This window comes from Cydia splendana, chromosome 20 (genome assembly GCF_910591565.1).
Source record: "Cydia splendana chromosome 20, ilCydSple1.2, whole genome shotgun sequence".
In the NCBI taxonomy this organism is placed as follows: domain Eukaryota; kingdom Metazoa; phylum Arthropoda; class Insecta; order Lepidoptera; family Tortricidae; genus Cydia; species Cydia splendana.
In genome coordinates, this window is record NC_085979.1 from 15,990,577 (window position 1) to 16,062,665 (window position 72,089).

The 72,089-nt window shown below is 35.7% G+C and overlaps 2 protein-coding genes across 2 annotated transcripts; one reads left to right on the forward strand and one right to left on the reverse strand.

Moving 5' to 3' along the window:
* Positions 1-3,801: 3,801 nt before the first annotated feature.
* On the reverse strand, positions 3,802-52,736 carry LOC134800574 (orexin receptor type 2-like). Its single transcript, XM_063773063.1, has 7 exons — positions 52,320-52,736; positions 50,420-50,576; positions 46,173-46,311; positions 45,088-45,191; positions 35,647-35,746; positions 8,688-8,809; positions 3,802-4,094 (listed from the first exon to the last, which is right to left on the reverse strand). Exons 1-7 carry the CDS (start codon positions 52,596-52,598, stop codon positions 3,931-3,933), a joined length of 1,065 nt encoding a protein of 354 aa, XP_063629133.1. The 5' UTR covers positions 52,599-52,736; the 3' UTR covers positions 3,802-3,930.
* Positions 52,737-54,494: 1,758 nt separating this feature from the next.
* Positions 54,495-55,364, forward strand: LOC134800652 (carbonyl reductase [NADPH] 3-like). The gene has a single exon (XM_063773134.1). The coding sequence runs from the start codon at positions 54,495-54,497 to the stop codon at positions 55,362-55,364; it is 870 nt and encodes a 289-aa protein (XP_063629204.1).
* The last annotated feature ends 16,725 nt before the right edge of the window (positions 55,365-72,089 follow it).

Below are 72,089 nucleotides of genomic sequence, written 5' to 3' on the forward strand. Positions count from 1 at the left end.
GTTAACGTTTCTATAATACCTTTAATGGCTTTAACAGAAATCTCTTTATCCTTTGAGTATCTCTAAACAAAATATACCAGTAACTTTTGTAAACAAGTCATGAAGTCACTATATTGAGACAAGTGGCATCTACCTTACAATTTCCGTACTACGCGGCACTTTTCACGTCGAGTGTTACAGAAAATGTGTTTCACTCGTAATTCACAGCTATGTCTATAGATGGCGTTTGTTTTCAGAACTCCCTGCATTGCGTGTTCAAACGAAACTAAAATAACTTCATCGACCGTACATTTTGGTGTATATTATTGCAAGCTACTACAGACACAGTTAAATAGATGGCGTTACATGCAAATATTTGAAGCGTTCTGTAACTTTCTCACCAAATCTCACGAGAATCTGTTGTTAAGCAGAGGCTAGGGGTTCGCTCTCACTCACTAAATCTACCTCTAGAAGTCTATGGACACACTCAAATGCGACAAATCTACTTTATTGACTTATGGATTTGTAACAAAGGGATTAAACAATGAATTATTGAGATTGTAAAGTTTTATGAATAACGAGTGTTTTGGGAGTACGAGTCTAGGGCTTGCCAATTTACAAGGCAGTAAATATGGAATAAGATGTAACTTTGTAATTTATTCCAGGGTGCTTAGTCAACAAGCCAATCGTTAACGCTCCGTAGCGTATTCATCTCTCTCTATCACTCTTCCATATTAGTGCGACAGTGACAGTAGCGTTTGGTGCGCTACGGTGCGTAAACGATTGGCATGTTGGCTACGCGCCATGTTTACCCAAAAGTATTCAAAGTGCCCTTTGTTTCTTCCGTCCGTCATAATGTATAAGGCGCCATAGTTAAAGGCCTATTGGGTAAAGTGCCTACTATTGTTGTATTGAAATGATTTATCGCGCCGAGTTTTTCACTCCGCCGAATTATCTCGAGATGGTATTGTTGCTACTTTTCTGAGTCGCATTAAATTAATTCTTACTTATTACTTTGAATGACCCCGTTTGGGCGTTTTATTTCATTCCTGTGCTTATAAATTGTGCTTGTGAGTATAGTAGTTCGTGTGTGGATATATCCAATTTTTTGTATAAACGTAATGGGTTTGTCATTTTGTATTAACTGTGTGATAACATCGTTAGGTACTTATTATGCACACAAGCATTTCCCACTTTTCCACAGGAGGCGTACCTACCTATTCCGATTGTAATAACAGGCTATGAATTTGTTCTGGGTTTAATATAAGCAGACATAGAAGTTATTGTGGCAAAATAGAGTGATTGACAAAATGAAATATCGACATGTCTGTTATCGATGTTACCTTAACTTTATCATAGGTATATATTTTTAACACTGTATAATAACATAGCTATCGCGAAGTACACAACACGTTCGATATGTTCTTTGATATTTCGTTAGTTTTCTAGTCTTTTGGCACTGTATACTAGAGTTTACGTTTTTATTTTTAAGTACACTAAATATACTAGTGGCTCTGTGAGCTGTAGACCTCGCGAGCATATCTTATTGGGCACGATGAAAATATAGTAAAAAAAAAACAATACGAAAAGTGCGATAAAAATACAAAAAGTTGTATTTCAGCATATAATTACTGTGGATCGAACCCAGACCTTCTGTGCAAACAAAAAAAGCGAACGTTTGCAAAATACGCCATGATGGTTCTTACTTAAGGTGACGAAATTTAGCTACTCATTCTCAAGTAAAAACTAAATATCTTAATACCACCAAAATCGGCGTAATAAAATTTCTGAATTTTTGGCCATTTAATCTGTACACATGTTTCAAAAAGAATACACTCTTATGACACCGATACAACTATTTGTTTAAGCGTGAGCTGTCACAACTTTTCCATTTTAAAAAAATTCCAAAAACCGGCTGGACAAAAAAAAATATTGAATCAAAGAATTCGGTTACAAAATTTCACGAGAATCGGTTAAGAATTGCGACCTGTAGAGGAGAACATCCGGACATACGAAAGCAAAACGCCCGAGTCAAAACGTAGACCTTCGCTTCGCTTCGGACAATTAATCTGTCACAGACTTATCGATGTTTCATTTTCTCAAACACTCGTTTATGCCACAAAAACTTCTATGTCTGGTTATAAGCGTTTCTATATGAATAAATATCACTTTTGATATGACACAGATCATATCCATAACAAATCCCGATCAAATACATAACCTATTATTACCATCATAATACGCCTCCGGACAACTTTTGTTTTAATATTAATGTACATGACTCAGCACACTGAACTGAACAATCACCAATAATATATTATAATGCAATAATATATTATAATGCAATAATATATTATAATGCAATAATATATTATAATGCAATAATATATTATAGAGCATCATTAGACGGTCAACGATCAACGCAACGGCGCGATTCGGGAAATGAATTAGAGATTCACTAGATATGAAATAGCAAAGATATGTGATGTTCCGCGGAAAAAGGTACCTTATGGCGGCTGGCGCTTACGCTATTATTAACGCCGCTCCAATATTCAGCCGGGGCAATGGTTCTTTTGCCGTGAAACGTCATATATCTTTACTATTTCATATCTAGTGAATCTCTAATTCATTTCCCGAATCGCGCCGCAACATTCTTTAATTTTTCAGGCCTCTTATAACTTGGAGTTTAGGAGGGAAAAGGAATAAAAAAGCCGGCCAAGTGTGAGTCGGACTCGCGCACGAAGGGCTCCGTACCATTACGCAAAAAAAGGCAAATATTCACGTTTGTTGTATGGAAACCTTAAATATTTATTTTGTTTTATTTTGAGTGTTTGCTGTTATAGCGGCAACAGAAATACATCATGTGTGAAAATTTGAACTGTTTACAGCTATCACGGTTTATGAGATACAGCCTGGTGACAGACAGACGGACGGACAGACGGACAGACGGACAGTGGAGTCTTAGTAATAGGGTCCCGATTTTACCCTTTGGGTACGGAACCCTAAAAAGGAAAATATAAATGATACCCTTTTATAAGATTTCAAACATTCATTATTACAATCATATTTACAGTATTATATTATACTTAAATATTCTCATATAAACTACTCATTACAGTTTACAATTAACTATTTAATAGGTAAGTAAAATTAAGTATATAGTTTAATAAAATAAGTACAGCTTTATACAAACTTAAACATACATACATTTTGATTGTAATCAATTAGGTAATGAAAGAATTGGGTTTCGTAGACAATTATCTTACATTAAATGCATTCTCAGAATATTTACATCAATCTTAATTAAATATTATAGTCTGTTTAGTCCTACAAGGAAATCTAATAAATGAACTTCCAGGACAGTTGTTTTGAATGACGTTCTTCTAAAAAACGGTTAGTTTTTAAAAATAATAAAAAAACACTATTTAGTGCGATATTGAAGTTTTATTGTCAAGGATACCGTATTTTCTTTTCACAGTAGATGTTGCTTGTTCATTAAGAATATATTTACTTTCACATGCAAATAACTTTAGTCAGGAATTTAGAAAAAAATGACTTTTATTTACAGTCTACTGAAACGGTTTATAAAAGTATCCAGTCTAATTTACACTGTTGACTGTCTCGTCGAGACGACTTTATGTTTGAAGCTTGAAGCTGGGACTAGGAACAGACGTTAAAATTAATTCAAATAAATTACAAAGTGAGGAACTAAGTATGGTCGAATTTCTACTTAACAGTGATTACATCAGACTTGAGCTAATTTCTTCTCTGATCTGCAAACACTTACTTACTTATCAGTGCTCGTGGCGCAAAGTAATAAACGATTGTGATGTTCTCAATAACTATTAAAAGCAGTCCGCAAACAGTTCGCTCGAACAGCCAAGTGTTGTACCAGGGACTTGGCCCCCGTGAAAATGACAAAGATCTTATTTATAAGCAAATGACATCCTTCTACGAATATCCGTTTGTCAATTCACAGACGAGAGGTCTCTGTGTGAGAGACTGCATCTCGAAGGACGGCTTGGACTTGGCGGTGAAGGTGAGGGTCGTGGAGTGCTCGTGCACGTAGCCAGTGGAACAGCAGAACGCGCGCTTGAACTCATGCCGGAACTTTTCTGGAACAAGAAGGTTAAAAAATATAAATGGTGGAACAAACAATCGATGCCAGGTAGAGATTAATGACGTTATTCATAAACGTATTACAAGCCTGAATTAGCTATGAACCGTTTGTCTTTATCTGTTCATTTTGACTTAAGTATGTATTTGTAAGAAAGGGATAAAACATAATTTAATTAATTCTAGGTCGTAAAGTTTTATGAATAAGGGGGAAAAGCTTTGATATTTACGCTGTCTCTTTCATACGTTTGAAAAGGGTTGCGATTATCTAATTAAACCTTTTCCATCAGTTTGGACTGATTTTTCAAGCATGTCGACCTTTGTCAGGGCACCTATGTCCCTTCCATCCACCTAAGCCATCTGTTATTTTATGCACGTAGTCGGTACCTGAGCTGAGCAATCAAGACTAGAGATCAACAATTTTAAAATTCAAGTCACTCAGAAATGTTTTCACGCTCACACCAAAATGTATTGTGTTGATTAGCGGTACGGTTGTGTAGGTAGTACGAATTTAACCAGAATTAAATTATCCGGATTTAGATTCGACGAGTCTACAGTACAATTTTGAGCCAGAAGTCAGGTAACTATTTGTTAAAAAAAAATCGGTCTCTAATTAAGGCTATGGTCCCCTACATCTAAGCAAGCATCGATTTTATATTTTAAGCAAAAAAGAGATAACTGCACAAAGCTTTGATATAACGGCTCACGGTTTTGCTTTCACAAATGCATAACCAATAATATAAGAGCTGGACGCAAGCTACTATTAAAATTAATTTACATTTCGTACTCGTAAAAATAATGATATAATCATGCGGGTCAAATACCTTGATCTTGAATAGGCTGCCCTTAACTGCAGGCCTTCATTACATTATACGGCTTAGGTACTCTCGTTTTATTATGTCTGGGCCTAATATAACGAGACATCTTTTCTTCTGAGCATCTTCAACATCTGTATTTATCTTCGACGCTAATTTATTAGTATTGTAAAATCCTTCGAGATGTTTATCACATTCAAATAAATTGGATTAACGAGGCAAAAAAGGTTAATATAAATGTTATTCTTCCGCCTTGAGATAACCACAGCCATCCTTAGAAATAAATACCGCCCTTTTCGTCGAACTACAACGGTTCGACGAAAAGGGCATCACATATATATGTCGTTGCCTAGACCCTGGTTGAAATTTAATTTGCCGCGGGCTATTTTTCGTTCATAATCTTCATTTTATACTAACACCATTCACCATTTTCGACGGCCTATCAATTGGTTATCAATAAAAAAAGATTTAAAAATGCGGCACTTCAATTTTCATCTTTCTGTCCAATCTGATATCCACATAAAAATTACAATGAATAATATTTCCGCTTTTAATAACTGAGGAGATTGGACTCGCAGTGGTTGCTATATATTTTACGAAGAAATAAGATGAGAATTGCGACAGGAGAACAAACGAGGCCGCCACAAAGACATGAAGAAATAATCGATTGAGGTGACCAAGCTTGGCATCTATTATTCATTACTTTTTAGGGTTCCGTAGTAAACTAGGAGCCCTTAAAGTTTCGCCATGTCCGTCTTTCCATCCGTCCGCGGCTTTGCTCCGTGATCGTTAGTGCTAGAAAGCTGCAATTTGGCATGGATATATAGATAATGCATACCAAGAGAATGGAAAAAAACTACAAAAAAAATTTTTAGGGTACTTCCCATACAAAGTGTAAATTTGATTTTATTTTTCGCTCTAACCCAATGGTGTGGGTATCGTTGAATAGGTCTTTCAAAACGAATACGGGTCCTATCAACCATGTTTTGTTAAAGTGAATATTTTTGGAATTAATCGCTCCGAAAGAAAAAAAATATGTGGGGGGCACATATTTTCCCCACCCTTTCTTACTTGTGAACCCGGGTCCAAAAAAAACCGATGAGGTTTTTCCTCCTAGTAAAAATACGTACAAAGCGCTGCGATGGTAGGTACTCCCTCATGCTTTAAATTTACATAATACTTACTAATGGCCCCCGTTTAGCTTATTCTAACAGAATGGTAACTACGGAACCCTACACTAAGCAAGTGAGCATGGCCCTACATTCTCTTGGCCGATTTTCCTTTATTTTGTTTTACGTTCGTCATTGCCAATGTCCTTTGATTTACTCATACCTAAGCAATTTGTAAGGTCCCTCGTAATCGCCCAAAACAATTTCCATTAGATCACAGGTAACTTGAATTTTATTTATATTTTAGCAAGCAAAAGAAAGTTATCCGTACTGGTTATTTTCGTATAGAACTCCACAGTTTTGTAAATCAATAAAAATTGTATCCTTTATCATTCGAGACCAAACGAATAGGCATCTTATATATTCATCAAATTCATCATTCATCAAACTCGATATTTTAACGCTAACGATGACTGACATACAATCTGACACAATACATTGCTAGAAACTTAAATAAAATAATAATCGGCCAAGAGCATGTCAGGCCATGCTCAGTGTAGGGTTTCGTAGTTACCATTCTTACAAAAAAGGCCAAACGGGGGCTATTAGTAAGTATCATAAGGGAGTACCTTTGCAGCGCTTTGTACTTACGTCTTTTTACTAAGAAAAGAAGATTTTTGGCAATAACTCAAAAACGACTAGACCGATCATATTCGCTATAGTTTTCATTGAAAGTATTTATCAAGCACTTGTTTCACGATTTTTAGGGTTCCGTACCCAAAAGGTAAAACGGGACCCTATTACTAAGACTTCGCTGTCCGTCCGTCCGTCTGTCTGTCACCAAGCTGTATCTCACGAACCGTGATAGCTAGACAGTTGACATTTTCACAGATGATGTATTTCTATTGCCGCTATAACAACAAATACTAAAAAAACCGGGCAAGTGCGAGTCGGACTCGCGCACGAAGGGTTCCGTACCATAATGAAAAAAAAAAACGGAAAAAAAAAACGGTCACCCATCCAAGTACTGACCACGCCCGTCGTTGCTTAACTTTGGTCAAAAATCACGTTTGTTGTATGGGAGCCCCATTTAAATCTTTATTTTATTCTGTTTTTAGTATTTGTTGTTATAGCGGCAACAGAAATACATCATCTGTGAAAATTTCAACTGTCTAGCTATCATGGTCCGTGAGATACAGCCTGGTGACAGACAGACGGACGGACGGACGGACGGACGGACAGCGAAGTCTTAGTAATAGGGTCCCGTTTTACCTTTTGGGTACGGAACCCTAAAAACAGAATAAAATAAAGATTTAAATGGGCTCCCATACCACAAACGTGATTTTTGACCAAAGTTAAGCAACTTCGGGCGTGGTCAGAACTTGGATGGGTGACCGTTTTTTTTTTGCATTTTTTTTCCGTTTTTTTTTCATTATGGTACGGAACCCTTCGTGCGCGAGTCCGACTCGCACTTGCCCGGTTTTTTTCATATTTTTTGGACCCGTGGTTCAAAAGTTAGAGGGGGGGGACACATATTTTTTTTCTTTCGGAGCGCATATTTGCGAAAATATTAACTATATCAAAAAATTGTTTTAGGAGACCCTTATTCGTTTTGAAAGACCTATCCAACGATACCCCACACTATTGAGCAAAGCAAAAACAAAATATGAAAAACAACTTTTTGTATGGGAGGTACCCTAAAAAAAATTGTATTTTATTTTTTATTTTACCATTCTGTCGCAATGCATGATTTATGTATCCATGCCAAATTGGTGCTTTCTAGCACTTACGATCATGGAGCAAAGCCTCGGACAGACAGACAGACTTACATGGCGAAACTATATAAGGGTTTCTTGGTGACTACGAAACCCTAAAACCGACAACGATAGCTGTACCAACGCCCACCCAGGTAACTGACAGTTCGTGTATCTTATTACAAAATGCATAAAGTACACCGATGGACAGTTAAGAGTGTTGCTTTTTGTATATTAATTCGTTAAAGATCCCAAACGGTCATTCTTAAAAACGACCAATGTTTATGTTTAAACTAAATATTATTTTTCAAATGCCTACAAAATTATATCTTACTTGACACTATATATTTTTTTTTACAATATGGCGTCTGAGTATTGTTTTCTATTACTTTTATGCATTTAGTGCCACTCGAATAATTAGGAAAATCAATTGACGTAAGAGGCACACAGATTACCAGTTCGCCGGGCGATATCAGCCTGTCAGTTATTCGGAACTGTCACCTTTTGCGTTTAACTGACAGGCTGATATCGTCCGGCGAACTGGTAATCTGTGGGCCCCGTAAGAATCAGAATCATCTAAATCAGCCCGGGCGTTTGGTATATACAGAGCCTCAAAGGAATAAACATACAAACAAAACATACATACGAGTATAAAGACTGTTAGAGTCGCACCAAGAAAAGTCTGCAGCGGATTTGATAGCCCACGCAGTGTAAGTGTTATTTATACGTCATAATTTCATAGAAGTTTGACGTTTAAAATGACACTTGCACTGCGTGGGCTATCAAAATCGCTGCAGACTATTCACGGTCTGACTTTTGATACATTGCCCCTTCACTGCGTTGTCAGGTAAAAAATATAATTTCTTCTGGAATAATAATATGAACTAGATCAAATAAATTTTCATAAAACTTACCACTCATGAAATTATAAATGACGGGGTTGATGGCTGAATTCACGTAGCACATAATATGGGACACCAGCGCCAGTGACGAAATGATATCGTTGTTGTTGAGGCGATCGAGTACGCCAGTATATCTGAAAGAAAGATAAAAATCTGTATGAAATTAAAAATATAATACCGTACTTTCATTGCCGGCTGAAAGTATGGGACTCATGTATTGGACTTAATGTATTGGACTCAATGTATTGGACTCAATGTTCAATGTATTGGACTCAATGAAAACAAAACCTTTGAGCCCAAACTTAAATGTGTTTGTTAACATTTACTATTAAGCCTTAGATCCAAAGATCAGCTCGATGGTTGCCGATATAAAAAAAACTTGTATGGCAAACCTTTGTTAACTATCTATCTTCTATCTTTCTTCTTATATATATACATATAATATATAATCTATATATATAAATGCAAGTGTCCTGACTAAGACATGCAGTACCGGTTCCGGTACCAAGAATTTCATTTCCCGGTTCCGGTCATGCCCAGAACCGGTTCTCGGTTCTTCCCGGTTCTCAAGGCATCTTTTGAATACTGTTAAGAAATTGTTTGTGTTAGCGTACAATCTTTATGTATGACTGATTTTGATATAAATAATTGCATAAGAATTAATAAATGACTTAATTTATTTAAAAAAAATACTTAATTGGCACTTTGCCTCCGCCTGGGCCACACGGCCGTAGCGTAGTCGATGCACTCAGCACTATGACGGCACGGCCTGCCTGCACGAATACCTACTTTGCTAGGTTAGTTTGTTGGGTTATTTGGGTTCCCCGTTTCATAGCACCATTATTAAATGTTTTTTAATGTCCCGAGCTAAAGTACTTAAACATTACTACTACTGAATTGGGAATAAATAGTCATATGATGAGAACCGGGAAGTACCGGTACCGGGCCTTCAGTACCGGTTCTTTTGACACTATAAAATTCCCGGGAATTCCCGGGAATTTGAGAACCGGGAATTCCCGGGAGCATGCCCTAGTCCTGACTGACTGACTGATTCATCAATGCACAGCCGAAAATACAAAAGATAGAAAGTTAAAATTTGCACACCAGATTAAATTTATAAAGTGTACAAGAGATAAGAAGCGATTTTGAGAAAATCAACCCCTAAGAGGGTTAAAAAGGGGATGAAAATTTGTATGGGGTTCAAGTTATATTTTAAGCTAGGAATTTGAAACTTCGTAAAAAGATATATTATTAAAATACAAGAAAACCATTTTCAGTGTTTTTGAAAATTCATCCCCTAAGATGGTGAAAAAGGGGTTGAAAGTTTGTATGGATATCTAACATTTTTACGAACGCGTGACTTGAATCTTTGTATTTGGGGATATTATTAAAAGACAGGAAAAGTAAATTCAGTGTTTCGTAAAATTCATCCCCTAACAGGGCTAAAAAGGGGTTGAAAGTTTGAATCCATTACAAATGCTTTGAAACTTCTTAGAAAGGCATAATAGCCGATTACAAAAAAAAGTAATTGCAACGTTTTTGGAAATTCAACCCCTAAACAGGGGATGAAAGTTCGTCTTGGGGTGCAAATTTTATTTTAAGCTAGGAACTTGAAACTTAGCAAAAAGGTATTAAATTAAAATACAAGAAAACCAATTTCAGCGGTTTTGAAAATTCATCCCCTAAGGTGATGAAAGGGGTTGAAAGTTTGAATGGATATCAAACATTTTTTCGAGCGCGGGACTTGAATCTTTGTATTTGGGGATATTATTAGAAGACAGGATAAGTAATTTCAGCGTTTTGTAAAATTCATTCCTTAAAAGGGTTAAAAGGGGGTTGAAAATTTATATAAATATTTCAAACAACTTGCAAAAAAAGAAAAGTAATTTCAACATTGCTTGGATATGAAAATTATAGGTAATTATAGGTAGGTATTATAGGTAGGTAGGTAGGTTAATGTAAAATTTTGAAGATAAGATTCCACGCGGACGAAGTCGCGGGCAACAGCTAGTATTTCATGAAGGTTTTGTCGAAGTTTCGTATCGTTATGACTATTGGAAGTAGGTTGAAATTGATTAGCAAGATTTTATAACACTGTTATCGAACAAGCGAGTGAATAAGCGCATCGAAGTTTTTACAATTCAATACGGAACAAACTTTTCAGTAAATGGCACGTCCGTATATTTCGAAGTTTTTAGTTTTTACCAGTTTGTTCCGCGATAGCTTAAATAAAGTTTCTCATATTTTTAAACTTGGTATTAAGTTCTTCATAAATAGGAAGTTGGTGATGAAAAAATATATATCTAGTGTAATTTTATTGTGTCAATTAATGCATTTATTTACGAATTGGATCGCTGTGAGACCGAGCATAAGTACCTAGAGATTTCTCGCTGCACAGGAATAAATCGCATATAAACTAACGGAAACATCTTGTTTACAACATAAACACTATTCGGAGATCAAGGAACGTCGCGGGCAATATTATATTATGATAATGAAGAGATACGGATACGAGTTGTCTGTTTACGTACAAATTTAGCGATGAAGTGACAAAGCTCGACTTAATTTAAAATATGGATGTTGACACAAGTTGGAAATAGGTAGTACTTACTATTGTAAGAAGCACTGATTTATTAATGTTAACACGCGTTAGGCTTACAAGTGAGTAGGTACATATGATGGTCAACTTTTTATTGTCTGTCATCGCGGCTATTACGTTTAAGGCCGCGCGGGCACCCATTGAGCCATTGTCTACTGTCACTGTATGTTGTGACCCAGGATCGATACAATATGCTTATTAGTAGGAATGCCGGAACAATTTTTGGCATCCTCTTTATTATTAGTAATTTAGTTTAAGGTCCATAATTAGACTGTTACGTTCATAATCCTTCTTTTCGCTTTATCGTACTCAAATAATACTGACCTCATAGTCCGAAGTTTCCGGCACTCATCTGTCATTGAAGTTCGACCCGGTTTTAGTTCGCAATGTTCAAAAATAACTAGAGACACCGCGTACGACGTACGAAGGCGGCGCATGGCGTCCAGCCTTTGACGCCGACGTGACGTTAACCGGTGAAATTTCTATATTGAAGAAACGTCTCTTTCGACTTGACGCTATACGCCATTAACGGCGTGAACGTAAAACTGCGGGACGATAACGACAAAAGCGCAACCATCATATCTTCACTGGATATTAACTCACTCGAACCAAAATTGCCCAATTCTAATGAAGTTTATCTTACGTAATATATCGTGTAAATGTCAACAACCACATATCGGAATTAATCGTACTGTTGGCACAGTCATGTCAACACAAAGTGTTTGTTGAATGATTAATGTCGCTGTGCCAAAAATGTGACTCACAATACGTACCTACTACAATTTATTACTAAATTAAACTTAACGACATATAAAATATATTGTAACGCAGAATTATGTCGGAGATTGGAATTAGTTCCAATGAAATACAAAATTGAAATTACGCTGGCTAATAAATAACTAACGAGGGCTTATTATAATTATTAATTATTTTCTATTCTATCCTAATCCTATTGTTTCAACAAAATATTATATTTCCAAGATATCTTATAACACCCAAATAAGGTCGATTATCCTGGATATTTCAAGAATTCTGACGGCCTATTTGTAACGTGTGAAATTACTCATATGTATTGTTTGCTTTTGAGAATGTTGCGTAGGCCGCTGTTAAATTATAATATTTTGTGAATACAGATATAATATCTCTATGAAGATGTAAATTCATAAGAATTTAAATAAAAATTAATATCCGGCTGGATATTAAATCTGTGGTTGGAGGACTTTAATAATGCAGCTTAATTATTAGAGGGTATATATATCTCTCTGGCATAGCTAGAGACGACGGCAAGAGACCGTACGGTATGTCCCTGGTTCCTTGGGGTTTGGGAAGGGTGCTAGTGTGGGACGCTACGTGCGTAGACACTCTGGCCCCTTCCCACCTCACGGGAACCAGTAACCAAGCTGGTGCGGCGGTAAAAGCGGCCGAAAAGCTCAAACTCGTGAAGTACAAGGTTCTCGGCCCCGAGTATATTTTTATGCCATTTGGGGTAGAGACCCTTGGCCCGTGGTGTCCTAATGTTGTAACACTTTTTAAAGAGATATCAAAAAGATTAACCGACTTCACTGGTGACCGAAGAGCTGGCAGCTTTCTCGCACAACGTATTAGCATCGCAATACAGCGGGGAAATGCTGCCAGCGTCCTCGGCACCATGCCAAAGGGGCCCAATTTCTTAGACGTATTTTAATTTATATTTAGTACTAGACGGGCCCGCAGCTCCGTTCGCGTAAATTAAATAAAGGGTTTGTCTTATGTTTAGTTCAATACCGATATTATTATGTATTGAACCCTGCCAGGGTTTATAACTGTGACAGGTACTTCTTATTTGTAACCGATATTTGGATAACTTAATTCGCAAATTTCTCAAAAAATGATGTGATTTGATAAAAGGCAAGATTGTATTTTTTCATCTACGTAGGTATTTATTTAAAACTTGTTTCAACGTAAAATTATTATTTATTTTTATATGCCCAATTGCAAAAACGTTCATTAGATTAATTTCCGCCTTAAGACGAATATGTATGACCACCGCCCATAAATCGCATTTTCATACAAACGTAAATAGTCCCCATTTCCCTGTCTGGATATTGACATTACTTACGATGGCTACGGTGACGCAACGACCCAAAATGAGTCCTGGCCTCCGACACCAGATCACGCCATGTTTCCCGGTCTTGCGATAGCTCTCGCCAGTCGCCATGGCCAAGGTTGAGCAGATCTTGAGCAACCCTTGAGCTCCAAAATATCTGAGCATGCACTTTAACTACATTATAATTTACATTGTTCAGATATTTGTGAATACCTCGGCCGTTCCGATATATTATCTGATGGTGACTGTTCAGCAAGAAGAAAAAATCCTACCTGGTCGAGTCGTATCGATAACTGATGGGCTTCATATTAACTTGCTATCAACTTTGTATTTTTGGCCCATCTCGGCAGCCCGTTCCCCGGACGAATGGCAATGTTTGCCGAAGCCGTGAAAGTCAATTTGAATAATATAACTCAAAAAGAAATTAAAAACAATAAAATACAAATTATTAATACGAAAATCATGCGATAATACTAATTTGATTGATAAGTCATTTATGGCATAAGTCACTCGTATGGTTATAGACTAAGGTTGAGCTGGTTGAGGTTGACAGCACTTTATTATTTTACTTCGTGTAATAAAACGCCGCAATAACTGTATACGAACATGACAAACATAAAAATTGTGTATGTCTGTAGCAACACATCAAATAATTTTGTCTGACCACCACCGAAACGAAACTAACCGAGAGTTGCCGAAAATGGGCGATCATCGTAAAATGAAGATTGTTATGAAATTTTCTTTTGCTTATTGTAAATTAAATACGCATCGAAAGCGATAGTTTTTATGCTCTAGTTTTATTCTCATATTTAGATAATAGATTTAAACAGTTTTTCCGTATCACACGTGCGTCGTATTCGAGACACGTGTCAAAAACTTTTTTAGAAATTTGTAAGGCGCCATCTCGCTTCTTCGCTCGTTTTTTATCCCGTTCTGATTTTTCAATTTTATATATATGATTCGTTTTTAGTTTTAATTTAGTTTTATTTTATAGATAAGTTAGTTTATTTTTCTTTTTATTGTATCTACCATCTACCTGAAACTTAAATAAATAAATTATTAGAAAATTTGTCATACTTTAATATTTATTTGAAACATTCGGTGATATCTAAAAATATTTTAATTTAAACCTCTACGATGGCAAATTCTTGCCAAAACCTGTATACGTGTAACCTGTGGAGCAACTACACCAAAAAAACTTTTTGTATCAGGTAATCTGTGAGTCCAGTATAACAACTCCTTCAGGAGTCTATTGGGGCTGCCCTGGTGTCGCAGCGCGTTGGGAAAGGGTGGATAGCTCTTTGGATGTCTATGCATGTACGATCCAATTTATACAGGCTGGGTCATAATTTTTTTCACTTTTGAAACATTGACAGAAATAAAACTATAGAAGATATTGGTTCTTAATTTCATTTACCCTTTCTGATAACATTTGATGTTATTTTTTTGCAGACGCAAATGTAGATGGATTGAATTACATCATATCCGTCTCGTCGTTGGCACCCCTGAAATCGACTAGGTATATAAACCTTCGTCATCGTCAATGTTTTGTTTTAATTGGGATATTGTCATCGGTTTACTAAGATACACGTGACTCTTCGGACATCCCTACAGAAAATATCACAAGGAGTAAGGTCTGGGTCTTAGTTGAACATAAGTAATGAAGGAAATAACGTTACTGCCAATTTGTGTGTACTGCCAACGTTAGTGGAATACGCGAAGATGACGTGAGAGTTTTGGTTCCCTAGTTGCATGAATTTGAAGGGGGTGCATTACATTTGTTACAATTACTTTTCATATATTATAGTTTGTTATATCGTTATTTTGAATAACGTAATAAATGGCATACTACCGTAATACCTAATTAACGGTATACATAATGTTATAATTGGTATAATGGTTATAAGGTATATTTACACTTGGTCTAATATACACTGCCATAATTATTACATACTCTAAAGCATATTATTTATTATAACAAGTGACATCAAATAATTATTTGTTATAGTTGCATGACATAAATGGGTTAGGTTAGGTTGGAACTGCGACTCCGCACAAACGCATAACTACCTAGCAAAAGGAGGGTAAGGTTAGGTTAGAACTCTGACCCTCCTTAGAATAAAATGCCTAGCAAAAAAGTGGTTTAGGTTAGGTTTGAACTGCGGGCCCCGCAGAATCGAAAACCGTGAAAAAATTGGTCAGGTTAGGTTAGACTGCGACCTCCCTAGAATAAAATGGCTAGTAAAAGAAGTTATAAAAAATATGTAAAACTTTACGTTATTATCTTATTATTAAATAAAATATGACAATAAATGTTATACAATATATGTATTTATACGTTATACAAAAATATAATATAACAAATGTCATTATAAAATATGTCTATATATTATTAAAAAATTATATTACAATAGGCATTATAGCAATGACAGTTTAGATAAAATCACAATATAACAAAGGAAACGTATAGGTAATAAAAATTACATTATAATATAAAATAATATATTGAAAAAATGGCGTTATAACAAATGTATGATTTTTTTTATAATTATATTAAGCATTACACACCCATTTGAAGGATATAACAGCAAACCCTAGATGCAGCAAGATGGGGCACCATGCCATATGTCGAACATGAGTTTACTGGTAGTCAAAAAAAAATGGTTGTCTGTAAAGTCGGTTTACGGACGATAATTTTGGGTGATAATTTCATAAGAAAACATTATCATTACATTACGTAACGTTACTATGGAGATCTATTCACAACGTTACCATGGAGATCTGTCCACAATGTGACACTTTTTCGTGCATGCTACAGGTGTTCATCGATTTATAAGACGTTATCACGTCAAAAAATGTTTTCCAGCAAATTGATTTCTCGCAAAGGTCCAATAAAAAAAAACCGGGCAAGTGCGAGTCGGACTCGCGCACGAAGGGTTCCGTACCATAATAGTAGAAACTATTCCCCGATTCTGGCCCCACCTCTCAGTGGTCACCGATCCTGACCCCAGGGCCGATCCACCGCCCCCGCGGAACCTTAAAAAAAAAAAAAAAAAAAAAAAAAAAAAAAAAAAAAAAAAAAAAAAAAAACAAATAGCCCCCCATTTGAATTGATTGCGCTAGGTCTCAGCAGTGCCCGGCGCCTCCTTCAGGTACTTACGAAATACGCTAATTAAACAATACACCTTGCTCACCACGGTAACAATAGGCTTATCGACCCTTTTCTATTGTTCGATCTCGACTCGGGCGCGTTATTGTGTTACCGAGCATACTACCTACCTGGACCCTTCACCCACCGACGTCTTCATTCATGCCTTCTTTATGTGTGTATTATACTGTAGGTATTAGCGATAGGTATTTGCAATAGGTATTAGCGATAGGTATTTGCAATAGGTATTACCGATAGGTATTTGCAAAAGGTACTTATTTGCGATTCATTATCTTATTATCTTACAACCTCTTGGAGCTATTTCGATTTATAAGGAATACAGTTCTAACCTAACCTAACCTAATTAGAATTTACACAAGTAATCCGTCGGTAGCCTAAACTAACCTAAACCTTCTTTTACCAAACCTAACTTGACCAAACCTAACTAAAATCAACCTAACTTCTCATTTCAAACTAACCTGCTTTCACCTGCTTTCACCTAGTCTTCGTTCAAGTTATGTTTTAACCTAAATACCTAAACTTCTTACCTATCCAAACTAAAGCATCCTACATATCGTATACATACTTACCTATATTGTGCATATTGTATTGTGTTATTTTATTTAGTTTTACCTATTTCTAACTCATTATTTTTGTCTGCGATAAATGCAATTCAACCTAATGTAGCCTTTTTTATTCTTAAACTATTCTATCTTCTTAAACTTAGTATAGTAGTAGAAAGTAAACTCGTAGCTACTTGTTTCTTTGTATTATTAAAATAATAACTAGGCGTGTGAGGCATTTCTTGTGCACTTGTTTTCATTGTTATAACAGCTTAATTGCTTTATTGATAGACGTCTATTATATTTTATGCTGACAATGGATTATTATGTGGATATAATTTGGGTTTGAGTACAGGGAGCGTCTGTTTAGATGAACTTGTTGAGACATGATACTTTGTATGATTTTAAAAAAATAACGAGACGTGTCAACTGGTTTCAACATGATTTAGTCTAATACGTCGGCATTTCTTGTGTGTCGGTATTCATTGTTATAACAGCATAATTGCTTTATTGGTAGACATCTATTATATTTTATACTGACAATGGATTTATTGTTTCCTATTATGCTTTTGAATTTGGGTTTTAGTAAAGAGAGCGTCTGTATTAGATGAACCTGTTGAGACATGATTTGAACGATACTGTATCCTGCTCACTATCACAGTATAAAAGCCGAAGAGAAATGGCTTTGAGTAAGTATTACTGTCGTGGCAGTCCTCTGTATCAGAGCTCCTTGTATCTACTGCAGTATATAGAAATATAGTGTTAATTCAACAGTGAAGTGTTTAAGTGTTTATAAAAAGACCCAACAATGGATGTAAGTATGTCTTTTATTACCGTAACTTACTTTGTTTTGTTTTCACTTGTGTTCTTTGTGTTTTAATTATCAAGATTGTAGACAGTGTGTAAATTATTGTTTTATATTGTTTCAGTTCACTGAAAATACTTTCAAGAACTATTACTACCCGGATGATAATAAAGACGAATCAAGCGATGAAGAGGGTACGCTTGGTCTCAAAGTTAAACAAGCCATCGCAAAGAAACGTTCAGGAAACAATATCGATAGCTTCTTTGAACGACCTAAAAAGCAGTCTAAAGTTGTGAAACGGTCTTCAAATGTGAGCAAAAGTTCACCAGACGGTGTTGCAAACTTGTCATCCGGACAAGACGACGGGGCCTATGCATCACATTTGATTAAAATCGAGATATATGATATGCATAAAATCAAAAACGTCCCACCCATGGAACACTGGAAGCATGCGGACTTCAGATTGAAATATTTTGCGTTGGAAGACGATTTGGAGCTACAAAATACGCGAAATATTATTTATAACATAACAAAGCAATTAGCTTCTAAGGACAGTAGTGTGAAATATTTTATAGATAATAAGAAACAGTGATAGTTATAATTATTAATGATAGTAGTAGCTTAATGATTGTGTTAACGTATTTCTCATTTTTTACCTCTCCTTAAGTACATTTTCCATGTAACAGATTATTTTTATTGTATCACATTACAACTAGTTTTAATTTAATACTTCTCATTTGTAAAGTGTAATCTTTAGTCCCCACTCTTAGAAATCTTATACCTGTAGTCAACTATTTAAATGAAAGAAAGCACTGTATGATTTCTCATTTCATAATGGACTCTTTGAGTTGTGATGTCTACGATCTTGAACTTATCAGACTCTGTGAAGAAATAGAAGAAAATGAAGATCTATGCGAGGCTGCCCGTCTTGTGAGCCAACTACATCGAGAGGCGTAAGTAAAAGTATTCCTGTTCATACATGTTTATAACTCTTAACCAGTACCTGTTTAACAAAGGATGGGTTCCTCCTAACTTGTTGTGACCAGAACTTATTGTTAGGATAAACGTGGGGTGGGAGAGTGCTGGTTATATAAGCGGGGTATCTCGAGTTCATATCATTCAGTGTTTTGGTGCCGTGCTTGTACTGTGATATCCTTTTCCATAATGGTGTTTACTTACTATCATATTGGTCTCACTTTGCCTCGTGATAAGATTGAGGAATTAAGTAAAGAATTTATTTTAGCATATTTTCATAGAAATATAAGAATGTGGTATATATCAAACAAATTACCTCACTCGTTACTGGAAGATTCTGATATTATACCGTATTATACACCATGTGATGGGCATATCAAAAATTCCAAGGGGAATACTCAGTCATCAGATGTGATTGATGGAGTTTTGATGATGCGGGCCTATTGTCAGCAGTGTCGAAAAGACTTACGTTAGTATATACAACCAACCGTTTTAGTAATTATTTTTATTTTATCTGACATTAAGATATTTATGTTTATTATGTATTGTTATAGATCTTCTCAAATAGGACGGGGAGTAAAAAGGACAGCTGCAGTTTTGGAGACCGAAGAATTCTTGGTGAAGAAAAACCGTTCAGCAGCTGCTGAACCTGTAGCATCAACATCATCCGAACCAGTTCCCGATGTCATTGTGAGTACAAATAATAATCATGAAATTGAATGTTCTGTGTGTAATAAGTTTGTTTCTAAAAGATATTTTAAAAATCATTTAAATAGTAATCTTCACAAAAATAATGTTTTAAGGGCTGACATTGAATGGGTTAATGTTCAGTTAATTGAAAATGCTTTTAAGAATAGGGTGGCCACTTACAGAATACTATTAAATGAAAATGTTCACCAACCATTTACTCCCGAATCCATTTTACTAGGAAATAAAGAGAAAATCTTTGCATTATTGGATCGTTCCCTCACTGATCACCATGCTTTAAAAGTAAACTTTATTTTGAATGCGGATTTTACTCAAGAGAGCAAACAAGTAAATAATACATTTGATTTCCAATTATGTAACAATGTAGTTGATGTTAGCAGCGACAAAGATGATATTTTCGAGTCAGTTGTTAAAGATATATTAACAAAATTATTTAACTTTGAGAGAAAAGACAGTGGATGGAGTTTAGTAAAATTTAACTATCTAGATGTCAATGTAAACAAATTTAATCCATTGCGTGGTTCTTCCTATATCGAATTACCACGTGATATTCAGAACAGAAAAGCAGTTATTAATGTAAAAAATAATGATCATGAATGTTTTAGATGGGCTGTATTGTCAGGCTTGTATCCACCTACAAGTCATCGTTCAAACACTGCGAAATCGTATATAGCGCATAAAAATAAATTAAATTTTAGAAATTTAACTTTCCCACTTAAGGTTGGAGATATTCAGAAATTTGAAAAAATGAATGATATAAGTATAAACGTTTTTGGTCTTGAATACAATTCGAAAAGTAAAAAACATGACGTAGTAGGCCCATTACACTTAACAAAGTGCAAAAAAGCTACCCACTTGAATTTATTGTACATATCCAAAGACAGTAAGGGGCATTATTGCTATATCAAAAATTTATCTAGGTTAGTATCTAAACAATTATCAAATACACAGCATGCTGCACATATTTGTGATGGTTGTTTATCGAACTTTACAACTCGCAACAATTTAATGAATCATCAAAGAAACGATTGTTTCCATGTTTGTACACATTTACCTTCAGAACAGGATAAAAAGAAAAACTGGTTCAATGAAAACGTTTCCTCCAATATTCTTACTTTCGATAATTATGAACGTAAATTAAGGGTACCTTTTGTTATTTATGCTGATTTCGAGGCCTTTCTAAACCCGATTCAAACAGGTACAATTAATCCTACTACATCCTCAACAACAAATGTACAAAAACATGAGGTATATAGTTTTGGATACTACATTAAATGTTCTTATAATGATAAATTGTCAGTGTACAGAACATATAAAGGCAAAAATTGCACCCAGGAATTTATGAAGTATATGGAACAAGACTTAAAGGCCATTTGTAGGAGAAATACTTTTGTAAAAACTCCATTGCCTTTATCTAATGCAAATAATGTGCATATTGCTCAGAGTAGTACATGTTATATTTGTGATAAAAAATTAAACGAGGATTCAGTCATTTCCTATAATTACCATACTGGTCTTTATGAAGGAGTGGCACATACATTTTGTTCTGAAAAATACAGGGCACCTAATTTTGTACCTGTATTTTTCCATAATTTGTGTAACTATGATAGTCATTTTATAGTGCATGGGCTTGGTTTGGCAGAAGGCGACATTGAACTGATTCCAGAGAACAAAGAGAAATACATTTCATTTTCTAAGAGCTTACAAATAAATAATCGCACAATTAAATTGAGATTTGTCGATTCACTTAAATTTATGTCCAGTAGTCTTGACAAATTGGCAAAAAACTTGTTGCCTGAACAATTTCATGAATTAAAATTGAATTTTTCATGCGAGGAGGATTTTAAACGCTTATTACGAAAGGGTGTCTATCCCTATGAACACATGTCATCATACGATTCTTTAAACTTAACAGCTCTTCCCTCTAAAGATGATTTCTTTAGTTCCTTGTCTGATAGTCACATCTCAGAAGAGGATTATGATCACGCAAAAGATGTTTGGTCTCATTTTCAATGCAAAAATATGGGTGATTATTCTGATTTATATTTAAAAACTGATGTTCTATTACTAACTGATATATTTGAAAATTTTAGAAACCTTTGTCTTAAGACGTATGGATTAGACCCCGCTCATTATTATACTGCTCCGGGATTAAGTTGGGATGCAATGTTAAGAACTACAAAAATAAAACTAGAACTCCTAACTGATATCGATAAAATAGCTTTTATATCAAAAAATATTCGAGGTGGCATATCACAATGTAGTAATAGATACGCGAAGGCTAATAATATTTTTTTGGAAGATTATAATCAAAATATCCCATCGTCATTTCTTATGTACTTTGATGCAAATAACCTTTACGGGTGGGCTATGTCTCAATGTCTTCCTACCGGTAAATTTGAATGGGTAAATACAGATACTGACTTTAATATATCTGATGACGCTGATCATGGTTTAATTTTAGAAGTTGATCTCGAATACCCTAACGAGTTGCATGACTCTCATTCAGATTTGCCATTTTGTCCTGAAAACGTTTGTTTGGGTAATTCCAAAGAAAAAAAATTAATTCCTAATTTAAATAAAAAAACGAATTATGTCATTCATTATAGAAATCTAAAACAGTGTTTGAAGAATGGTTTGAAATTGAGTAAAATCCATCGCATTCTTAAATTTCAGCAGTCTATGTGGTTAAAAAGTTACATAGATTTGAACACCCACATGCGATCACAGGCATCATCCGATTTTGAAAAAGATTTCTTTAAACTAATGAATAATTCAGTGTTCGGTAAAACCATGGAAAATGTTGCAAAACGCGTAAATGTCAAATTATTAAATCACTGGGAAAATCGAGGAAAAACGCAGGGGGTTCAATCTTTGATAGCGAAACCTGAGTTCCATAGTTTATCCATATTCTCTGAGAATTTAGTGGCCGTTCAATTGAATAAAACTAAAATATTTTATAATAAACCGATTTATCTGGGATTTTGCGTATTAGATATATCGAAAACTTTGATGTATGACTTTCACTACAGCTACATGAAAACCAAATATCCAGACAATCTTAAGCTTCTTTATACAGATACTGATAGCTTAGTATATCAAATTTTCACGGAAAATTATTACGCAGATATAAAATCAGATCTTAATTTATATTTTGATACATCTGACTATCCTCCTAACAATAAATATGATTTGCCGTTAATAAATAAAAAGCGATTAGGGTTTTTCAAAGATGAAAATAATGGTAGAATTTTAAAAGAGTTTGTAGGTCTGAGATCTAAAATGTATACCTTAGATGTTGAAAAATATGACGAGAATGATGAGAAAACCGAAAAATACGGTGTTTTATCAAAAGCCAAAGGAGTCAATAAATGTGTTACAAAAAAATTTACTCTTGACAATTACAAAACGTGTTTATTTAATAAAAATTTGCAACGCGCTCAAATGCTAAGATTTAAGTCTATAAAACATATAATATTCACTCAAAAAATAAATAAAATATCATTATCGCATGAAGATACAAAACGGTACTTATTAGAAAACTCTTCTGACACTCTAGCGTGGGGTCATTATAAAATACCGCAATAATGAAAAAGTTTCAAAGTTGTAATATAATCACACAGAACATTCGAATTCCAAATTATTGTTTGTACATTGTATATTTGTTAAGGTATTACTTGTAAACATGTAAAAAAAAAATGTATGAATTTTATTTTATTGTATCTTTTAAGGTATTTTTGTAAATATGAAACAAAAAAAATAATGTTAAAAGTGTGATCATAAATAATAATAAAAAATTTACGTAATCATTTTGTTTTGTTTTTTTGTCTACTATATCTGAGTTGTTTAAATAGTAATCATCTTTCTGAATATTACCATTTAAAGTCCATCCGTTAACATATCAACACTCACCCACACACATACACACATACACATAGATTACGATATTTAATAATGATTCACTTTTATCATCCTTTCACCACCATTGTCGCAGGTCCTAGTGGGTGTGGTAAAACGCAATTTGTTACAAACTTTTTGAATAACTCCAAACAGATATGTAATGTTGAATTTGATGAAATTATTTGGTGTTATGATGAAATGCAACCTCTCTATAATCTGGAAAATGTAAATTATAGTCAAGGAATACCAGATTTTTCAATGTTTGATGGGAAGAAACCTAAACTTCTTATTATAGATGATTTGATGAGAGAATCAGATGGACGAATCGTTGACATTTTTACGAAAGGTAGTCATCATAGAAACTTAAGTGTTTTTTATATTACACAAAACGTATTTCATCAAGGTAGAGGTCAACGTGATATTTCATTGAATACAAGCTACATTGTATTTTTTAAAAATCCCAGGGATAAAACTCAAATACGCTACCTGTCACGACAAGTTTACCCAGAAAACTCAAAGTTTGTGGACGAAGCCTACAAAGATGCTACAAAGGAGGCTCATGGTTACCTCATGATTGACCTGAAACAAAATACAAATGACATATGCCGTTTTAAAACAAAAATATTTCCGTTTGATGGGCATTGCACAGTGTATGTACCTAAAAAGGGGTTTAAATATGATAAAAATCACCATATTTTAGTCAGTTCTACATGATGCATGCAAGAGTAAACACATATAAACATTTACTTGAAGCATTGCAGTTGCTTAAACCCAAATATCGTACTGCATTACTTAAATCTTGTGACGATGAAGAGATCAACATTATTTGTGAGTGCATTTATAACGTCCTAAATGGGAAAATTCCATTAGAAAAAAAAGAAAAGACGAAACTAAAAAAATATAAAGATATTTTAAGAAAATTAGTTTCGAAAGGGAAACATAAAATAAGAAAAACTGTTATAGTTCAAAAAGGAGGTGCATTTCTACCTATTATTTTAGGTGCAGTTTTAAGTGCTTTAGTGAACTCTTTATCATAAACAAAATGGAAAACACAAAAAAAATGTTATTAGTTGAATCAGATTTTATTGAAAGGCTGAAACGGAATGAGAGTCCACCCGAAAATTCCTCATCTCGGCTAGATGGAGAGATGCAAAAAATCCTTAAAAGTAAAATGAATGATCGCGAAAAGTGGACGTTATATTCTCAAGCATTACAAAGATTTCTACATTTTATTGAAACAGATCGAAAACCGTTTAGAATACCCATCGTGATGGAGGGGGTAGATCAAGTCATCAACGAAAGTAATGATATTATAAAAACAAAAGTGAACAAAAAGGAGGAGATTGAAAATAATGAGTCAGTTACAGATAATGTAACTGAAGCAGCCACACCGTCATCGTTTAATACACCACCTGGCGAAATAAATCAAGAACTAATGCCAATTAGTCCGTCAAAAATTATAAACATATTACCCAAATCTTATGAAAAAAAAGCTCGAACGTTGTTAGATTACATTGTTTCAAGTAAACCGAAAATTTGGTGGAAACAGACTGGTGAAGTTGTTATAAATAACCAAACCATTAAAAATAGTAATATTACTGATTTGGTAAGCGACACCGTTAGATGTCTTAAACGTCCTAAGCCAATTGGATGGGAAGTGTTTGCTTTACTTTTTAAAGATATCGAAGTTCCTAGGTCATGCATAGGTAATCCTACAAATTTAGCATTTATTAATGGTACTCCTTTGATTGAACCCTTTACCCCCTCCACATCTGTGAAGACGAGAGCCTCAACAGATAAAGATAATAACACTTCTACGCCTCTTGCTACACGGGAGCAAAAGCGATCCGGAAAGAAAATAGAGTGGGAAAGATGGACTCCTTATTAGATATTAACAGAATCTATTATGACGTCTCTAATCCAGCTGGCTATAGCAGTTTAAATAATTTATCAAAGGAAATGAAAGGTCAAATGAACAAAGAGGAAGTGAAAAAATGGTTACAATCTCAAGATACGCACACGCTGCATAAACCTATTCATAGACGATTTACTAGAAATAAATACATTCTCTCGAACTTTAATGAACTTTGGCAAGCTGATTTAAGTGATATGAGTACTTATAGTCAATATAATGATGGGTACAAATATATTCTTTGTGTTATTGATGTGTTCAGTAAATATGCTTTTGCAAGAGCCATGAAGAAGAAGGATTCAGCAACTGTTAAACAATGTTTTGAAAGCATATTTACTGAAGCCAACTCTGTTCCCCGTCACATCCAATCTGATAAAGGTACAGAATTTGTTTCAAAGGCGGTTAGAGATTACTTTAAGAGCAAAAATATTAATTATTATACCACTAATAACCCCGACATTAAAGCAAGTATAGTAGAAAGGTTTCAAAGAACACTTAAAATGAAAATGTGGCGTTACTTCACTCATAAGAATACATATAACTACACAAATATATTACAAGATCTTCTACATTCTTACAACCATAGCTATCATTCTAGCATTAAAATGCGCCCAGTTGATGTTAGCTCTAATAATATTATGACTGTTTGGAGTAATTTATATGATCGCAAAAAAGATAGGCAAATTTCATTAGAAACTAAAAAACTAAATGTAGGTGATCATGTTAGAATCACTAAATATAAGCATGTGTTTCAAAAAGGTTATGAAAGTAATTGGAGTGATGAAATATTTATTATTGATTCGATTATTAACAGATCGCCACGAGTTGTTTATACAATAAAGGATTTAGAAGGTGAACCCATCATTGGTACATTTTATTCTAAAGAATTACAAAAGGTAACTTACCTCCCCTCCAACGAGTATAAAATTGATAAAATAATACGCTCGCGTCGAGTTGCTGGCAGAAAGGAAATACTAGTTAAGTGGCAAGGTTATCCTAATAAATTTAATTCTTGGATACCTGAATCAAACTTAAAGAAAATATGAGTGAAAATAGTTTTTATCTAACTTTGTTAAGTAATAGTTCATCAGATTACTACACGGATAACACGACTGCACATTTCTTAACTAAATTACCAAAGACCATTAAATTGGATGGAGAATGGGTAGTTGGGTTGGTGGAATTTCAATATCCTTGTTCCATGTATAATGTTCAAGAGCACGAAAACATCATTTATTTAAAGAAAAAGGTGTTATCACCCACCGATAAAACTACAAAAATAGTAGATATAAAAACTCATATACCAGCCACTACATATGATAATATAGATCATTTTCTTCAAGCGTTTAATGAAAACCCACAGTTAAAAAATAACGTAAAATTTCGATATGATGGATTAACAAAACTGGTTGGAATAGCAACAACAAATAAAGAAATAACATCTATCATTACAACTCCGATACTAAGTCTGCAATTGGGTTTTAAACCGAAAACAAATTTAAAACAAAATACATTAGGAAAAAGCCCTGCAAATTTATATTTAGGTTTACCATCTCAAATATTTGTTTATACTGATATAATACACCCACAAGTAGTCGGAGATGTTATTACTTCATTACTCAGAATAATACCTTTAGATCCAACTAAGTTCATTTATGGAGCTTATAAAACTCACATCTTCTCACCCGCTCATTATGTACCAGTTTTACGAAGAGAGTTCGATACCATTGAAATAGATATAAGAACAACGACTGGTGTCAGAGTACCATTTCAATTTGGATCTTCTTGCGTGAAGCTACACTTTCAACGAGTAAAATGATTTACAACAGATCGTCAGTCTCTTGTCCTTACGAACATTATTATTCACACCAAGCCGGCTCTGGGATAGGTATTGTCTATAAGGGAGTTCCATATCAACGAGGACATGGTATAGGCAGTTTTTTGGGTGGACTATTTAGATCAGTGCTCCCTTTGTTATCTAGCGGTTTAAAAACCATTGGAAAAGAAACCTTAGGGGCAGGGGTTGGTTTGTTAACTGATATGGTAAATTCTCGTCCTATGGATAGTTCCATTCGATCACGATTTAAGGAAGCGAGCGCTAACCTAAAAAGAAAGGCTGATGAAAAAATTGATTCTCTCATGTCAGGATCTGGGTATAAAATGTCGAATAAAAGAAGAGAACCGCTCATTACTCGAAAAGCATCGCGACGAAGAGGAAGTAGAAATAATAATAAAAATAACGATATATTTTCAAGTTAAATAATGTCATTTCTACACAGTCATTCATGTGAATGTGCAAAATCTGAATTAGATATATTTGCCCTTCCATCAACTCAAACAAGTATTGAAAGCGGACATTGGATTCATTACAAACCAATTTCATCTTTAAGTGATGATGGCCCCATTGAATTTCAAGTACCTGGATCAGGAGATGACTACATTGATCTATCACACACAATGTTACATATTACTGCTAAAGTATTGAATCAAGATGGGACAAAATTAAAAGCAGATGCCGGAGTTGGACCCACCAATAACTGGCTACATTCCCTTTTCAACCAACTTGATGTATATTTAAATCAAAAACTCATATCACCCCCAAACAATACATATGCTTACCGTGCTTATATGGAAAATCTTCTCAACTATGGACCGGCAGCCAAAAAAACCCATCTTACTTGTGGGTTATGGTATGAGGATACCCCAGGTTTTATGGATACCGTTGACGCCAACAACAAAGGATTTCAGAAAAGACTAGAATTTATCAAAGAGAGTAAGGAAGTGGAAATGATTGGACATTTGCATGGCGATATATTTAACCAAGAGAAATTCTTGATAAATGGTGTTGAATTGCGTATTAAGTTAGTCCGATCAAAAGAATCATTTAATTTAATTTGTCATCAAGATAAAAAACTTAAAGTACAAATAACAGATGCTAGTCTCATTGTTAGAAGAACAAAAATCAATCCTAGCGTTTTGTTAGCCCATCAAAAAGTATTGGCAACAACGACTGCGAAGTACCCCATTACGAGAGCAGAAGTTAAGGTTCTCACAATACCAACAGGGGTCCAGGGTAAAACATTGGATAATATATTTCTCGGACAAATTCCTAAACGCTGTATTATTGGATTTGTATCAAATTCAGGTTTTAATGGAAATTTAGCTTTGAATCCATTTAATTTTCAAAATTATAATATGAATTCATTTAGCTTGTTTGTAGATGGTCATGAAATTCCTTCTAAAACATTACAACCGTCATTTAGTTCTGGTTTAATAGCGGCGGCATATCACACCTTATTTTCTGGAACTGGTATTCATTTTCACAACGAAGGTAATGGAATAAGTAGAACAGATTATGGTGGAGGATATTGTTTGTTATGTTTTGATTTAACCCCTGATTTATCTGCTAGTTCAACTTCACACTGGAATCTTGTTAGACATGGAAGTGTTCGGATAGAAGTACGCTTTGATTCGGCTCTAACTAGCACCATTAATTGTATCGTGTATGCAGAATTTGACAACATTATTGAAATAAACAAAAACCGTGATGTATCTGTAGATTATAATAGTTGAAAAACATAATTATATAAATACAATGTTTTCTTTCGTTTACGTTATTTTGTTGTAGTCATTGTTTGCATCATCATCAAGACATAAATTGTTATTAATTAAGTAATTATGGATACTAATGAGATTCAATTTTGTATGAAGAAATTAAACCCACTTTTTGAATCAAATGTTTTTGCTGCTAACAAAATACCTATTTGGGTCAATCTACCTGTTTTTATTGTTAGTAATTTGGACCCTGACACGAAACCAGGCTCCCACTGGGTTGCCATACACATTGATGTTACTGGTATAGGAGAATATTTTGATTCCTTCGGACGGAAGCCTTCAGGTTACCATAACTTATTTTTAAAAAGAAACACCAGACAGTGGTTTTATAACAATAAACCTCTTCAAAACCATTTTACTTCAGTTTGTGGTGAATATTGTCTAGTTTATTTGTATTTTAAATATCATGGAAAAACTATGACAGATATGCTAAGTTTGTTTTCTGATAATTCTGTATGTAATGACCTTATATTAAGGAATATGTTTAAAACATTTTTTGTGAAATAAAATAATACGTGTACTTAAATAAGATTTTTTATTTTTTCATATAATACAAAGACCTTTTAAACCACACATTTTTTTTTTTAATTGTATTATTTACAAAATATTTCTTAACATTCTTTATTTTAACATTAGTTACTTAAAAAACGAGACGACACAAAGAAATCTGTTACATGGAAAATGTACTTAAGGAGAGGTAAAAAATGAGAAATACGTTAACACAATCATTAAGCTACTACTATCATTAATAATTATAACTATCACTGTTTCTTATTATCTATAAAATATTTCACACTACTGTCCTTAGAAGCTAATTGCTTTGTTATGTTATAAATAATATTTCGCGTATTTTGTAGCTCCAAATCGTCTTCCAACGCAAAATATTTCAATCTGAAGTCCGCATGCTTCCAGTGTTCCATGGGTGGGACGTTTTTGATTTTATGCATATCATATATCTCGATTTTAATCAAATGTGATGCATAGGCCCCGTCGTCTTGTCCGGATGACAAGTTTGCAACACCGTCTGGTGAACTTTTGCTCACATTTGAAGACCGTTTCACAACTTTAGACTGCTTTTTAGGTCGTTCAAAGAAGCTATCGATATTGTTTCCTGAACGTTTCTTTGCGATGGCTTGTTTAACTTTGAGACCAAGCGTACCCTCTTCATCGCTTGATTCGTCTTTATTATCATCCGGGTAGTAATAGTTCTTGAAAGTATTTTCAGTGAACTGAAACAATATAAAACAATAATTTACACACTGTCTACAATCTTGATAATTAAAACACAAAGAACACAAGTGAAAACAAAACAAAGTAAGTTACGGTAATAAAAGACATACTTACATCCATTGTTGGGTCTTTTTATAAACACTTAAACACTTCACTGTTGAATTAACACTATATTTCTATATACTGCAGTAGATACAAGGAGCTCTGATACAGAGGACTGCCACGACAGTAATACTTACTCAAAGCCATTTCTCTTCGGCTTTTATACTGTGATAGTGAGCAGGATACAGTATCGTTCAAATCATGTCTCAACAGGTTCATCTAATACAGACGCTCTCTTTACTAAAACCCAAATTCAAAAGCATAATAGGAAACAATAAATCCATTGTCAGTATAAAATATAATAGATGTCTACCAATAAAGCAATTATGCTGTTATAACAATGAATACCGACACACAAGAAATGCCGACGTATTAGACTAAATCATGTTGAAACCAGTTGACACGTCTCGTTATTTTTTTAAAATCATACAAAGTATCATGTCTCAACAAGTTCATCTAAACAGACGCTCCCTGTACTCAAACCCAAATTATATCCACATAATAATCCATTGTCAGCATAAAATATAATAGACGTCTATCAATAAAGCAATTAAGCTGTTATAACAATGAAAACAAGTGCACAAGAAATGCCTCACACGCCTAGTTATTATTTTAATAATACAAAGAAACAAGTAGCTACGAGTTTACTTTCTACTACTATACTAAGTTTAAGAAGATAGAATAGTTTAAGAATAAAAAAGGCTACATTAGGTTGAATTGCATTTATCGCAGACAAAAATAATGAGTTAGAAATAGGTAAAACTAAATAAAATAACACAATACAATATGCACAATATAGGTAAGTATGTATACGATATGTAGGATGCTTTAGTTTGGATAGGTAAGAAGTTTAGGTATTTAGGTTAAAACATAACTTGAACGAAGACTAGGTGAAAGCAGGTGAAAGCAGGTTAGTTTGAAATGAGAAGTTAGGTTGATTTTAGTTAGGTTTGGTCAAGTTAGGTTTGGTAAAAGAAGGTTTAGGTTAGTTTAGGCTACCGACGATTACTTGTGTAAATTCTAATTAGGTTAGGTTAGGTTAGAACTGTATTCCTTATAAATCGAAATAGCTCCAAGAGGTTGTAAGATAATAAGATAATGAATCGCAAATAAGTACCTTTTGCAAATACCTATCGGTAATACCTATTGCAAATACCTATCGCTAATACCTATTGCAAATACCTATCGCTAATACCTACAGTATAATACACACATAAAGAAGGCATGAATGAAGACGTCGGTGGGTGAAGGGTCCAGGTAGGTAGTATGCTCGGTAACACAATAACGCGCCCGAGTCGAGATCGAACAATAGAAAAGGGTCGATAAGCCTATTGTTACCGTGGTGAGCAAGGTGTATTGTTTAATTAGCGTATTTCGTAAGTACCTGAAGGAGGCGCCGGGCACTGCTGAGACCTAGCGCAATCAATTCAAATGGGGGCTATTTGTTTTTTTTTTTTTTTTTTTTTTTTTTTTTTTTTAGGTCCCGCGGGGGGCGGTGGATCGGCCCTGGGGTCAGGATCGGTGACTGAGAGGTGGGGCCAGAATCGGGGAATAGTTTCTACTCATAATGCAAAAAAAAAACGAAAAAAAAGCAAAAAAAAAAACGGTCACCCATCCAAGTACTGACCACTCCCGACGTTGCTTAACTTTGGTCAAAAATCACGTTTGTTGTATGGGAGCCCCATTTAAATCTTTATTTTATTCTGTTTTTAGTATTTGTTGTTATAGCGGCAACAGAAATACATCATCTGTGAAAATTTCAATTGTCTAGCTATCACGGTTCGTGAGATACAGCCTGGTGACAGACGGACGGACGGACGGACGGACGGACGGACGGACGGACGGACAGCGAAGTCTTAGTAATAGGGTCCCGTTTTACCCTTTGGGTACGGAACCCTAAAAAGCCCAGACCTTACACCTTTAGTTTTTTTCTGTAGGAATATCGAATGAGTCGAGTGTACCGTACTTTAATAAAATTATGAAAATACCCTAATTAAAACAAAACATTCACGGTGAGGTCCCGCGATCCCCCGCAAGCGAGTTTTCCAAAGTTCCCACTTTCGATTGCAGGAGTGCCAGCGACGAGGCGCAGGTCATCCGGTTGATGTAATTTGTTAAAAAATAAATAACATTAAAATGTTGTTAGGTTGAAAAAATTCAATAGACAATAACATTTTATAGCATAAAAATATTTATGAATTTTTAAAAAGTGCAATAAATTTTGGCTCACCTGTATTTATATTTTCTTGTTACTAACATAATATTGTAAACAAACATATATTATGGATACCTGATGGTATCTGAAATAAATACTTTCATTTTCAATTTAGTTTCAAATTAAATTGCATGACTTTAGGTAGGTACTTACAGTATGGGGCAGTGCCGCCAAGACGTCAATCTTAATGGCTGAAAGAGCTCTACGTTCGGTCTTAAAGGTAATGCTCAAAAAGCCCTTCCGATATTCGACAAGCAGCCTCTACCAAGAAGCTAAAGTACTCACAGTCCGCCAGCTCTACATACATAAAGTCTGTCTTTCGATACATAGAAACGCTGTTAAGTCTGAAAACTATGCGGAATTACTTTCTAAACGCGTATTTAAATTACCTATCCCGAGGGTAAATACCGCTTTTGGGAGACGATTTGGCGACGTCCTTAGCTCTTTGATCTATAATACGGCCGTAAAGTTCCAGAGCGAATTAATTAATTGCACTGTGCATGTAGCTAAAAGGTTACTTTTTAATTGGTTATTATCACTTGATTATAATGAGACTGAGACATTACTTCTAAAAATTGTTTAAAACAATTCTGGAATTCTGGAGATGATAAGGACTTGTAAATACCTATTATATTTTGACATGCATGCTCTCAACATTTGTATGCCGTAAGGCGCCACATAGTGAAACTGACTGAACTGTAACACCCTATTACCTATGTTGGACAAATAAATAATTTTGTATTTTGTATTTTGTATTTTTTGGAATAAATATAAAACTAACTAAACTAGACTAAAATTTGATAACTCTAAAAATTGTTTAACTCAAGACTTTAATAGATATAGGTATAAAAATAACTGATTAGACTAAGATATTATTAACTGATACTAAAGTTGAACCTAGAAACAAAAATTAATAGTAATGTTATAACAGATTACATAGTTTTAAAAAATGTTAAAATTAAAATTATTTTTCTTATCTTAAGTTGACTGGCATGACATACAATGTACATCTGCGGGCTCAGCACGGTTCCATTTTTATCGACTATCACTATACGCGTCCCTTTCGCACTTACATACTTGTTAGAACGTGACAGGCATGGTGACAAGGGATAAAAACGCGACCGTGCTAAGCCGCCTGGTCTCCCGCGATACAGGCCTAGCCTAGTGCGGGGACTCCTGGAATCTCGGAATGTCAAGTTGGTTATGCACAACTCTTATCAGTAACTCCTGTTGTTATGTTACCACTGTATTCTTTCTGTGCAATAATAGTACATTTCGATACTAGTGCGGAAGGTATGTCATTACTTCACGAGTACCGAGATATCTTGCCACGAGCCGCAGGCGAGGGGGAAGACTCGGGACGAGTGAAGAATGACATTTCCGCACGTGTATCGAACGACGTTTTTTAATACAGTTGCGAAAAAATAAGTAAAACATTGTTAATCGTACACTAAACAAAAGTGGTAACAGTGACAGCTCGCTTAGACGTCGTCTTTAAGTATATTATATCTATGGGCGTTTGGCAGCTATTCCGTTCCATTCAGACACCTTATTAAGAACGGAATTTTCAATATTCAATATTAAAAAATAAACGTGTTATAATGATGAAGAGGTAAGTATTAAAATATGAAATATGTATATTTTTCATATTCTTACATTAACAGTAGGTTTTTATGCTGATTACGACGTTTAAAGGAAACTAATATTAACACTCATCAATAAGTAGTCGTGAATTGGAACAAGTATAAATTAAAAAAAATTGGAAAAGTAAAAAGCACTAGTTCGACATAACCAACGTTCCGCACGCTAAACAGCTACGTAAAGTAGCACTTTGTGAGCAACTGTATTAAAAAAATATTTTTTACTTTTTACTTGTGGTTTTTTTTTTGGCACATGAGTTCAAAAATGGCCAAAAGTTTCTATTTCCAGACTTTTGTCGGTTTTCACTTTTGTGCCACAGTTTTTCACAAATATAAACATTAATAGCAATGTCCCCATTTCTTGTTTGGTAGCAAATATATTAAAATAAAATATGGTAATAGGGCTCTCCCAATCCGATTGAAACGTGGGTACAAGATCATCTTTAGGCTGTAATCTATTCAAATGGTAACAATTATGTAAATCCGTTCCAAGAACTCGCTGTCACTAGGTGTTTTTTTAGGTATTTTTTTCTAAATCATGTTTTCTTTGGATTTCACATTTTTTCTGTCGTTTATTTTCTGTTCAAAGCATTAATACATATCGTTAAATCGTTATACACGATGTGGCCTGTAACACGAGCAAAGAATTAAAACATAGATTGTACTCCTCAAACGGTGACACTTTTGTTCAACAACTTTTAAAAATTATGAAGTATTTAGACTCCCTATTTTTCATACAAAATAAATATTATCTTCAATGGACGCCATCGCCACGCCATATTATTGTGATTGACGTAGCTTGTCACGCCTTAAAAATAACAAAATTCGCAATACATTGCGTCTTAGAATAAACTTTAAAGTGTAATAAAAATCAAACCACAAGTTATTTTTAAAAGTCGCTGAACAATAACAAATAAGTATGAAGAGTACAGCCTACAGTTTAATTTTTTGCTCATGTTACAGGCCACACCCGGTATATTATCAAGATTAATACATTACGACCTACTTTAAACATTAATATTAATCCTTAATTTAAATCTAGCCCACGGTTTATGCTTTTGAAGATTTGATATGTAGATAGTAAGATTTAATACGTAGTTGTAATTGATTGATATTGACATAAATAGGTAGAGGAATAACAATTTAACGATATATATTAATTATTTAAATAACTCCAGAAAATATAATCTTAATAAAACATAAACATGAGTGTAAAAGGTTGTTTTGGAGGAATTTATAATGTTCAACTCCTGGGGGCTTAGTCAACATAACACTCGTTAATATCAAATGCCAATCGAAACTCAAATAATTTAAAAAGTGTGGAAATAGTCGCGTGAATTTTCGTAGCATCTGTCATCCCGATACATTATTTCTATTTATTTGGCGTTTGTAGATGTACAATCCTCATCTTAGCTAAACCCTAAGTCGTGAATTATCTTGTTGCGAAGAAGATGATGAATGATGAAAGATTACCTGAGCAGGGACAGCGTGTGCACGGGCAAGTAGCAGACGGCGAACATGACGACCACCGCTACCAGCATCTTGGCCACTTTACGACGTGACTTTCGTTTGTCTGTAACAGAGTAAGTATATTAAAGAAAGAAAATCGACTATTAAACTAACTAATTTTGTACCATTTGGAGTTGGAAAGCGTCTGGTTGAAGTCACTGGTGACCAAATCTGAGCTATGTAGGTTTTTGGCTGTCTCTGCATCAAGATGCGAACCGGAAATAGTTTTATTTTATTTTAAATTGTAATTTTAAAATTTAAAATTTTTGTTTTTAACAGATTTTGCACTTTTAACATTTTTTACACTTTTGTCATTTTAAAATTTATAGGTAATATTTGTTTTATATGGGTGCTTGCCTGAAATAAAATGAATTTATTTTATTTTATTTTATTTTATTTTGAGCTGGCGGCGCACTGCGATACAACAAGGAAATACCGCCAGCATCCTTGGTACAATGCCTCAAGAGGGCCTATTTAAGATTTAAGCTAGTTATTAATTTAGTTTAGTATTTATATTGTAGTACCTCTGTATATTTAATTATGTATTTATATGGTTAAAAAACTAACTTCAAACATGTTAAATTTGATCTGCTTAAGACCCCTATCTAGGTGATTTACTTGGTTTAGTACAGACTTCAAACATAACACAGGTTGACAATATTTAATGCACTTTTGGAACTTTAATTAAAATAGATGTTAATTTCCTACGGATTTCGGCTTCGATCGAGGTCGATTAATTTAAAGCTTGACAACCGTTTCGACAATGGAACCTTGAAAACCGATTTTATTCAAACAATACACAAATACTTCAGTTGATCACACAAATAAATGTACGCTGATTAAAACTGTACTGAGTTTCGAAAGCAAATACCTACACCTAAGGCTCTCCGTGAACTTCTTCTATTTATACTTAAGTAGATACATTGAACCCTTACAATCAAGATACTTAACTTTGCTTAAACAATCAGTCTAACAACGAACCGGATGGATAGAAGGGCGAGCGAATACTTTCTTTTATAAAGTTCTAAATTGCATGATTAGATCAAGTACACCTATCCAAGTTAAACAACAAAACAAATAACGCGATCAAGTAAAAGTTTCCCATAAGCAGGATCCCATTATTAAAAGTTCTGCCCTTAAGTTTTGGGACCATCGGAGCGATTCTACTAAGTAGATATAGTTATCTACTTAGTAGAATCGCTTAGTAGCGAGTTTTGCTAATTCAATATTTAAAGCATTTAGAGTCAGAATTATTAATAGCGGATAAAATAACGAGCCCTAAGTATCTGCCGCCGAGGAATATTTTTCGAACAGAGATAAATATCTACAGTTCACGTTCACATGCATCCGTTACAGTTTTCATTGTTCTTCATATAAGCTAAGTTTACAAAAAGAGTTTTGTAGATTATAATCTACAAAACTCTTTTTGTAAACTTAGCTGTTAAAGAATGGTAGATACTTTTTAGGGTTCCGTAGCCAAATGGCAAAAAATCATGTCTGTCTGTATGTCTGACTGTTGGTCCGTATGTCACAGCCACTTTTTTTCCGAAACTATAATAAAACTATAAATATAAGAACTATACTGTTGAAACTTGGTAAGTAGATGTATTCTGTGAACCGCATTAAGATTTTCACACACAAATAGAAAAAAAAACAATAAATTTCGGGGCTTCCCCATACTTACAACTGAAACTCATAAATTTTTTTTTCATCAAACCCATACGTGTGGGTTATCTATGGATAGGTCTTCAAAAATAATATTGAGGTTTCTAAAATATTTTTTTTCTAAACTGAATGGTTTGCGCGAGACACACTTCCAAAGTAGTAAAATGTGTGTCGTCGTCGTCGTCGTCGTCGTCGTCCCCCCCCCCCCCGGTAACTTGTAAAATAAGAGAATGATAAAACTAAAAAAAATACCATTCCACCGAAAATTGGTTTGAACGAGATCTAGTACCTAAGTAGTTTTTGAAGTGAAAACTTCTTTTAACGGCGCTGAGCACTTTTTGAGGTGGGGAAAAAATGATAAACTCGAGACAGCGTAACGCGTAACGCGCTGACGTCATGTTGTGACGGACAATGTTATTCACCAAAGAACTTTAGTCATAACCATAACGTATCATAATCAGGTCAATTATTTAAAACTGGACTTTTATATTAAGCAATAAAGCTCAATGTTCTAATCCTGTACGGGCTGAAATACGAGGATCTCACAGTTACATTCTAACTTTATATCACTCCAATATAATTCAATAAAGCTACATCTTGATGAAATCGCTAATAAAAGTGAACTCTAGTACTGGTGAAACTCAAAATATCATGACCAAATATATTTAGATGCGAGGTCTGCAAGGTAACTTTACAATTTCTATTCGAATTTTAAACAATTAACACTACAAATTTAAGCTAACTGGCCAGCAATTTCGGAACTAAAGCTTTTCAATAGAAAGGAGGATGGGTCAATTATACATAGTGCTGCAGACATTTTGGACTAGTCATTGAGTTTTCACTTCTGTCGGCACTCACGGAGTGCAACCCGTTTTTTTTAATACGTCATAAATCGTAAACCGCAATTTTATTATGTTACTTGCTGCTACGGAACCCTAATTCATGGGCGAGTCCGAATCGCACTTGCCCGCTTTTTTTAGTTTTGATACATAATCTGATCCGCTAATTTTGATGCTGATTGTACTTTTATAATGCTATGAAGTCCTGTTCAGTACATTATTTTATTTTAGTGGATTGCTCGAACACTTTCATAACTATACCTTATTAAGCGTAACCAATACAAAATTAAATTTTTCACTTCTCATGCTCAAAAAGTGCACCTTTATGTCGTGCGTAGACGACATAAAATCGCATGTTATGCTCTAGAGCATAAAGTAAAATCATCTATTACGACCCTTATTGACTTAGCAATAAAGTCCAAATTCTGCCATACAAACTGCCAGCCCTGCCGGCGCGCCCCCGACCGGCGCTCTCCCGATCGGCGTGCCCCGCGCCTCCGACCGGCCCAAGAACAATTTTCTTTAGTCTTGAATAAATACGTTAAAATAACCTAAAATATTTGATTTTTTGTATATTTTCCTCGCAATCGAAGTGAAAAGCAGAGTGTACAACAAGGGCATAAATGTCCATTTTTACCCTAGTCTACTATTTTGAAAAATTGCCTCGGGAAAAAATGGGTCACTTTATGCCCTTGTTGTACAATCTACTATTAATCAGGTTTCCGCTAGTGGCAGTAAAGTTCAATTATTTTAACAGTGATAAGGAAGTATGTAATAATTTTTGTAATAACAGGAAGCAACTTTTTTAGTAGCAGACAGTAAAATATTTTTCTCAAAAATGGACGGCAAAGTCGACTTTGACGTTTACAAAATAGGTTGCGAAGCGCGTAGTTTATGGTCAGTCAAAAATTAAAAAGTTAAAAACATTGCAGTCTCGATTTTGGGACTGCAATGTTGCATACAAATTCCATTATTTGTCGAGTTCCAAACTTTTTAAAAGTTGAAATGGCCATATCAAATGAAGGCACAGGCCCATTAAACAGCCAGACAGATGATTAGTACCGCGACTATTTAGCTGTCTCAAATAGGTTGGCGTATTTTCGGCAGAAAAATACACTTCTATTTTTTTATTAAAAAAATAAAAAGGCGGCAAAGCTAATTTTTTCAATTGTTTCTACTTTTTTCTGTGAAAATATATACGTAAGAAAGTTGCTTTTGTAAAATATTTCTATGATATTTATATTTCTTGCACCATTTTTGAGAAAAGCACTATATATGACTCGGCTGGAAGGCTACTTGCTGGCTTCGGATTCAATTAAACGGACTCCCAAGGTCGTCCGTTTAAAACGAATCCTCAGCCTGCAAGTAGCTACTTCCGAGCCTCGACAATAATGTACTATAGCCTATGTCAAGCGGGAGACAAGAACTCATTGACTGCTATCACATCTCAATTAACAAAATCAGCCCCGTACCTAGTTTAACCCTGTGTGTGCACACCCCCACTGTACCTAGGGGAAGGTCGGGTAAAGCGAACACCCCAGGCAAAGCGAATTCGGCCTCCCAATCCTAAACTATTCGATTTTGTCGCACCACGCGCCTATATATGATGTTCAGGATCCTTCGCTCTATGAGCGGCAAGCGTCACAGGGAGCGGTCGCTGCGAGCGTCGTCGGTGACGAGTCAAAATGTGTTTTTAGTGCAAAATATTCGATTTTGAAAGGTGAGTACACTGTATGTTATTTTGTCATAGTAATTATCTCGAATTTTAATTCAAGATAGTTCTATTGCTTATTAAATTATCTTCCTTTTACAACGCATTTCTTTTAAAACAATCCAACAGTTTTTTTTTTTTAATTCTTAATTTCTTTAACTGACTGAATGGGCAAAGTGGATCTTGGAATTTACCTAATAAATTCAAAGTGTTCACTTTGAATTTATTAGGTAATTTTTTTATGATAATATTTTGTTACAGATGGTATATAAATATCAAAAAAAGATCGATCATGGCTCCTGGCTAACAGACGTCATGGAAATGGCTATCAAAACGAGGATTCGCTGTGTTAAAATATCTTCAGAGATGCCGTGAAGACTATGAAATTAGTGAAAATATATCAAAAGTTACTTGTGACAGCTTTTTCTAATTAATATTATTGAAATGATCTTATGTTGATTAATTTTCACTTAGTTATTAAGTTTACTAAGATTTTATGAGTGATATTTGCTTTGCCCGGAGGTCTGTTTCACTTTGCCCGGCACCCTGGGCAAAGCGAATAAAATATCTGTTTTTACGTTTTGTTAAAAATTGCAGCAATTATTAAACATTGGAGGCTAGTGTTGTTTTAAATTAAAAGTTTATTAAATAAAGACTTATTATTGACACTTTTTTCATTTCTTCCTTGTAAAATTTTTCTGTTATGTCAAGTCAAAGCTTAAGGTGTTCACTATACCCGGACTTCCCCTACACATATTCATCTAGACTGATGAAATCATAACCCTTCTTTTTAATTTTGCCGTATTTGGGTAAAAAGGACAAGTTCTCATAAAGTTTGGGTAACAATGCAAAATTTTAAGCTATAATGTGGACATGCAATTTTGCGGCTGGATGTACACATGTACACGTCACCAAAATGTACATACATGTATAACTAGACCGAAATAAAGTATTCACAGCTAGCGTATTTTTATCTCTGACAGATCAATCGTTTTACAACAGCTTTCTTTACAAGTCGAGCATTGATTTATTGTTGTTAGAATTTTAAAACATATGCCGTTGAAAACCCAACATACGCTTGTGGAACGTTAGTTGAATGACGAAAGCAATCAGGCGCATTTTGTAGGTAATTTCATATATATATATATATATATATATTATCTTATTTATTTTATGAGCCATACATCTTATGATTAAGTCGGCTAAATTTCATATATTTTCTTACAATAAAATAAATTTAACCAATATACGAAATACATTTGGTGTTTGGTGTTCAACCGCAGTGTCACAACTTTTGGTGAGTCGCGGGTCATAGGTACCATTTATTTTGAGGATCGGCGTGACATTAGGATTTTATAATTGACTTTGAAAGGGTGGGGCTTTTTCTGAAAAGGGCCGTAGAGTAGAAGGGTTAAAGTTTGTCAAACGTTTTGTCTATTGATATTCAGTTTAAATCCTGTATAATCTACGTTGAATAATGATAATTTTTCGGTATTCAACTGGGTTTGAAACTTCCATTAACTATTCGGATTGAATAAACAATGCGTTCGAGCGCCAAACTACCTCGGCAGAAATGAATGCCTGTCATCCCTTGGTTAACAATGTACTATTTCATACCGTGCTAATATTCTATGATAATTTATAACTGATTCACAATGATGCAGATCAGTAACTCGTTTTCGTTGGGCTGTCTACAAGTAGTAAGATATTTTACCCGCGTAATAACTTACATACACCTCTTTTTGCGGCTAAGAACATAACAACACATTAAAAAAGCATGTAATTTCGTTAAAATTAATGTCATTTATGAGAATAGTTTAAATCTAGGTATCTACTGTATCTAGAACCTGAAAATACCTAAACATTTCACCTCTACCTTCAATCTGTCGTCCTTTGCTTGATCTATGTAATCAAAATGGCCAGGTGTCCAACGGAAAGGTCCTACTTAGCATACATATTGGATACCTTAGGCAGTTTCACGCGTTTGTCCTCTTACGGTATTCCGATCAACGGCCTACGTATGTTTACCCGACTACTGGAAGGGTTATGATTTGAGCAGTCTACGTAGGTACTTACTAGCAGTTCGCCCCGAACTGAGAACTCGCGGTTTGGCAAAAATTATATAGAGCGATTTTGTTGCACCTACTTACTCGTATAGTGCGACGTAAAATAGTTATAATATATATATAAGAAAATATTTTTTAAGAACAATAAACGTCGGTTTAAGTTCTAAGGAGGTAAGAGGTATCACATTTTTGACGTAAAATGGCAACAATTTATAGTCTGTCAAGCCATTTCCGTCAGTAGAAAAAAGCGGCGAAAAAATGTAGGCGCGAAGGGTTATTGTCCATAGAAAATTTGAATATCGCGCCTTTTTCTATTGAAAAAATTGGTTTTACCGACTATAGTATGGAAACTTTACAGTTCTATTTTATTTTATTTCTACTATTTTATGTCCCACTATAAATAGGCGGCAATGGATCAAAAATCGCGTGGATATATTACAAGGTCTGTGGAGCCCTTAACTGATACTGTATCTGTGGTAAGCCGAAATATTTCCTGTCAAATGTCAAATACCTATATTATGTTTATTTTTATCTTGATAATTATTTCAAAATGGTAAATTTAAAAACGATATTATAAAAGTGCAAGACGAGCACTTTCATTTGATACCAAACTCGATCATACTTTCTTGCAAAAAGATGACCAGAATAGCAAGACCCCTCACAAATAGCTTTTTAGCCTTCTAAGCTCTTCTAGCTCAATAACCCCTTGATCGAGCCTGCTCATAATTTAATGACTAAAATATAATGCCCTCAACTACACATTTACCCAATTTAATTTAAATTAGAATTCTTGAGTATCAAACTATTCTCTGATAGTTCAGCTTAAAAACATCGAAATGCCGGGACGTGCCCCTAGCCAGCCGCGTGTCCCAAGTCGAATGTAAGAACTTCGTTCGCTTCGCTCGCTCGTTCGATAAGAACTTCGTTCGCTTCGCTCGCTCGTTCGATAAGAACTTCGTTCGCTTCGCTCGCTCGTTCGATAATTAAGGTAAGTATATTCCATATTCATCAGTAATATCAGTAATATTCCAGCGCCAAAATATCTCGTCAGAAATGGGTGCCTTCATACCTTGGTTTATATGTCGACTTTTTATATTTATTATTTTGTAATAAATATGGAGTCCTCCTCATCTTAGCGTGACTGCTTGACCTTCCACCCCAGAGCGGAAATAAGCTTTATTGAATTTGTCCGTTTTCCTCGTGATTTTTTTGTTCACTGAAGAGTACGTAACTATTCAATTATGTACGTTCCAAGAAATAAATAATGCAAGAGATTTACTGTGATTATGTCCATTTTCCTCATGATGTTTTCATTTATCTTTTCTGCTAGTCGTGGCAATCGTGCTACGAGCCGATTCGATGACCATCCGGTTTTTACGCCGAAAGGGCGAGCGCGCGAAATCGCCTTTTCATATTTGTATGAAACGGCGATTTCGCACTCATTTCTCTCTCTGGATATTACCATAATTGAAAATATTTTCGTACCTACAAGTCGATGTATTAATATTTTTTGTTATTATAATAGTTAGTAGCATTTAAAATTTGTATGAAATTTGTTTTTCACTTCTAATTCTTATAATAATCAGATAATAGAAAAAAGTCAAATGAAGATGCATAGCGATGGTTGATATACATCAAACTATAATACTGTCCTCATAAGACACAAGCTTTATCGCCACGCAACCAGCGCTCAGCTACAGTTATAGATTATTGAGCTATAAAATTGTTCCTTAAAATATGTTCAACAAACAATATTATCAACCATTTAGTTACAATGTGAATACGCCTCACGCTTAAGCAGCACAATCAATCAATCTCCAAGAACAAACAAATCCACAACAATATCGATTATTTATGGGTCTGAGGGTTCAACGTAAAATACTGCTGCGTCAATATAGCCCCCAGGGATATTAATTATACGAGTACGAAACTCTAGTCGGGGTATTTATTGACTTATTTCGATTTAAAAATAATTTCGTACCTACTAGTAAATCTCTCAATATATACTGATTGATTGAGTAATTGCACAATAGGTACCTAGGTGATATGTTTTTTAGAGTCGCTACGTGTTAAGAATGAATCAAGAGAGTAAAACATTTTTTTTTATATAGAAAATGATAAAAATATACCTAATACTTAGGTATCACAAATATTTACGAGTAGAAACAAAATCTGGCCACTACGCTGGGGTGTGTATTGAATAATGAATAATAATGGTCGGTATTATACATACAAGACCTAATATAGGTATGTACCTAAATTACAATAGACAAGAAATGTTTATAGGCAAATGTATTAGCAATAGTATAGGTATTTGGCTTATATTGCAGTGAATAAGTAGGTATGTGTAACGAATACGTTTATTTCCTTTTGTTAATATTAATTTTAAAGAGTTACTAGAGGCTAACCCCCTTATTCATAATCGTTTACTAAAGTTGACAAGCCGATAATAATAATTTGTCCCTTTCCATCATACCAATACGTCGGAAAGGGAGAAACGATTATTATCGGCTTGTCAACTTTAGTAGACGTTTATGAATAAGCGGGTAAATATTTACTAAAGGGGCCCACTGATTAACAGTCCGCCGGACGGTATCGGCCTGTCAGTTAGAACAAAATTTTGACAGTTCCGAACAACTGACAGGCCGATACCGTCCGGCGGACTGTTAATCAGTGGGACCCTTAAGTATTTTTCCTATACTCCCAAAGAAAATATTACATGTTTTCATGTATGCTTTTGTTTTTGTTCATGTGTTTATTTGTTTGGTATATAGTAGGTTAGACATGAACCTGTATTGTAGTTAGTTGATTGTTCATTAGGTAACCTAATAAAGTTAATATAGGTTAGTTTTAATAGAAGGAACGTTTTGTTCAGCTTGTTTTTCAGATATTCAAACTTTGTTATAACAACAACAAATATTTGAGAATAATAAATGAGTCTATTAAGTTTAATCAAATTTAAAAGTTTAAATGTAAATATAACTGAAATGCGAGTAATATTAACAGATTTACGAGTGAAGTTTTGCTTTATGTGTGTTATAAACAAAAAAATGTTAAGTTACCTTTTGTACAACATTGTACAACATTGGTGCAATATAATCTGAATAGTAATAAAATATCCTACTTTCATTGATGTGTTTGCAGTTAGCTTGTCCGGGGAATTTTTCTGATTTCCATAACTCCAAGATGATCAAAGAATATGCGCCTCCCAGCAGCACCAGCGGAACCCTGTAACAATTATTAAATTAGTCTTCTATTTAGTTAAGTGAAACATGCAAGACTTGCTTTAACACCATGCATTTTACCAATTAAACCCAGCATGATATTTTGACCCCAACAACCCCATCAAAGAGCTGACAATTGTGACCAAGTTAGTCATCTCCATCCAATTCTTGTTTACCTACATATCTACACTCGTGTAAGTATTTAAATGTGTATACCAATGTAATAATAAAATTATTGTATTCCTGGAGATAAGCTTGCACGTTGTACGAATTTGTTTGTACCTAGTTATTAACATCTTGATTCAAAGTTACAATATTTTTGTTAATGCATATTATTATTTGATATGAATTTTCACAGAGTTTTCCCAGAGGATAAGTGAAATTGAAGACTATTTCAATTTATTTAACATGAAACGTTTTGTCAATTTGTTGCCTTAGTTATGTTTGCAAAGACCATCTTAGAAAGAAAGAAAGGAAGAGTATATACCTAAGTATTATAAGTAGTGGTATTTGCTGCCTATTTTTGCGTACGAAACGTGTGTTATTTCTATATAAAACTAATATTTTATAATCCAATCATCATTATATTAAATCTTGGAAATTACTGTCCAACCATCAGCTATTTTTATTTCCCCATCAAACATTTTTGTACGTAAATATTTACTGTATAAAATAAGTGCAAACCGAGACCGACCATGCTTGTTTGCTTAAAAATACATCATTCTATAACGCGTCTCGCATCTAAAAGTCATGATGTAACAGATATTTGAAGAGTTTCATACATTCATATTGGAAAATCCCAAAGAAGTAGGTATAAATTCGGTAATACCAAGTACATAGTACTACGGCTATACTCGATAAACAGTACTGGAAAAGGGAATAGGACTTGACTAGGTATTGTCCTTAGCTTGCGAATTTGTCTGGTAGAGTTAGGCCTTAGTTTTCAAATTGACCCTCCAAATAAAATTAAGGCAGTGACACTTACGCGTACATAAAGACGATTTTGATGACGTGCCAGACGAGATCCGCGTGGGCGGACCAGGTGGGTTGACACTGCACCATGTGCGGCAGATCGAAACGTAGAGGCTGCTGCACGGTCGTCAGGGAAATGAGGTCCGGGCAGTCTAGAGAATTAAATAAAAGCCACTATTCATGTAAAACCTAGATGAAACGTGTAAAATGTGGATTTGTTGACGTGATAACGTGTTATAAATCGATGAACACCGGTAACCATGCACGAAAAAGTGTCACGTTGTGGACAAATCTCCACGGTAACGTTGTGGACAAATCTCCATGGTAACGTTACGGCCACGTTTTCTTATGACGTTATCACGCAAAATTATCGTCCGTAAACCGACTTTATAGACAACCATATTTTTTTGGTTCAGTAAATAAACTTGTCAATAATTCGTTTATTGCACCCTAATCCTGTAGATAGCTAGTATCTAACAAAAGATTTTATCCGATAAATCGATTTATCAATATTTGTTAACTGCCAAAACTGTTTTATTTATTAACAGGTAGTTCATCATCATATATTTAAGAGTATGACTACATTGAACAATTTCCATGTTTGGCGGTCCTCTGCCTTCTCTTTGACAGCCTGATTGATACGACACGACATTGATCTTTTCCTTTATTTGATTCATGTACGCTCTCCTTGGTCTTCCCTTTTTCCTGTTTGCTTCAACTCTCCCTTCTATGATGTTTTTGATAAATTCGTCGTGTCGTATCAGGTGCCCAAGCATCTTTCCTCTTCTATTATCTACAGTTCTTAGTAGGAGAGAGGAGTTTGTTAAGAACTATAGATAACAGGTAGGTATGTACTATTACAAATTCCTTGGTGGATATAATAGGCACTACCCGTTACTGCTTGGAGGTAACCGCCTTTTTTTCAGCCGGGCAACTAAAGAACAGTGGCCAGATTTTTGAATTCCGATCGCTCGATTTCGGCACTCGAAAATCGGTGGAAAACGGAGAAATGCTAATTTTTGATATACGAGCGATAGAAATTGGGAATCGAGTGGTATTGATCACTAGTTTTCAATTCTATTAGTAGAATTTCAATGCCTAGCAGTGGAGATATTATTGAACGAAATACACGAAATCGATCGGTCGAAATTCAAAAATCGGGCCCCTGGACTATATGTACTTGAAATCGGTTTGAAATATTTGACGCCCCTATCCATTATCTCGAATAAATTAATAAGGGTACTTAAAAATAATTAATATTAAAAAACTCGTGAAGGCGTTAGGGAATAGCAGACTTATTTTATAAAAGCATTGTTTTATTAAGGACATTCTATGTTAATTTATAAACAAAAATACATATTTGTATAAAACCCTTGAGATTTTAAAGTTATAAAAGATATAATTTCATTAAATATGGAGGCGTCTTTGTCCGTCCTCATATTTTTCTAACTTTCGTTTTCGTTGGAATTTTATAATTTAGGGCGACGTATAAAAACAATCAAAATCGGCCAAGAGCATGTCGGGCCACGCTCAGTGTAGGGTTTCGCAGTTACCATTCTGTCAAAATAGGCAAACCGGGGGCTATTAGTAAGTATCATGTACATTAGAAGTATAAGAGAGTACCTTCGCAGTACTTCCTACGTCTTTTCACTAAGAAGAGAAGATTTTGTGCAATAACTCAAAAGGCTTAACGGCTGGACCGATCATGTTCGCTATAGTTTTCATTAAAAGTATTTACTAGTGGCTCTGTGAGCTGTATGTAGATGTCGCGTTTAGCTTAGAAAATGTAAAAGTGATAAATACTTATTTTGTTGAGTCGTATCACAGTGAACTCTGAATGGTCTTAAGCGCCATAGACGCTATTATATTATATTCAATTTCCGCTATTAGAAAAAAATGCAATAACAAGATCGACGAACAAAAAATAATCATAGAATCTGGTCACAAAATTTCACGAGAATCGGTTGTGAATTGCGATCTGTAGAGGAGAACATCCGGACATACGAAAGAAAAATGCCCGAGTCAAAACGTAGACCTTCGCTACGTTTCGGTTAATTAAGCTTTTGTTTCAGAATATTTGTTGTGATTATACGTAACCTCCATTGTAAATATTTTTATAATAACATTTTCGAAGGGGCATTCGCCTTCCATTTATTATTTCAGATTACGGCCCACACCCATTATTTTTAACTACGTAGATTATAATTTAATTTTTAATAAGCAGAAACGTCTGCGAACGATGCTATTAAGCTTAGAATAAATTTAAAAGTGGAAAAATTCAGAGGCGATGAGTTCAAGTCTCACCCAAGACAGTAATTTTTCCACTTTTAAATTTACGTAGATTATATTTAACCTCCTTTTGGCGTGATTAATATTTAAATTAATGAAAAATAACATTTTTCTTGCACTAATGGCCACCAGCTAAGCTGTGGCCGGATAAGACACCGGCAGGCCGCCGTTCTTTGTAGACTAACAAACCTTAAGGTGCCGGGCCGTAGGCTCAGAGAACAGAGTTTATGAAAAATCGTAGCGCTTTTTAGGGTTTTTAAGTCAGAATACGGTTGCCAAAAATTTAATTACCAATTTTGAGGCCTTTTTCTAGTAATATCACCGATTCAAATACAGATTTTTTGACTTCCGCTTAAAAGAAATAAATCGCGAACATATGTCTAAAACGCACCTTAAAAAGTTGTAGGTGATAATTTTTGCACACAAGCTAGAAATATGAACATTGCTTCTAAAAATTTACAATAATGTTTGATCAAACTCATTGATAACTTTTTTTATGTTAAAACCAAACAATAAATCAAAATTCAAAAACATGATATCTACATCTCTCTCCCGCTTACACTCAGTGAGAGTGACAGAACAAACTGAACCTTCGGGGCCTTAAAAATGCAACCATAACGGTGTAACAACACCTTTAGTTACCCTACTAATGTGTGCAAGGTTTCATAGAACACAAGCAATTAGCGTTTCACATTGAGGCCTCAACTAGTTTTACATGGGTACGACTGTCTACAAACGAGGACAAAAGTCAAACTTTTCATCCACGTGCCAATACGCTCCACATGTCTTCATTCCCCAGAGTTTATTCAAAGCTTAATTCGTTTACAAACTTCGAGGCGACCTAATTCACCCAATTAATCATTTGTTTAGTCGTGACTAATTACAAAAGCGATTACCCTATTTATTCAGACGCAGCAGTTTAAGGCGCTTCTTTGGTAATTTGATAAATTAGAAATCGCGAGTTTGTAAAACTTATTTTAAAACTTTAAGCTAGTATTAAGACTTACCAAATTCATTACTATCAGAAAAACGGTTGGAGTCACGATTTCTTACTTGTATATTTTGTATAAAATCTACAAAATTTTATAAGACCTACCTACTACAGACAGTCGCACGAGAAGTGGTTGTCATTATAAGATCATCCTCGAAGACTGGTATAAATTTGTTGTCGATTGAGGTCACATTGAATATCGAATTAAATTCTAAACTGAAAAATTTCTAGGGTTTAAATTATAAAAATGCACGACATACAATTTTTAAACTACGAGCATTCCTAAAATGCACATCGTAACATTCATAACCAAATAAATTGTACCCCAAAAAATAGACAAAGACAATTCTTTTGGAACAATAAAGCTTGCTTCTTTTTAGTGTGTCAAAATTGTTCACAGACTTTGAATGAAGTAGAGTTTTAGTGTTGTAAAAGTTTTCTTAACATTTGACCTATTAACAACTAAAAGTTCAGTTCTAAAAGGCATTTACGCTCGTAGCGGCATTTTGCGAAAACCCTAGACGACACCGTAAACTTTTCTCAATAAGGAAAGGGAAAATATTGTTGCGGTGGAAGGTCCTCTAACTTCTTAGGTTGTTTGAGAGTGCAGCTGAAGTATATCACGGGCTGTCCCGTACAAACTCTTTTTATTTCGCGTGATAGACCTTTTTTTGACGTTTAAAGGCGATGATTATTCTTCTGGGCATATTATTGACCATGTGTCACAGTAAAAGAAGCTCTCTTATCATGGTACGTATCCAACGCACCAATCGTTAACGCTCCGTAGCGAACGAATCGCAACTGTTACTGTCGCACTAATAAGGAAGAGTGATAGAGAGAGACGACTACGCTACGCTAAGGAGCATTAACGATAACGATTGACCCTTTCGCTAATTATTACCCTGCAAATCTTCAGAAAAGCGAATGCGAGCGCGAACGCGACGCAAACGTACATACGCGAGTCTAGAGGTGTAACTTACTGAACAAGAGCGATACGATCCAAATGATGCAGATGGCGGTTTTGACGTGCACGATGGGCTCGTTCTGCTGGCGGTGGCTGAACGGGTGCACGATAGCGTAGTAGCGGTCCAGCGCGATGAACGTCAGGGTGAGGACCGACACCGTCACCGACACCGACTGTTGGCAACAACAGCTTCGTCAAATATCTGTACGGCTACCACCAGTTTGAAACTGACATATTTGCTAGCGTGTGAGTAAATACATAAATATAATCACCTCCCAAATTATTTAAAATCAGAGGAAAGTGACACTTCGTATACAAAGAAGTTGAAATCGTTCCTTGCTGAAAAAGCATATTATTCAGTAACCGATTTTCTCACTGACAGTTTTGTTAAATAAGTTAGTTAATAGTAAATAAGTAAGTTTTGATCTCCTAAAATTATAAAGCTAGTTTGTAGTTTTTATTTGTTCTTAATATGTACCTACTTATATTAAGGAAATGTCCATACCCTATTAGGGTCCATGAGATACCATTATTTTGTAACAACTTGTTTTTACCATGGTGCAATAAACGATATTCTATTATATATTATATTCTAAATTACTTTCTATGCATCTCGCTCGTACATGCATATTAGTGCGACCGAGATGTATACACGAAGGCTAAAAAATAACTGCATTCCTAATATTACCAGGGAGGTTTTGGGATTATACTGAGCCTCTTTTACTATGGGACCAACCCCGAAATCGCGAAAAAAAAATTAACCTCCCATAGAAAATGGACCAGCCAAAATGTATGAAACAGCCAAATATTTTGCGCGATTTCCGGATTGGCCCCATAGTAAAAGTTGCTCAGTATAATCCCAAAACCTCCCTGGCAACGGGAATGTAGTTATTTTTTGGCTACCTTGTAGAAAGTAACTTACGCAGATGTTTTAAGCGAATATGTCAGTTTGTCACGTCGTGGTAAGGCTTCTGGGCTTAGAGTGTATAATTAAGTATCGACATAGCACGGTGATATACTTAAGTATGTGTCAGATAACGACATATTATGTAGGTTCAAGATTCCACTTTCTGGAATCGTTCGTTTAACAACAATTTTTCCCCTATTGTAAAACAAATATTCCTAACGTAATTTGACGTCCTCGTATAAATACCCCCCTAATCTAATATATTTCGGCCCCCATGTTTACCACATTTCAACAAATGTCCCCTTCTGTAATATAGTTATTAATCAAATAAAACAATTTTAAGCCATAAACCACCACCCCTGGTCACAGGTAGATTAATTAAATCAAAGTTAACCTCGAGATGTATATTTACTCTATTTTACGCGATATAATTCGTTGAGACAAATCCTGGACTTTAAATCATTACTTCATAAATGAACTAGAACTTGGCACATGGGTGCCAAGTAGTTGCATGGCCATGGGTGCATAGATCTCAATTCTTTTGCCGGCGAAGTCAACAACGACGCATATTCTGAATATTGAAGAATATGCTCTCCTTTCACATGTATGTTTTTAATGGATATTGTTTTATTTGAAGAATCCGCTTTGTGGTTATAAATTCACAGGGAAATTTCGAGAGTGAGTAAGATCAAATTAAATGTATAGGATATTTGGTTACTACTTATAGTAATATTAGCAACCCGCCCCGTCTTCGCACGAGTAAACCTTAACAAATTATATACCTCAACCTTCCTCAAGAATCACTCTATTGATAGGTGAACACCACATGAAAATCCATACGGTAGTTTTTGAGTTTATGGCGAACATACATACATACAGACGCGGCAAGGAACTTTGTTTTATAATCATAATCATTTATTTGCACATCAAAAGGATAAGATAACGAATAAATGCATTCTGATTCTGAAGATATAAGATGTTTAGATATTATTTATTAACCATGTCTTACCTGAAAGTATACAAGTGTTTTACACAATATCTCTCCCAGGAACCACGTCTCAGTAACGTCCCAGACCACAGTCGGCGGCAAGCACAGCAGGATCACCAGAAAATCTGCCACCGCCAGGTTCACCAAGCAGCGGTAGGTCACCGAACCTCTCATAGAAGGATTCCTAAACACCGCTATACACACCAGGGCGTTGCCCACAAGACCCACCACAAATACCACTGAGTGTGTAGCTATCAGTCCCCACTCGTGTGGCTTTGGAAATATATAGTTGTTCAACATGTCTATGTATTCTTCTTTGCTTATGTTGCAGTACGCTGGATCTCCCCTGCATGTCACGTTGGGTATGACAATTTGATTGTCAACAGTTTTATTGATTGCATTTGTTTCGTCCGTTATTACATTTTCGTTTAATTGATAATTACTTATTGTTGTGGTCTCGATTGTTTTGGAGTTAACGTAATCTGGGGTGAAAATCATAACGATGGTTAGAGTTGTAAAGATTATTTGATGGGAAGACATATTAATACGGTATTTTTTGTTTAATTTTGTAGTATTTGCTGTTTTCTGAGGTAGTGACTAGTCTTTAAGGATATAAGGGAAATGGCTAAGATGACGTGGAGAATAAGCTGTCTTCGTTGTTATACCTGCAACAATAAAAACAGTGTGTTAAGTACGTATTGTCACGCAGAAAATTTTACGTAGCTCCTGTACGAGTATAGCTTAAAACATCGAATTCACAGAACAAAATTTCAATGTTACTCGTAAAAAAGCAAGGAAAAGCATCTAATATCGGTATCATCGTGTCATTGAAATTACGCTGCTTTTTAGGGTTCCGTACCCGAAGGGTAAAAACGGGACCCTATTACAAAGACTCCTCTGTCCGTCTGTCTGACTGTCTATCTGTCACCAGGCTGTATCTCATGAACCGTGATAGTGATAAAGTTGAAATTTTCACAGATGATGTATTTCTGTTGCCGCTATAACGCCAAATACTAATAAAAACAGAATAAAATAACTATTTGAGTGGGGCTCCCATACAACAAACGTGATTTTTTTGCCGTTTTTTGCGTGATGGTACGGAACCCTTCTTGTGCGAGTCCGACTCGCAATTGGCCGGATTTTATTATTCAAAAATCAAATTGCTGATATATATTATACCTATATGATAATTTGTCTTATCTTGAGATTGCATTGTTTTATAAATGTATACAAGATGTTATTTTGATCAAACGGCAAATTTAAACTTACGTGGGTTTTAGTAATATGAAACTGTTTGAATACATTTTTAATTTAGTTTTTTTTGAGGACGTCATTTTTTGTGAGCGGCAATGTATAGTCAACATTTTTGACAAATTGCGTCAAACAGTCAGAGTCATGTATATTAATAAAACATAAGAAAGCTTCTTCATTGAGAACTTCTCTTCTTGTATCAAAAATACACGGTGTAATATTGGCATTCAATTAGGTAAAATAATTGTACCTCGGTGTGGTTACAGTAATAGTACATTACTACAGAGGCCGGGACGAAAGGGGTTGCCGGCCGAAGACATATAGACCCTAAAATCCTTTCCACGGATCGCCATTTCTACAGTAGAAAAGTGCGGGAAGCCATTGAAATCAAAAAACATTGCAATTTTAATCGGGACGAGGGTTTTAAGGTCTCATCCACATGGAATCCAGTCATTAGTAAATGTAAGCGGAAACGAATATCGACAGTCGATAAATCGAATATCGTTAGTGTTGTGTGTCGACAGAGTAACATCCCTAGTGCGCAAAACGTTCAAACTGATAAACAAGACCAAGTGCGGGTAGTTCGAAAAACACCCGCGGCTAGACGATGTTGATGTCAACTTGAGCCAGTCTTCTCCGAGACCACGGGGACAACGCCGTCCTCGAAACGTCGGAGGTAAATCTTAAAACTTAAATACGCGATTAAGTCCCGTTGTGTAGTTTTGATAATGTGATAGGTATGTATAACAAATAGGTATGTGATCGTATCAAAAACACATGCTGTATACTGACCTCACACATATTTGTAGATTATACGACTGATAGCAAAATACGATATAAAATGTCCGGAATTAATTTAAATTAGTTATCTGCGGCTTGTAGAGTACACAATTGGATATATTTAAGAAGAGTAATTAACCTAAAGAATCAAGCATCATCATTATAATGGTCAACAAAGTGGCATTAGTGACGGGCTCGAATCAGGGCATTGGTTTCGCTATTGTCGAAGAATTACTAAAAAGAGGTGTTGAAACCGTCTATATTACAGCAAGAAACGAGCAACGAGGGCGTGACGCCGAAGAAAAGCTAAAAGCAAAAGGTTTAAGCCCTTATTTTCACCAGTTAGACGTCACTGAATCAAATAGTGTTAAGAAATGTGCGGAATACATAAAGGGTCAGCATGGAGGCTTGGATATACTTGTTAATAACGCTGCAATCACCGTAGAAAATTTCGAAGAGACATCTTACGAAGATGCAGTACGTGTCCTCAACACAAATTATTTCGGTATCCTGTCGATTCAAGAACATTTCTTTCCTATCCTAAAGAATGATGCTAGAGTTATAAACATCTCGAGTAACTGTGGACATATTTCTAATCTCAGGAACCAAGATTGGATCGCCAGGCTGACCAATAAGGATGTAAAGAGAGCAGATGTCGATGAATTTGTTAGTTGGTTCTTAAACTCAGTCAAAAGTAAGACCTTGAAGCCTGAAGACTTTTATCAAACTGAGTTGCTTGCGTATAGGATTTCCAAGATAGCAGTAAGTGCATTGACTATTGCGCAACAAAATGAAATTGACAGAAACATTTCTATAAACTCTATTCACCCCGGATTCGTTCAGACGTCCATGACTCGTGGAGTTGGTATTTTCACATTGGAAGAATCTAGCAAAGCTCCAGCGTACTTGGCTTTGGACGTGGATCAGTCGGTGAAGGGACAGTATTTCTGGTTTGATAAAGAAATGAAAGATTGGCGCAACCCCGACTTACCTCTGCATTGTGATTACGAAATGTTGAAAAAGTATTGGCAATAAATTTTCTAGTTTGCTTCGGGTTGAAGATTCTGGTATTTATTAAAGTTGTTTCCTTTTGGTTAAATGAAATAGTTATTTGTACAACAAGAGATCAAAGTTTGATATTTCTTCGAGTAAGCACTCGCAAATAAGCATTAAAATAAGCATTTTGAGTCCCGTGCAAGCGAAAGATTCTATAATAGATTCAGAAGCGTAGCGATTGAATTTAATTTAGAATCTTGAGCGTAGGAAGAAGCTAAAAAGTGCACGAGATGTAAATAACGGGTACACTACATAATTCCGAAATATTTTATGCCGAATTTTAAAATATCGAATTTTATTATTCCGATTTTTAAATGCTCGACCCATCAAAATTCCGATTGTCGTAATTACCGAACGATGAAAATCACGAAGTTTTATATTTCCGAATAGTAAAACCGACGATTTTTTAAATTCCGAACCACATAATTCCGAATATAACAATTCCGATAGGGAGAAACACCGAATTTAACATTTACGATTAGTGAATAGAATCAGGCGTTACTTTGCGGAAATCCATACTAATTAAAACCAAAATATTACTTTGCTAATCCGCGAAAAGATAACGTGCTAGTCAATCAGTGCTAATCCGTTATACTTACTTGCGTATTTTTACATGCAATTAATATTCCCGCCCTCCCACCGCAAAACAAAAAACAACATAAATATACATACATAAATACATGTTTAGTCTGATTGACTAGCACGTTATCTTTTCGCGGATTAGCAAAGTAATATTTTGGTTTTAACATTTACGATTTTTGATATCACGAATTCCGAATTGTCATAATTCCGAAATTTTAAATTCCGATTTGACGTGATACCTATTTTTTAAATTCAGAATAACGATATTCCGAATTTGTTGTTAATAAATAAAGGTACCTACGTTTCTACGGGGGGTAGCAGTTCTAACGTAAACTAAACCTACTTTTTTAAAAACAGTTATTTACTGTAGGGGTCGCAGTTATAACCTAACCTATACCTACTTTTCTGTAAGCAGTAAGTTTCTAGGGGAGGGAGGGTCGCAGTTCTAACCTAAACTACACCTACTTTTCCAGTCGCAGTTGGTTTCTGTAAAGGTCGCAGTTCTAACCTAACCTAACCCACTTTTCTAGTAGCGGTTGGTTTCTGTGTAAAGGTAGCAGCTCTCACCTAACCTAACCTACTTTTCTAGTAGCAGTTGGCTTCTGTGAAGGTCACAGTTCTAACCTAACCCACTTTTCTAGTTGCAGTTGGTTTCTGTAAAGGTCGCAGTTCTAACCTAACCTAACCCACTTTTCTGGTAGCAGTTGGTTTCTGTGAAGGTCGCAGTTCTAACCTAACCAACCCATTTTTCTAGTAGGAGTTGGTTTCTGTGAAGGTCGCAGTTCTAACCCACTTTTCTGGTAGCAGTTGGTTTCTGTGAAGGTCGCAGTTCTAACCTAACCTAACCCATTTTTCTAGTAGCAGTTGGTTTCTGTGAAGGTCACAGTTCTAACCTAACCCACTTATCTAGTAGCAGTTGGTTTCTGTGAAGGTCGCAGTTCTAACCTAACCCACTTTTCTAGTAGCAGTTGGTTTGTAAAGGTAGCAGCTCTCACCTAACCTAACCTACTTTTCTAGTAGCAGTTGGCTTCTGTGAAGGTCACAGTTCTAACCTAACCTAACCCACTTTTCTAGTAGCAGTTGGTTTCTGTAAAGGTCGCAGTTCTAACCTAACCTAACCCACTTTTCTGGTAGCAGTTGGTTTCTGTGAAGGTCGCAGTCCTAACCTAACCTAACCCATTTTTCTAGTAGGTGTTGGTTTCTGTGAAGGTCGCAGTTCTAACCCAATTTTCTGGTAGCAGTTGGTTTCTGTGAAGGTCGCAGTTCTAACCTAACTTAACTCACTTTTCTAGTAGCAGTTGGTTTCCGTAAAGGTCGCAGTTCTAACCTAAGCCACTTTTCTAGTAGCAGTTGGCTTCTGTGAAGGTTGCAGTTCTATCCTAACCCACTTTTCTAGTAGCAGTTGGTTTCTGTAAAGGTCGCAGTTCTAACCTAACCTAACCCACTTTTCTGGTAGCAGTTGGTTTATGTGAAGCTCGCAGTTCTAACCTAACCTAACCCATTTTTCTAGTAGGAGTTGGTTTCTGTGAAGGTCGCAGTTCTAACCTAACCTAACCCATTTTTCTAGTAGGAGTTGGTTTCTGTGAAGGTCGCAGTTCTAACCTAACTTAACTCACTTTTCTAGTAGCAGTTGGTTTCCGTAAAGGTCGCAGTTCTAACCTAAGCCACTTTTCTAGTAGCAGTTGGCTTCTGTGAAGGTTGCAGTTCTATCCTAACCCATTTTTCTAGTAGGAGTTGGTTTCTGTGAAGGTCGCAGTTCTAACCTAACCTAACCCATTTTTCTAGTAGGAGTTGGTTTCTGTGAAGGTCGCAGTTCTAACCTTACTTAACTCACTTTTCTAGTAGCAGTTGGTTTCCGTAAAGGTCGCAGTTCTAACCTAAGCCACTTTTCTAGTAGCAGTTGGCTTCTGTGAAGGTTGCAGTTCTATCCTAACCCACTTTTCTAGTAGCAGTTGGTTTCTGTAAAGGTAGCAGTTCTATCCTAACCCACTTTTCTGGTAGCAGTTGGTTTCTGTGAAGGTTGCAGTTCTATCCTAACCCACTTTTCTAGTAGCAGTTGGCTTCTGTGAAGGTTGCAGTTCTATCCTAACCCACTTTTCTAGTAGCAGTTGGCTTCTGTGAAGGTTGCAGTTCTATCCTAAGCCACTTTTCTAGTAGCAGTTGGCTTCTGTGAAGGTTGCAGTTCTATCCTAACCCACTTTTCTGGTAGCAGTTGGTTTCTGTGAAGGTCGCAGTTCTAACCTAACCTAACCCATTTTTCTAGTAGGAGTTGGTTTCTGTGAAGGTCGCAGTTCTAACCTAACTTAACTCACTTTTCTAGTAGCAGTTGGTTTCCGTAAAGGTCGCAGTTCTAACCTAAGCCACTTTTCTAGTAGCAGTTGGCTTCTGTGAAGGTTGCAGTTCTATCCTAACCCACTTTTCTAGTAGCAGTTGGTTTCTGTACAGGTAGCAGTTCTAGCATGTCTAAATGATTTAAATGCATTTTTTTTGCAGATCAATTTTAAAAACGGCTGGTCATTTAATTACTTCCCTTTTGAAAATCACGAATTTCATTATTCCGAGTTTACAAAAGATCGAATTTCTGAATCCCGAATTATTTTATTTCCGATCGGTCAATGATTTTTCGGAATAGACAAATTCGGAAAAAAAAATTCGGATTTTTTAAAAATCGGAACTTTAAGCTTTCGTTCATATGAGAATCGGATTTTAAGTATTCGGAAATAGCGCAGTCGTGATTTTCTTCTTTCGTGGTTTTCAAAGTCGTGATTTCGATATTTCGGACGTATAAAAAATCGTGATTATGAAAATCGAGGTTATGAAAGTCGGAAAAACATGTTTCGGAATATTTGGGTGTTCCCGTAAATAACTTTGATTTCGTGTTGTACATACAAGTTTTCACCTCAGAAGTGAGAACATAATTAGGCAACCCGAACCTGAAAAATGTAGGTAAATCCTTCTTCCATAATAGAGATTGAAAAAAATTTTTTTTTTTTTTGCATGATAATCTGTGCAATTTTTGAGTTCATTATTTTAATTGTTCAATAAAAAACGTATAATATAGTGTTTTTTATCAAATTTTTAAGTTTTGTTTCATTAATTGACCGAAGCGTAGCGAAGATCTACGTTTTGACTCGGGCATTTTGCTTTCGTATGTCTATCCGGATGTTCTCCTCTACAGGTCACAAATCTCAACCGATTCTCGTGAAATTTTGTGACCAGATTCTATGATTAAATAATCTTTTTATGTCAATCCCGTTTTTGGAAATTTTTAAAAATGGCGGAGTTGTGATACCTCGCGCCTAAACAAATAGTCGTATCGATATCATAAGAGTTTTTTCTTTTTGAGATATGTTTATAGATTAAATGGCCAAAAATACAGAAAATTTATTTCGCTGGTTTCGGAGGTATTGAGATATTTAATTGTAACTAATTTTAACTTGAGAATCAGTATCTAAATTTCGTCAGCTTATCTAAGAACTATTTGGCTCAGTTTGTAAACGTTCGCTTTTTTTGTTTGCACAGAGAGTCTGGGTTCGATCCCCAGTATTTGTATGCAACTTTTTTTTTTACACTTAAATTTCGTATTGTTTTTTTTTTTAATTTACTATATCTAAAGCCCTTAGCACCATGTAATTTAAAGCTCTGCTCGCGAGGTCTACAGCTCCAGAGCCACTAGTTAATTGACCGAAGCGAAGCGAAGGTCTACGTTTTGACTCGGGCGTTTTGCTTTTGTATGTCCGGATGTTCTCCTCTGCAGGTCGCAATTCTTAACCGATTCTCGTGAAATTTTGTAACCGAATTCTATGAACCGATAATTTTTTTTTGTCGAGCCGGTTTTTGAAAATTTTTCAAAATGGAAAAGTTGTGATAGCTCGCGCTTATTGACCGAAGCGTAGTACAAATAGCTCTATCGGTCTCATAAGAGTGTATTCTTTTTGAGACATGTTTACAGATTAAATGTCAACAAATTCAGAAAATTTATTTCGCTGGTTTTGGAGGTATTAAGATATTTAATTTTGTATGTCCGGATGTTCTCCTCTACAGGTCGCAATTCTTAACCGATTCTCGTGAAATTTTGTAACCGAATTCTATAATTCGATAAAAAAAAAATATCGAGCCGGTTTTTGAAAATTTTACAGTTGTGTTAGCTCGCGCTTAAACAAATAGTCGTATCGGTATTATAAGAGTGTATTCTTTTTAAGACATGTTTACAGATTAAATGGCCAAAAATTCAGAAATTTTATTTTGCTGGTTTTGGAGGTATTAAGATATTTAGTTTTTACTTGAGAATGAGTAGCTAAATTTCGTCACGTCATGTACCTACGAACTATCATGGTGTATTTTGCAAACGTTCGCTTTTTTTGTTTGCACGGAAGGTCTGGGGATCCCCAGTAATTACATATATGCTGGGATATAAGTTTTTGTATTTTTTTACACTTAAATTTCATATCAATTGTTGTTTTTTATTTTATTTTTTATTTTTAAAAATTAAAAACTTCGTATTTTTTATTTATCAAGCGCGGGCTAAGCGTACTGTAAGCAGGTTCGATAGATAAGGTTTTAATTGTCAAATTAGATTCTCTAAATTCTTCTAAACAACGGCGCCATACATTTACTCAGTTTTAAGCTCTGCTCGCGAGGTCTACAGCTCACAGAGCCACTAGTTATTAAGAATTCATACTCGTGCGTGATTTGAAACGATGCGTTCTGACGTTTTTCGGAGGTCTATTATAAACCGGAAATATACCGTTGAATGTCGTTTGACTGAAAGCTATAACTCCCTAGGTAGTTATATCTTTTTTTACAATCCATAACTCCCGCGAGAACAATATAGGCCTTTGTCCTTTAGTACACCTGCATGAAATAAGATCTTTTTCGAGCAAGTGTGATGAAAAGTGTATTTACTTACTGTCGAAAACTACCAATTCAATGAACTTGATCTGATGATTTAGACCAAAGATGATATATGTGGAATTTCCCTGACATACTCATACGTGGTCGTAAGTAATATGCTTTTGGTACATGTTGGAAATGACTAATGAGACTGAGACTAATTGATAACGCATTTAAATACGATAATTATACTTAAATATGATGAGTCCCTTTAACAAACTCATTAACCATTTATTCCCTGAATAATTCTTGTCACATTTTAGGTGCAAAATATTATTTTTCGACGTACCTATTTAAATACTTATTGGATTATATTTAAATGGAAGAAATTTGAATGCCTTATTTCGATCTGAGATTCGTTTGTAAGATAAATTTCGCTTTGTGCAGGATAATGAAAAGGAAAATTATCTTTGTCCGTTTTCAAGATATAATGACTCATTATGTCAACTCTAAACTCTGAATAACTAAGTAGGTGAATAACTAATCATAGGGAACAGGAGTTGTAATTTGATTTGGATTTGGATATGACCAATTAAATCCATAGCCATCCAGATCACATTACAATCAGAACCCACCTCCAAGTACATGTGGTGTTTAGCGATTTCGATCGAGGCTGTTCTCAATTCGATGCAATTTTTCTTACTTTTGAAATGTTAAATAATCAAATGAAAAGCAAAGAAAATAGGTGACTTTTTCTGGATATTGAAAATACATTATAGTGATCTGCCTTTATCCCGGCTGTACTTTATAACATTAAAGAGTACCCTAGCTTTCATTAGGTCTGCATCTATTAGACATTTCTTTATCAGAAAAAGCTAACAACTCGGGGGCACAAACCCAGCCAAGGTTAAAATGAAGATGTAAAAATAAATCAATTTTAACGGGTTTACGGTAATGGTACAAATATTTATGTTACCAGTCTTATGAATCAGAACGTTTTAAATGCGATTATCAGAAGATAGCCAAACAAGAGTCAGCTGCTGGAATTTGCTTATAATTTATTTATATTTTACTTATATACACTTGTTTATATTTTTAGAGATAATATCATTTATTCAATAACCGTCAGTACAATGTTATAAAAGAAAGTGTGCGTGCCGCTCAAACTCAGAAACGATCAAGGAAGTTATATGGTGCGATAGCCCTTTATCTCCTGTCCATGAAGAATTTTCCCGTTTTTAACTGAAGGGTGTGCTTTTGAAGATATAAGAGTTGAAATTTTCGCCCAATAATAAAACAAAAAAAAGATTCTCAATCGCATATACATACATATTTACTGTTTTTTCAACGAGTTTCATACTACGTTTATTATTGTAGGTGATTAAGTGCCAATTTAGTTTCATAATACATATGAAAACTGTAATGCGCTCTTTCGTAACCGATATGGAAAATCTCTTCCGTCATTGGAAGGAAAACCTGCGCCATATAGATTAGCACCACCACAAGCAAATATTAACTTATTGTGTGCCCGATGGATTTTCCACTCCTGCTCCCTGGATAATAATTGATTCCACGTTTCCGTGGAAGCTTTATATAACCCTGCAAGTTAATAACGCTTCTCTTCTTACGTAAAATACAGCCCGACCATTTCTGTAATCGTTGCACTTGAAACGAAATGTCCTACGATCAATTTTCTAATTACAGAGCAATAATTGGTGGCCCGCGGCCCCAAATTATTGGAAAAGAATCAATAACAAATACGGCCCGCGGTTATTTATGCGCAACGAATCATAATTATAGCTCTCACAAAACAGAGAAAAAACGGCGTAAACCTAAACTGTTTACTCGCCGTGTCGAGCTATAAGCGGCCTTATAGCGTAAACAAGGGTTGCAAACAAAACAAACTTAAATATACTTTCATATGAAGCTGAATACACCGTCACTAAAGATCAAATTGCTCTGAACACGTTTTTGTACATGTTTCTTTTTATTCTTGGCCATCAGCCGTTCCGTCTAATTCATTTTCGTATCATCGGCTTTTAGTTTCATTTTAATCTTTATTTCCATCATTACGGCCACGATAAAATAAACACGTATAGTCGTATACGAGTGTCTTGATTCTGAGCATTACGCTGATGGGGGTTGAATAGAGGATTTTAGGCTCATTTACACAACAAACGAAATATAATCAATCATGCGGCCGCCGAGCCCGACGATGTTCAATTGTTTTCAGGCACAATAACGTTTTCTTATACCGAATAAACCCTACCTATGAATGTTTAAACGTAGGTATATTTAGGTAGGTATGTAGTGGGTTTTGAAATCAATACTTTGGCTAAAATAATTAGTCAAAAACAAATTATAACTTTTCTCAAACAGGCAATGAAATATTGATGTTATGTTCCTTATAATAGGCTGCGAAGTATGACGTTTCAGGTGCGGCTAGGACAAGAGGTCGTTAATGGAATTTCATACAAATCTTGCAGGCCTAGGCCGGCAAAGTCCTCTTTTTTAATTTCCATTTCACAGATATTTGTGACACACCATCGTGGCATTCAGCCATTAAAGTTGTAACACACTCTCGCACCGCGCCGCGGCCTCGGAGCGTCGCACCCATGGGTAAAAGCGAGAAAGAGATATTTGTTTCGCTTTCTCGCTCTCACTTATGGGTGCGAAGCTCCAGGGTCGCGGTGCGGTGCGATGGTGTGTTACCACTTAAAAAAAATATAGGCAGTATTTGGTTTATGGTACGATTTCTTTTTTTTCATCTTTATAGGGCTGTATCTCCTAAACCGTACGTCGTAGCGCAAAAATAATAAAATGTTCGTTCCTCTGTAAGAAACCCCTAATTAATATTAAAAAAAAAAAAACACAGAAAGGAAAAAAAATAACAAAAAATAACTTTATAAGGCTGTATCTCCTAAACCGTACGTCGTAGCGCAAAAATAATCAAATTTTCGTTCTCCTTTATGAAACCCCAAAGTCATATTTAAAAAACACAAAAAAGAAAAAAAAAGAAAGAAAAATATTTATAGGGCTGTATCTCCTAAACCGTGCGTAGTAGCGCAAAAATAATAAAATTTTCGTTCCCCATAGGAATCCCACGCACTGAACAACCTATCACATTAGGATATGAAACAATCATCATCGTCCATTTTTATTATTATTTCATTGCATGTTTGAGAAAAGCACTATTCATACCTCGGCGGGAATATGGGGCTGTCTATATGTCTTCGGCCGGCAACCCCTTTTGTCCCGGCCTCTGTAGTAATGTACTATTGCTAATCCTCGAAAAGATAACGTGCTAGTCAATCAGTGCCAACCCGTTATACTTACTTGCGTATTTTTTACATGCAATTAATGTTCCCACCCTCCCACCGCAAAAATAAATACGCAAATAAATATAACAAACCACCACCAAAAGAACAATACTCGACACGTGTTTCCATATGTGTGTGTGTGTGTGTGTGTGTGTGTGTGTGTGTTGTTTTCATGGATTTCCGCAAAGTAACGCCTGATTCTATTCACTATTTAAAATAATAGGTATGAAATAGCAAAGAAACAAATAGATGTTGTAGTTGTTATCTAACCGACACAAGGAGACATGCCACAGTTGAAACTCGTATTATGCATATGCATGCATAAAACTTATGACTCATATAACATACCTAATACCTTACGTACTAGTATGTTGCCTACTTGACCCTAATTTCATTTCGACAACCCAACATCGTAAACTGCGTAAACGTGACTCACGCTAGACCGGGCCGTGCCATTTTCTATGACTGGTGATCGGTTATCACGTGGTCATTTCCATAGAAAACGAAGCGCCGGAAGCTCCGGCCCGGTCCCTGCCCGGTCTAGCGTGAGTCATCATTATCTCCGTAGATTTTTATCTCAAGCATAAAATGCAGTTGTAATGCCAGTTTGTTCAAAAGCAATATAAAGTGATTCAAATACAATGATGACAAAGCCTCATCGTAATAATAATATTCAGGCACATTGCAGGTATCGACATTATCATCATAAATATGGTAATAAATACCGTATTAGAATTCCTTCCGTCCCAATACAACACGGATGGCGTCAAACGGAAATGAAATGAAGGCACTTAGTGCCAGCTACTCGGTTATTCCTCCTCCTACGAGTATCAGCGAGGTGGAAATCATTTACCTACGTTGGATTTAATGTCCATTTTATGCCACTATATTTCTTCTTTGTTCAATAACTTTATCATTGATCTTACTTAAAAATAAGCAATATCTGGGAGACCGACCTTTGCTCGGAAAACATATAAAAACTCAGAAATGCGCGTATTCCCAGAGATAAGACCTAGCTAGATTGATTTATTGCCCCCGAAAACCCCCATATAGCAAATTTCATCGAAATCGCTAGAGCCGTTTCCGAGATCCCCGAAATATATATATAAATAAACAAAAATTGCTCGTTTATTACTTTAAATAAGTACTACAGGTACACTGTACGGTCTGTACGCAGGAACAGTAAGCTTTGAACACAATAAAGATGGACCCAAATAACTCGACCACGGTAAAGAAAGTTACATACCGTAAAGTGGGATTGCATTGACCCAACAGGGTATAACTTTGGCCCACATACAAACACGACATCAAAACGTAAAAACTTGAATGTTGACCTGAAACCAACCTCATTTCAATGCACCAAATTAATCCCAAAGATCAAAGTTACTTCCAGGGTCAATATAACCCAACTTTAAGGTAGCCTAGTAAACTCCTTATCCTAACAAAAGCATTAATGATTAAATGTGAACTGAGAGCCAAGTTCAATATTAAGAAGTGGCTCCAAATGGTTCGTGTAAATTAACACACGGCCGCTGCGTGACCGGTTCTTTTTATTTTGAACTTGGCTTGACACGCAGCCGCGTGTCTAGATACGGTTGCTGCATCGCCGGTTCCTTTTTCTTTGAACTTGGCTGGACACGCTGCTGCGTGTCTAGATAATATAATTATGTATTAAAATAACAATCCTAGAGTAATAAATGCCGTTATTTGTAAGAGCTATGTGATTGCCAAATCGTAAACCGATGTAAACGTAAACAAGTTTTAAAGTCTATCCGATCACTAGTTAATGAAAATCGATCGTTTGTCTTCTAAATATAGCTTTATTATACAATATATCGTCGAAATTTTCAGTCCATGTGGGCTAGCTGCAAAGGGCTTATATTTGTGTGTTCATAAGAGTATTTTGTTCCTGACTTATGAATGTTTTCTATGTATTCATGTACGTATTTATCTATATATATACAGGGTGGAAAGGCACGACGATCCTTCCCGGAAGTATTAGGTCGTTTAAGTGATACAGAGACTATTGGTAATGGTAAGAATCGTTAATTGAGTAAAAAATAAAAATTGCAAAAATACTACTTTTTAACTGTGGTGATAACCCTATAGCATGTGCACATGACGGCTAGATTAAGGATCTCCGTCGGGAAAGCTCGGGACTTTACACTTTTTTCCGATCGTTGACAGTATCGCAATGATGTATGAATAACGCATAAATGTCAAATAAATCAAATGCATGCAAAAATATTACAAACAATTTTATTACTTTCTTAGATAATTACTTTTTTCCAATATTTAATACTATCTTCTTTTCACATACGGTGTTCAAATGTACCTCCGTGTATTACAACGCCGCCGCAGCCCGTACCCGAGTATGTCGATGCACATGCGATATAGTGTATGCTCTTCGTCATTTATCCTCCGCAGAAAGCACCAATTAGCCTTTGTCTCATTTCGTCCGCAGTTTCACATTCCGTTTGGTTTGGTACACCATATCTTTTACACAGTCCCACAAATTTAAATAGCCACGAGCATCTAACATTTTTATTTGAAGAATATGACATTCAATAAGTATAGTTCAATGAAAATTAAATTCCAACATCAGACGTCTTGTCTATTTCCTACCACGCAAGAAGGTTTGTTAGTTTGGTATTGAAGAAGTATTTATTCTTGATTTATTCTTAGTATTTCATTTTTGGAAGTTCATTTGGTGCAACTAACACAACCTACATGTAATTTTTTATTATTTTAAATAGTTTCCAATTATTCGAAAATAATTTTGTGAAACGTGTTAAGAAACTAAAACCTTTTTATCAGTCAAGGAAACCAGAGATATTTATTATGAAAGAGGTTGTTGTTGTTGTTGTTATTATCATAACTACTTTATTTACAACTGAATAAATTCACATTCTATGTTCAAAGTGGCCTCCGTGCATAATAATGCAGGCTGCAGCCCGTGCGCGAGTATGTCGGTGTACCTTTGCTAATATTCGCTCTCGAACGTTTCTACGGCGCAGGCTGGCGAAAGCAATGGTTAACCTTTGCCTCATTTCTTCGGCGTTGTCACACTCCGTTTTGTACACTATATCCTTGATAGTCCCCCAAAGAAAAAAGTCTAGAGGCGTCAGATCCGGAGATCGTGGTGGCCAACGATGCGGTCCGAACCGGCCGATCCATCTATCTCCGAATTCGTCGTTCAGGGCTAGCCGCACTTCGTTAACAGAATGGGCCGGTGCACCATCTTGCTGGAACCATACTTCTCTACGCTCGGCCACTGGTAAATCGACAAGGTAATTCTGCAACTCCGTATTCAACAGTTCCAAGTATCCAGCTCTGTTCAAAGTTGGAGGCAAAAAAACAGGTCCAATCAGTGTATCCCCGTGTATTGCAGCCCAGACGTTAACGGACCACCGATATTGGTGACCCGAATGTCGGTATTCGAACGGATTTTCTACTGCATACATATGTTCATTTCGCCTATTCCACATGCCGTTACGGGAAAACAAACTTTCATCGCTCCAAATAATGCGGCGGATGAACAGGCGATCTTCCTCCAGTTTATTTAAAAGCCAACGGCAGTATGCTGCTCGTACAGGGCAGTCCCTGGGCAGCAGAGCTTGAACTCACTGAATGCTGTAAGGGTGAAGACGTGCACGTTTCAAGATTTTGAGTACTGCGGTATGAGTTAGGCGGAAATGTCGGGCTGCCTGCCTCGAACTAGCCCTTGGATTTTGCTCGAAATACCGCAGCACTCGCTCTTCAAGTCTTGGTGCAATGTGAACTACACCTCCTCCCCGTTGGTCGTTTTGGCCCGTTCGTGGTACTATGGGCTCATTATTTGCCACGCAATCAATGGCCCGTAAAATTGACATACGGCTAGTTGGGTGTGGTGGAGGATATCTTTGTCTGTAGCGTCGTAACGTCTCGGCGGCATTATAATTACACTCCCCGTATAACATAAGCAAATTTAGGTAATCGCGGGCTCCCAAGGGCATTTTGGAACTAGGTTTTATCGCGTAATTTGCAATTTGTGGCACATTTAATTTCAAACATCAGACGGTCTGTCTATTTCCTACCACGCAAGAAGGTTTGTTAGTTAGGTATTTAAGAAGTATTTATTCTTGATTTATTCTTAGTATTTAATTTTTGCAAGTTCATTTGGTGCAACTAACACAACCTACTTGTTATTTTTAATTATTTTAGATAGTTTCCAATTATTCGAAAATAATTTTGTGAAACGTGTTAAGAAACTAAAACCTTTTTATCAGTCAAGGAAACCAGAGATATTTATAAGACGATTGCGTACTTTTGAGTGGTTATCAATGTCACCATTTGAACTGTCGTTGTAAACAATGTTGTGGTTAGTATTATTAATATTAAGGAATAACATAACTATTTCATTCAAGTATTGAACAAGTGGAACCACTAAGAAAGCGAAAATCCTGCAATGATTCTTACCGTGCTGTAAGCAGACCTAAAAATGGTTAGATGGCAACAAATTAGCATAATTTCCTGTCGAATACTGATTGTTTACAAGTAAGTTCATTGACCCTGTCACCTGTTAGGGTTAGAACAAAGTAGTTTTTTGCGTGGATGTTTAAAAGGTCATAATTTAGAAACGGTTGCCCATATTAACATAGTTTCTATGGAGAAAATATAGAGCTTAGGCTAAACTATCTCCCATTTCCGGAAAGGATCGTCGTGCCTTTCCACCCTGTATATGTAGGAGTCTAATTAGTATTTACTTATTTTAATTGTAACATTCCATTACTGAACGCAACCTTTAGCGTGTGATAAGGAGAGCGAGTGTGTGTGAGAGGGAGAGGGGAGATGAGAGCGATGGCGGATTGTGAATTGCGAAAAAGTGTAACTTGGTGGAAAAATAAATCATAAAAAGTGATTTCAAGTGAAAGTGCCTTTTATTTTGGACTCCATCCTACAAATCTCGTCCGGGATAACTCGAATTAAGTGGAAATAAGGTGAAAATACGACGACGACGCTTAACGAAGAAGACGACATAACCTAAAAGACGTGTGGCCCGGCGCGGGCGGCGGCGGCGCCGATAACGAAGCATAATCTATAAGAAGACGATCACGATAAGAATTCAATATGACCGACGAGACAACAAAGCCCATGAGCGCATTCTTCATGACCGAAGCCGTTCCAAAATTCAGCGGCGAGGACCTGACCTACAGTTCGACAAAATGGACACAAGACATCGAGGACAATGCAGAGATATTTAGCTGGACTGCACAACAGAAGTTGATTATTGCACGAAAATCTCTGACGGGTACGGCGGAGCTGTGGTTGAAAACCGAAAAAGCCTTTAAATCGTATGATGATCTCAAAGCGGCACTCGTGAAAGAGTTTCCGGATAGCATCAACTCAAAAGAAATGCACGAAACCATGAGTACGCGGAGAAAGAAACCCAGCGAAACCTGTTATCAGTATACGCTAACAATGAAAGAACTTGGAAAAAGGGCTAAGTTTCCTGACTATGTGTCCATACAGTATATCATTGACGGTATTCCAGATAGTCAAGTCAACAAAATGTGTTTATACGGAGTGACTACGTATACGGCTTTAAAAGACAAGCTGGCTATTTATGAGGCCATGAAACTAAAGATGAAACCTCGTCAAGAGTCTCGGAATGAAGGTTCGCGCACTGAAAATACAAAAAACAATCATCAGAGATGCTTCAAGTGTGGCGAGCCGGGGCATTTGGCTAGTGGGTGTTCGAGCGACATAAAGTGTTTCCGGTGTAATTCCTATGGGCATATTGGCGTTAATTGCAAGGCCAGTATCAGCGGAAGCAAAGATGGCGGCCTAGCAACAGCATCAACTCCGCGCAATGTTGGTAATACAGGAGGAAACAACGCGCGCGAGCGGCGATCGATGTTTGCCGGAGCCGAGTTCACAGAGGGCGCTGTACGTGAGAACCAATGTAAATGCTGCGCGGAACAAAACGCTCAATGGAATGAAACGTCACAGGTCAGTTCAATCATTCTATTTGACACTGACGTTTCTGACAGTGACAGTTATAAGTTGGAGAGACCCAATGTTTATAATGTGAATGACGACGGTTCGTTTAATAAATCCACGAAGATGATTAAGATTGCCGATATTGAAGTGAAGTGTTTAATAGATACGGGCAGTGACCTTAACTTGGTTTCGTTTGATTTGTTTACAGACTTGAACAATTCGAACGTGAACATTCAGTGTTGTGAACGGGAGGAGACGACGTTGACGGGATTAGGTGGTAAGGTGTATGCAATCGGTAAGTTTACTTACAGTTTAGTAATGGATGGTCAGTGTTATGATTTTGTATTTTTTGTTGTACCTACGGGTACCATGCCTTATGCAGTTATTTTGGGTCAGCCTTTTATTGCCAACACAGTGATTATAATTGATGGAGGTGCAATTGCAGTGAGGCCACGGACAGGCGATATCATAGACTGGTGGTGCCTGTTTTCGACAAACGATTCTGAGAGTCCTTTAGTCCAGGAACTGAGAGCATCTTATCAACCAAATAAAATAAAAGATGCCCCTATTAAACTGAGAATAGTGTTAAAAGATGATATCCCAGTTGTGCAACGACCACGGCGACTAGCTCTTAAAGAAGAAGAAACAGTGAGATCACAAATTAAAGAATGGTTAGATAAAGGTATTATACGACCTAGTTATTCGGAGTACGCTAGTCCTCTGGTGTTGGTGAAGAAAAAGGACGGAACTACCCGAGTTTGTGTGGATTACAGAAAAATCAATCAAAAGATGATCAAAGATGAATATCCACTTCCAGTGATTGACGATCACATCGACAAATTGAGTAAAGCCAGGGTCTTTAGTACGCTAGACCTCAAGAATGGATTTTTTCACTTGCCAATTGAAGAGGACTCAATAAAATATACATCATTTGTGACGAGTAACCCAGAGGGCCAATATGAGTTCCTGCGTGCCCCCTTTGGCTTGTCAGTATGCCCGAAATACTTTATGAGATATATTAACATTATCTTTAGAGAGTTCATCATGGAGGGAATAGTACTGATATTTATAGACGACCTGATTGTCTTGGCTGAAGATGAAGTACAAGGATTGGAGCGTCTGAAGAAAGTGTTGAAGGTAGCAGAAGAGTATGGTTTACAAATAAACTGGAAAAAAACTCAGTTGCTGCAACGAACGGTGGAGTATTTAGGCCACATTATAACAAATGGAACGGTGAAACCTTCAAAAGAGAAGACTCGTGCAGTACATGAATTTCCAGAGCCCACCAGCGTAAAAGAAGTACATAGCTTCATAGGACTCACTTCATACTTTAGGAAGTTCATTCCAGACTATGCTATAGTAGCAAGGCCATTGACTGAGATTGTAAGAGTGGGCGAATTTAAATTTGGAGTGGAACAGAAGCGTTCATTTGAGAAATTGAAGGCAATACTATGCAGTGACCCAGTGTTGAAGATATTTGACATGCAGTTGGAGACAGAGCTGCACACAGACGCATCAAAGTTAGGATATGCAGCGATTTTACTACAAAAAGATCCTATAGATGGTCAACTTCACCCAGTCCACTATATGAGTAGAAAAACCACAGAAGCACAAAAAAAATGCAGTAGTTATGAGTTAGAAGCTCTCGCAGTGGTAGAGGGAGTAAGAAAATTCAGAAAATATTTAATAGGAATACCATTCAAGATAGTTACTGACTGTGAAGCTTTTCAGAAGACGCTGACTAAGAAAGAAGTGTGTGCTAAGGTTGCCAGGTGGATCATGTTCTTGCAAGACTTTGATTTTACTATTGTACACCGGTCTGGGGAAAAAATGCCACATGTGGACTCATTAAGCAGAAACATTTGTTTTGTTAATTCAGAATTGCATGCCCGCATACAGAAAGCACAAGAAGAAGATGACCATTTAAAAACCATCAGAGAAATATTGAAGGAAAGGACATACAATGATTATTTTGTGGAAAATGGGG

Coding starts and splice junctions, on each gene's coding strand:
- LOC134800574 (XM_063773063.1), bottom strand. CDS start 52,598: ATGTTGAACAACTATATATTTCCAAAGCCACACGAGTGGGGACTGATA. Junction 46,312..50,419: donor GATCGTATCGCTCTTGTTCA/GTAAGTTACACC, acceptor TTAATTCTCTAG/ACTGCCCGGACCTCATTTCC. Junction 8,810..35,646: donor CACACGCTGTCCCTGCTCAG/GTAATCTTTCAT, acceptor TCTTTCTTTCAG/ATATACTGGCGTACTCGATC.
- LOC134800652 (XM_063773134.1), top strand. CDS start 54,495: ATGGTCAACAAAGTGGCATTAGTGACGGGCTCGAATCAGGGCATTGGT.